Source organism: Aquarana catesbeiana, linkage group LG04, assembly GCF_042186555.1.
Source record: "Aquarana catesbeiana isolate 2022-GZ linkage group LG04, ASM4218655v1, whole genome shotgun sequence".
In the NCBI taxonomy this organism is placed as follows: domain Eukaryota; kingdom Metazoa; phylum Chordata; class Amphibia; order Anura; family Ranidae; genus Aquarana; species Aquarana catesbeiana.
The window spans coordinates 256,310,829-256,382,917 of NC_133327.1; the positions used below are offsets into that span (position 1 = coordinate 256,310,829).

The following is a 72,089-nucleotide window of genomic DNA, read 5'->3' on the forward strand; positions in this document are numbered from 1 at the left end:
AGGAAGACAACATGGCGCAGCAGCGTGCCACACAGCCGCCTCCTCTCCTACACTCTGAGGCCTGGGGGGCGAATCGGGCAGCTACAGAAGCTCCCACAACCACCGTACTCAGTGGGATGATGACCTGCAGCTGGCCCACTACTAAAACTTCGGCTCCACCGACGCTGTGCGGCCCTCCTTCATCCTCTCATGAAGAAACCCTGCCGCCATCTTGTGGCCTACACGCTGAATGGCAAGCGGCTCCACGGGTGAGTCTTTCTCAGATCCCCCCGCTTTCTGGCCACCCCAGTCATGACCAAGACTCTCTACCTCCTGCTTTTCAACACTGGGGATTGCTCCCAACACCCCATCAGGGCCGCTCACAATCCCTGCTGCGGGGACGGCCTGCCTCTTCAGCTACTTTAACCCCATCCTCTGCTCCAGGCTCCCCAAAGCCATAGAGGCTCTCCGATCCCGTGAATCTAGCATCACGGGCCTCACTGGGGGACCCCCACCCCCATCTTCTGCTCCACAAATGAGCCCGGCACCGCCATCACATATGGATGACTAAAGAGAGTGGTTTGAACCCTGGGCCCCCCCTCGCAGCCTCAGGCCCACCATCAACCCCTACCTAAGATACCCTCCATCCTTACAGCAGATGAACTAATCTCCTGGAGGGAACAACTCCACTCACTGCCCACAAAAGCAGACTTTAAATTGCTGATCTCTGAGGTCAAAGAAGCCTGCCGCAGCGAAATTAAAACCCTGCAGGCGGATTTTTGCCAACTGGCCACACAGGTAGAAGACCTAGATGAAGACTTGCAAGCCACTAAACTCACAGTCCATCCAATCCAATCCCATCAAACAGACGATCGATATATGCTTCGTAACATGCAATGTCACCTGGAAGATCTGGACAATCGCAATCGTCGCAACGATATTAGGATCCGGGGGCTCCCGGAGTCTTCTGGCCCAGAGGACCTCCAATCGATTCTCCAAACGATTTTCAACAACTTGCTGGGAGTCCCTACTTCCACACACATTGAAATGGACAGAGCTCACAGAGCTTTGCGGCCTAAAGATCAAGCGTCTAAACCTAGAGACATAATTTGCAGAGTGCACTTGTTTGCGCTAAAAGAAGACATCATGCACAAGGCCCGGGCGATTAAACCTATTCTTGTGGATGGCACCCCAATTCAACTTTTCCCGGATCTCTCGTGGATCACCCTGCAGAAACGTAGGCTGCTCCAGTCACTCCTCCATTCTCTCCAAGGCAGCAACATCACTTACCGATGTGGTTTCCCGTTTAGCCTCACAGTTACACATGCCGGGAAGACAGCGATGCTTCGAGTCCCTGAGGACCTTTGTTTCTTTTGTGAGACTCTCACTGTCCCTACCCCTGATCTCCCAGGCTGGGACATTACCCCCCCCCCCATCAACCGGATGGCAAAACCGGCCTACCTGAACAGTACCACTGACCTTTTTTGATTCACCTCTTTTTGTTTCTCCCTGAATAGGCGGACCCGCCTCTGAAGTGATGTAGTGACTATACATAGTTTGCTATAGTTAGCTTTTGTTTGTATGTTGGCTGCAATCACTGGGTTTTTGTCCCCAGATGGTTACTACCTCCCAATGAGAGCCGGTTCCTGTCCCTCCTGGACATTATGTCCTCTGGAGTTTCGACCGCCGGATGGAGGTTCTGACCTCTCTGGAGTCGGGTCTGACCTAGACGACCTTAAGTGTGTGGTTTAATGCCTGCCTGTTTTTGCCCACAAGTTCAGAATGTTTGTTCTTTTCTACAAAAACTAGTATTGTCCCCTAGCTTTTGTTTAAATGTTTAATTGATTTGTTTCTCAGCAGGTCCTAGATCATAGGTACTGATTGGACTTTTTTCCAACACTAACCCCCTCGCTTAATTGGTGATTTAAAAGTCCCCCTTAATTACTACTTACCCCCCTCGTCCTTGATAGACGATGGGGGTAACATGGGACTTTAGGTCTGTAATTAGATCTCTACTTCTTGTCCTGAATATAGTACGCTTAGTTTATTTTATTTACGTGTTCTTTTTTCTCTTTTTCCTCCTTTTTCTTCTCTTTTCTCCATGGCTCGTCTCTCCTGGGCTCCTGAGTTGCTCTCTGGATGGGGGAGATCACTCTTGGTCTCAGAACGCATCTCCCTGGGATCACAGGCCAGATAAGTATATCACACCACGACACGTGCATCTCTATCTTTTTTCCGCTACCATTTAAAACCACAACATGGTACAGGTATACTCACATAATGTAAATGGCCTCAACTCTAACTTTAAGCGTCAATTAGCACTACAAAGCTTCAAAGACTCTGGCGCAGAGGTCATTTTTATACAAGAAACACATTTTTAAAAAATAGGCACCCTGGCGTTTGCATCACGTTTATTCCCTACGGGCTATCTTGCCTCTAATACTAAAAAGAAAGCGGGGGTGGCCATTCTAATTAAAAAAGGATCTCCATTTACCCCCACCTCCTCCTACTCAGATCCACAAGGTCGTTTTTTGATCCTTAGTGGCAAGTGGCAACAATCGGACATAACCTTTTGCAATATTTATGCGCCGAATGTAAATCAGATGCCCTTTGTGACTAAGGTATATAACCGCCTCTTTCGCACCAAACATTCCTTCTTAGTCGTTGGCGGAGACTTTAATCTCCCATTCTCCCCCACTTCAGATAGAACATCCCTCACCAAAAAAAAACCCCTCGGCGCGCCTTTCCAGACAATCCAAACTATTCCGTCAGGTCACCCGCAAATTTGCCCTGTTTGACGCATGGCACGTGGAACATCCGGCAGATCGTCAATATTCCCACTATTCCCATCCATTTAGCACACATGCACGCTTAGACTACTTTTTTTTAATGCCCCTTCCCTACGTGCGCTCGCTGCAGTGAATATCCTGCCTATGTCATGGTCAGACCATGTGCCAATCTCTTTGACACTAAAATTGCACCCTTCTAAAGTCAGACAGTGCCATTGGCGGCTGAACGACTTTCTCTTGAAAGACCTTACATATAGGATGGACATGGAAAAGACTTTAAAACTATACTTTGTAGAAAACAATACCCCAGAGGTTTCGGTAGGAACCCTGTGGGAAGCACATAAGACGGTCATAAGGGGACAATGCATTGCAATCTCCACGGCTTGGAATAAGAATGCCAAGCTGCTGAGACAACAGACAATACAGCGCTTACAGGAGCTGCAATCTAGACTTACAACCTCATCTTCCATCCGTTTATTGAGGGAAATTATACGGCTTAGAGCTATACTCAAAAGTATAGACATAGGCAGAGTAGAGAAAGCCCTTCAGAGACTACGTCAGCTATATTATGATAAAGGCAATAAGGCCCATACCCTATTGGCACGTAAACTTCGAGAAAATACACACATATCGACCCCTCAAGCTATCCGTGACCCAACAGGCACCCTTCACTCCCATCCTGACCGCATTGCACAACTACTTAAGAATTACTATTTAGTTCTTTACAATAACCCTTCCATACCGCAGTTACCTATCCAGGACACATTTAAGGACCGTGTACAGTCTTACCTTGCCACCAGTGGGGTGTCCACTCTACCAGTAGAAGCCCTACACTCACTTAACTCCCCCATCACTGACGAGGAAATTTCCGACACTTTGAAACACCTCCCGAATAATAAGGTCCCAGGTCCTGATGGCCTCCCTTACGAGTATTACAAGTCATTTTTACCCACCCTGCTCCCGCACATGGTTTGTTTATTTAACGGATTTATGGGCAAGAAAGAAATCCCTAGAGACATGCAGACATCACATCTCACACTTACACCCAAACCAGATAAAGACCACACGTTGTGTGGGAATTATAGGCCCATAGCCTTATTAAGTTCAGATCTCAAAATTTTTACAAAAATACTGTCCCTTCGAGTAAATGAGGTCCTCCTCTCCCTGATCCATAAAGATCAGGTTGGCTTTGTCCCGGGACGCCAAGCAGGAGACAACACTAGAAGAGCCATCAATTTAATAGACATCATTAATAGACAAAAGAACGAAGCGATCCTGCTTAGTTTAGAGAAGGCCATCGACAGGCATAGTTGGCCTTTTATGTTCTCCACCCTTGAATATCTGGGCTTTCGGGGGCCGTTCCTCAGGGCGATAAGGCACTTATACGCAACCCCAACCGCCTCTATCAAAATGCCCTTTGCGGCAACCACTACTTTCCCTATTTCGAATAGAACAAGGCAGGGTTGCCCGCTCTCCCCACTGCTCCTCACCCTGTGCATCGAGCCCCTGGCGGCCCAGATCCAGCGGGACCCAAATTAAAAAGTGTAATGGTTAGAGGTCGCAAATTTAAAATTTCACTATTTATGGACGATGTCCTTTTGACCCTGACACAGCCACACACTACTCTCCCTAACCCGCCTGACGGAAAACTTTTCATATGCATGGAAATCGCAGTCCATTAAATATCTAGGGGTACACCTTATGCCTCAATATGAATCCTTATATAATGCAAACTTTGGGCCTCTATTTGCATCCATCCGATCCCTTCTGACCAAATGGAGACTCTATCCGATGTCTTGGTTTGGTCGTATTGCGTCGATCAAAATGAATGTATTACCTAAACTCCTGTATTGTTTTATGACTCTCCCAGTACCTATCCCAACACGCCAACTCACAAGGCTCCAAAATGACCTTTTAAATTTTACATGGCACTACAAACAACACCGAAGTGCCAGCTATGTAATGTTTGCCTCCAGAGGGGATGGGAGATTCGCCTTTCCGCACCTTCAACGCTATTACTATGCTGCACAACTGAGAGCCGTAGCTTCTTAGGTTACCCTTCCAGCCTATAATCGCTGGACTCAGTTGGAAAAAATATGGCTAGCGCCTATCCACCCGAACAACTTATTGTGGAACGCCAATGCCAATATTCCCTCTGTGACGAAAATGTAAGCGTAGGATAGTTTTGCCCTAACAAGATGTGGTGTGATCTGTAGAAGTAGTGTAATTGTAGATGTAGTTTAATTCTGGGTTATTAAAAATATAGTATTCCATGTCAGTCATGCACATATGTTCTTTCATTAGCATTTGAAAAGGACAGAGATAGTTTTTTCTAGGATCAACGTGACACCTAGATGCCAATAAAAGTTCCCATTAGAGTAAACATAGATTGCCACCTTCCTGAGGCTCAAAGAAAACTGCTAGTCATCTTGGCCACACGGATCTGCAGGGGGCATTCACAAGGCTCCGGACAGTCTGTAAGCTTTGATTAATATCAATAGAGCTAAGGAACCTATTTTATCTCTCATAAAAGCTAAAATATTAACGGCAGAGAGATGAAAATAATTCCTTTTGATCGTACACCTGATGGGTTACGTGTATATGTAATTCTGTATGTTTAGCAGGTGTGGAATCCTAGAGAACCACACAAAACCGTTATATGGCGCCTGATTGCAGCGGGCAGGCAGTGATTGGTACTGTTGCGATCGGACTGATGCACTGATATCGGAAATCCTATCCATGACCCAGCAATCAGCGCCGTTCTGGGCCAATTCCACTCTGGTAAATTCAGAACACAAACGTTCTGTGGGCTGAGACAGGAACACCCCCCAGGGTTGATTGGCCAAGGGCTAAAGTCCAGCCCGCATCCATATTTCAATAAATTGGGCAGCCTGAGATATGGACATTGTTCTTCCACGAAACCAGTTCGAAACTGGGGAGTCCCCACATGTTCCAGTATGCTTCTACTAACGGATAGACTTGGGTAAAGTTTATTTCTGTTTTTATCCCTTTTTATTTTCATAGCAAATTGCCAATTTGTGTGTCTTTCTGCATTTCTTGTATCTTTTTTTGGTAAATCCTTTTTCTTTGTATATCTTATATGCACTGCCCACTTTCGGGATATTAAATGATAAAATTAATAACTGACTTCTGTGTACTAAGCTAGGACTCATATCTCTGGAGAGGTTGTTGTATTTTAGTGCCTAAGTACTCGGTCTAAGTTATGTGCCAATCGGTATGCAATTGCACTGCGTGTTGGCAGATTGCATGCAGATTGTAAGCTAACAGATCTTCCAGACAGAGATCTGTTTGTGTGGTGGCTCAGCAGACCAGTCTGCGGACAAACTGTTGGGTGGTGGCAGGCTATCGTTTATTGTGTGTCTGGTGTGTGGGTGACAGTGGTGGGGGGACAGTGGGAACAGTGATTAACACAGGGCTTCAAGCTTGCAGGATAGCTGGAGGAACCCTAGAAGTGTATAGTAATTGCTAGACTGCTCCCCAACCCTTAGAGTGCACCAGATTGTATGTAAGATTTGTATCTGCCTGTGTGTGTGGTCAGCTAGCTGGATTGGAGTGGAGTCTCCCTCTAGTGGTGGCTAAAGGTAGTGCAGGCTGTGAAAGTACCACAGCCAGTCTTACATGCTCAGTATAAGTTCCCCCTTATTCCCTTAGTTCCTCATATACCTCGGTCACGGAACGCATGTCGCGGTTAGTTAGTCACCGTGGGTGTGGAATCCATGACACCCTCCTCTGCCTTATTGCACAATATGCATCTCCTACGCACTATCTGCAGGTGGCTAAACCAGGGTACTCCTTTGCAATCTGTGGCCTTTTTAGTCACGGCCTTCCTCTATAACCCTAAATTACCTGACAGCTTAACCTCTCAGATGATCACCCCATGGCTGCAAAGACAACTCTTTCATTATGGACACTTGGTGGACCCAGTGTCTAGGATCCTGCTCTCCTTTGACTAACTCAGAGCCAATATGAGCTCCCTCCCAGTGCTTTTTTTGGCTACCTCCAGATACGGCATTATGCACTCACCATCTCCCCCACCCTCCAATTTTCTAAGCCTTCACCATTTGAATGTTTAGTTCTTTCAGGTCCCACGCAGAAAGGTTTGACCTCAGATATATATAAAATCATAAACTCCTATGACATACTCATTAGAGGGAAACATAAATACATGCGTAGATGGGAGGAACAACTTGGGGAGGAACTAACACATGAACAATGGGCTATTATATGGAGATGGGCAGCCAGGAGCTCTATATGCACACTTTATAAAGAAAACTCATACAAGGTACTTCTCCATTGGTACCTTACCCCTTCATGCCTGCAGGCCATATACCCATCGGTCTTGGATCGTTGCTGGAGGTGTCGTCGAGATCGGGGCTCGCTATATCACATTTATTGGAGCTGTTCCTCCCTCCAACCTTACTGGCGAGCGGGTCGGGACCTGCTCCAGTGGCTATTTGAGGTAGATATCCCTCTCTCTCCTAAATTTTTCATACTGGGCCTCCCCCTGTCGTACTCCCCAGACTAGCCAAAAAGCTAGCAACGCAAATACTTACAGCAGCCAGATGCCTAATATCCTTATACTGGAAAAGCCGGAACCCTCCGCCATTATCTGATCTGTATACCAGAATTAAAGGCATAGAGATTATGGAATCCATGACAGCCAGACTCACAGATAAAATGGATAGGCATACAGCTACATGGGAACCATGGCATAGGAGGCTGGAACCCCCTCCCCCGTGATTCCATGAGACCTTCCCAGCCTTGAGCGGTGGTACACACTTGGAGCCCTGGAGAGATGAGCCCTAATGTATGGACCCCTTTCTTTTTCTATCTACCTCTTCCATTTTCCCTTTCTCTCTTTTCTTCTCTCTCCTCTCTCATATTTTCTCTCCAAGAAGAATGGACCAAACAACTTTCATAAGTCACTCTAGTTTTCTCTGGTCTGACTTCCCCTTTTTCTAGAGAAGTTTGTTATGAACACTATGCTTTTATTGTTTTTCTTTCTTTTCATTTTTCTAAATTTTTTCTTGTCTTTTCACATGCAATGTCACTTTCAACCATTGTATTGTATACTTGAAAGCTTAATAAAAATTGTCAATTATAAAAAAAAAAAAAAATACTTGATTTTTGTGTGCCTTTACTTGCATTTTTTTTTAAGTTGGTGACAAGGTCTGTTTAACACTTCAATTGCCAGAGCTGTTTTTGCATTTTTCGCACACGTTTAAAAATCATTTTAGCTTTGAAGTTTACATAAAACCTCCAAGCATAATATATTTTCTGAACGCGGACACCCTAGAGAATAAAATAGTGGTCGTTTCAATTTTTTTATGTCATACAATATTAGTGGAACAGTTTATGAAACACAACATTTCAATTAAAAAAAATACACTAATACAAGTGCATTTTAGGGCACACAAACACAATATATTATGCAATTTTTTAATAAAATCTAAAAGATGAGCTTACGTCAAGTAAACAGAAACTCAGCATGTCAAGCCTTAAAGTTACGTGTGCCTGTAAAACTGCAACAAAGCTTGGTACCCTATATTTTTCATAGGCGACACTTTAAAAGCCCCAACAAGTCATCAGTTAGGAGTTAATCATGAATAATGGGCCTAGATTTATTGCTTTCATTCTGGCGTGCACTGTCATACAGCATATGACACATGCAGCACAAGAAATGTTTTTGCAGGCATTTTTAGTCCTGTGTGAGTGTATGCATGGTTGGGGGAGGCCTCCAAATAATTTTTGAGAGAGGATTTTAAGTGCTTGGGTGTGACTTTAATTTTCTTGCTTTTTATTTTAACTTACAGGTAACATTTTTTTTCATTACAAAAATATGATGCTTATTTTGGTCACTGGTTGTCTTTAATGAGAAATCAGGGTCTAAAATACCCCATTATCAGGGTGTGTGAAAGCTGCAGAGCTACTGGAAAACTTCCATCTGACAGCCAACAGTTGGCTTGTCAGACTTATATACACTTCTACAAGCTGCAGATGCTAGGAGTGTGTGTCATTTCTCCCCTCTTTATGGTCTTACAGGCTTTGCTAACAGCAGTTTATATAAGTAAATATGTGTTAGTAAAATAAATGGCATGGAACAGTTTTGTCTAAATAATTGTATATGACCCCTTACTTTGCATATGCAAACAACCTTCATTTAGCATATATTAGACCCCTTTCCCACTGGTGCGGTTTTCAGGTGCTTTGGCGCTAGAAATAGCCTCTGCTAAGTGCCTGAAAACCATCTATCATTCATTGCAGTGTGTCTTTTCACACTGGGGCGGTGCACTTGTGGGACAGGAAAAAAAGTCCTGCAAGCAGCATCTGTGGGGTGGGTTGGGAGCGCTGTATACAGCGCTCCCAATACGCCCCTGCCCATTGGAATGAATGGGTAGCGCTTTCAAAGCGCCTCAAAAGCACTTTGAATGCGCCACAAAATGGGGTTAAAAGCGCCCCGCTAGTGGCCAAAACAGCGGTAAATTGCCACTAAAATGACCGGTGCTTTACCACGAACGTGGTCCCAGTGTGAAAGGGGTCTAACAGGTTTATTGGGAGTCTGGACATTTGGGATTAAACAATACCTTGAGCTAGTACCATCAGATGGAAATGTGATTTTTCAGGGTGGAATTTTTATGTTGATGTTTCATTGTTCTCAGCTGTCAGCGAAGACATTTTTTAATTTCTTGCATGCTAGGTAAAAGAAAGCTTGTTGATGAAACTATATGTAGCACCCTGGAGTTTTAGGCAGGGCTGCTCCTCACAAATTTACATGCCAGGAGTAGTCAACTTGGTAGTTTCTTAGAGATTCAATGATTTTTCCCTAAGTTTGGCCTTATTGCACTTTTCTCTTCTACCACTAGGTGGCCGAGTACTTGGTGGTACTAGATATGAGAAATCAAGGTTAGGTTATGGGTATATGGGGTATCTCAGCCAAGGGCAGGGGTTTTCTTGGATTCATTGGCCTGCTGGGAGTGCCTATATATTCGGGTGGAGTGAGGTGATCAATGTTCTGTGCCAGCTGTCTGGGTGGACATGTGTCGTGTTGCCCTGGGCTGCTAGGCCAGACATTGGGCCTGTCCTGGGGGCATCTGGCTGCTAGACTGTCTGAGGCCTATCCGGAAGCAACAAAGCAGCTCAGGGTTGGAATTGCGGCTTGCAGTCCAACCAGAAATGATGGTTCTGCCGGCCGGAGAACCTGTCAGTGGTCGGAGGTAGAGGGAAAGCTGTCGCCACAAAGGGACCATCCACCCTATTGCCGGGGACCTCAGTGAGTAACTGAAGCAAGTACCGGAGTCACATTCGCACCGAATGGGCACTGTGGAGAATCAGGAAACTTCAGACGGTGATCAAGCCAGGGACCCAGCCAGCGGAGGTGACGCCTGCAGAGCAGCCTTGTGTGCCAAGTCAGGGACCGAGCAGGCCAGCGGGGTGAAGCTTAAGGAAGATACCACCGTAAAGATTGGAGGAGCTCAAGGGATTCAGTGGCAGTGAATCAGAAGGTCTAGTGAGAGACCAGGAGCTCAGTGGGCTGAAGAACTACAAGGATAAGTTGTAGTGAAAGTGAAGGAACTGTTACATTTGGTGTTAGGAATAGGGATGGCGAACGGTTCGGCCCGAGCATAAGTTCTGGTCGAATTTTGGTTGTTCGGCGAACACCGAACAATATGCAGTGTTCGGGGCAAATTTGAAAGCCGCCGGAACACCGTTAAAGTATATCCGTCACTAACATGAAAAATCAAAAGTGCTCATTTTAAAGGCTTATATGCAAGTCATTGTCATAAAAAGTGTTTGGGGACCAAATTTTTTTTTTTTAAACGGCCGTTTTTTCAGAAGCAGTGATTTTTTTAATGCTTAAAGTGAAGCAATAAAAATGAAATATTCCTTTAACCAGTTCAGCCCCAGGGGATTTGGTAGCTCAATAACCAGAGGACTTTTTACAATTTGGCACTGCGCTGCTTTAACTGGTAATTGCGTGGTCATGCAATGTTGTACCCAAATGAAATTTGCGTCCTTTTTTTCCCACAAATAGAGCTTTCTTTTGATGGTATTTGATTGCCTCTGCGATTTTTATTTATTTTTAAATATATATTTATTTATATTTTCTACTTTTTGTTATAAAAAATATTTAATAAACTAGATTTTAGTCATACATTTAGGCCAAAATGTATTCAGCCACATGTCTTTGGGGAAAAAAAGTCAATAAGCATATATTTATTGGTTTGCGCAAAAGTTATAGCGTCTACAAACTAGGGTACATTTTCTGGAATTTACGCAGCTTTTAGTTTATGACTGCCTATCTAATTTCTTGAGGTGCTAAAATGGCAGGACAGTATAACCCCCCCGCCCCCCTCAAATGACCCAATTTTGAAAAGTAGACACTCCAAGGAAATTGCTGAGAGGCATGTTGAGCCTATTGAATATTTTTTTTTTTTTTCACAAGTGATTGAAAAATGACAAAAAAAAAATACACAAAGTTCTCACTAAATGATATATTGCTCACACATGGAATGGTTATATGTGGAATTACACCCCAAAATACATTCTACTGCTTCTCCTGAGTATGGAGATACCATGTGTGAGACTTTTTGGGAGCCTAGCCACATATAGGACCTCGAAAATCAATCACCGCCTTCAGGATTTCTAAGGGTGTACATTTTTTATTTCACTCCTCACTACCTATCACATTTTCGAAGGCCATAAAATGCCAAGATAGCACAAAACCCCCCAAATGACCCTATTTTGGAAAGTAGACACCCCAAGCTATTTGATGAGAGGCATGTTGAGTCCATGGAATATTTTATACTTTGCCACAAGTTGCGGGAAAATGAATTTTTTCTTTTTGCACAAAGTTGTCACTAAATGATATATTGCTCAAACTTGCCATGGGCATATGTGAAAGTACACCCCATAATACATGCTTCTGCTTCTCCTGAGTACGGGGATACCACATGTGTGAGACTTTTTGGGAGCCTAGTCATGTTCAGGACCCCGAAAAAAAAGCACCACCTTCAGGCTTTCTGAAGTGATTTCACTTCTTACTACCTATTACAGTTTCGGAGGCCATGAAATGACAAGATAGCACAAAACCCCCCAAATGATCCCATTTTGGAAAGAAGACACTTCAAGCTATTTGCTGAGAGGTATGGTGAGTATTTTGCTTGAAGACAAACTGATCGCGGCTGTAATGAATTATTGGGTCTCGGCAATATAGATAAAACTCATTGAAAAAAAGGGCATGGGTTCCCCCCCAGTCCATTACCAGGCCCTTTGGGTCTGATATGAATATTAAGGGGAACCAGAACCAAAAATTTAAAAAATAATTGCGTGGGGGTCCCCCCAAAATCCATACCAGGCCCTTCAGGTCTGGTATGGAAATTAAGGGGAACCCTGTGCCAAATAAATAAAAAATGGCATAGGGGTCTTCCACAAAATCCACACCAGATCCTTCTGGTCTGGTATGGATTTTAAGGGGAACTCTGTGCCAAAATGTAAAAAAAAATGGTGTAGGGGTCCCCCCCAAAACCCATACCATACCCTTATCCAAGCATGCAACCTGGCAGGTCGCAAGAAAAGAGGGGGGGACGAGAGAGCGCCCCCCTCCTGAACAGTACCATAGCACATGCCCTCAACATGAGGAGGGTGCTTTGGGGGTCTGTTGATAGGGACAAGGGCCTCATCCCCACAACCCTTGCCCAGTGGTTGTGGGGGTATGTGGGCGGGGGGATTATCTGAATCTGGAAGCCTCTATTAACAAGGGGACCCCCAGATCCCCCCCTATGTAAATTGGTAACGGGGTACATTGTACTCCTACCATTTCACAAAAAAAGTGTAAGAAATGGTAAAAAAGACAAGACAGCTTGGGACAAGTCCTTAATTAAAAAATAAAAAAATTAAAATGTGTAAATTCACACCGCCCAATGGACCGAAAAAAAAAAAAAGCCGCAGCAGTTCCGCCTCCATGGGAGGCTCCCACCGAGTGACGCTTCTTCTGGGTGACTGCTGTTATATAGCTGAGGGTGGGGCCACCCGGGGATGTAAATGGGTGACCCTGCCCCCTCTGACGCCAGGTAGACGGGAAGCCACGGGGAAGCTTCTTGTCTTTTTTTGCCATTTTGACACTTTTTTGTGAAATGGTAGGAGTACATTGTACCCCGTTACCAATTTACATAGGGGGCAGGATCTGGGGGTCCCCTTGTTAAAGGTAGCTTCCAGCTTCCGATAACCTCCGCACTCGCATACCCCCACAATCACCGGGCAAGGGTTGTGGGGATGAGGCCCTTGCCCCCATCAACATGGGGACAAGGTGCTTTGGGGGCCAGACCCCAAAGCACCCTCCCCATGTTGAGGGCATGTGGCCTGGCATGGTTCAGGAGGGGGGGCGCTCTCTCATCCCCCCTTCTTTTCCTGTGGCCTGCCAGGTTTCGTACTCAGATAAGGGTCTGGTATGGATTTTGGGGGGGACCCCTATACCATTTTTTTTTTAATTTGGCACAGGGATCCCCTTAATTTCCATATCAGACTTGAAGTGCATGGTATGGATTTTTGGGGGACCCCCATGCAATTTATTTTTAAATTTTGGTTCGGGGTTCTCCTTAATAGTCATACCAGGCCTGGTAATGGACTGGGGGGGAAACCCATGCCTTTTTTTTTTCAGTGAGTTTTATCTATGTTGCCGAGACCCGACAATTCATTACAGCCGCAATCAGTTTTAAATGACAATTTTTCCTTTAGAAATGTAATTTTGCTGTGGTACTGTTCTAAACACGGGAAAAATGTGCCACTTTACAGGCATACTATAGACACCCCCAGGTATGATATTTAAGGAAATATTTCATTTTTATTGTTTCACTTTAAGCATTAAAAATCACTGTTCCCAAAAAAACGGCCATTTAAAAAAAAAAAAAATTTGCATTGATACATGTCCCCTGGGGCAGGACCCGGGTCCCCAAACACTTTTTATGACAATAACTTGCATATAAGCCTTTAAAATGAGCACTTTTGATTTTTCATGTTCGTGTCCCATAGACTTTAACAGTGTTCGTGTGTTCTTCCGAATTTTTTGCCTGTTCGGATGTTCTGGTGCGAACCAAACCAGGGGGTGTTCGGCTCATCCTTAGTTAGGAACTGTTAAAGACTATTGCCAAGAGACAGCATCCCTGCACATGCAGATGTGGCTTCTTGCTGGATGCTTTTCCCTGCACTGCTGTCCTCTTTTTGAAGTCTCAGAGTCTGTTAAATGAACTTGCAACTACTCAAGGGTGTCCTGGCCCTAACCCTCTTTCCACCATAAAAGTTTGTAAGATAAATAAACATCTCTTTTGCATTCAAGGAGTGTCTGGCTCCCAATAACTTCCACCTTGCACCCACTATGCCTCACAACCCACTACATACTGAAGGATGTCAGATATCTGTGGCCCTGGAGGTTCTCATTAGACTGAAGGAGGCCGGAGACCTTGCTACATATAGAAAGAAAATTGAATTTGATTTAAATTACAAAGAGATGACAACTGGATTGTAAAAAATAGCCATACCAGATTACCAAGATTTGTAATGATTTGTGAAAGGAGGATAAATTAGGCTTTTCTAAAGTTTCCCTTCTCTAGAAAGAATGATTGCTATCACATGACTATGGGCTAAAGATCTGGCACCTATAAAGAGTAAATAGTATTATACACAAATAGAGAATGAAAGAAAGAGAAATGGCTGACCCCATAAAAATGAGACACTGACAAAATCTGCTAAACACTATATACAGTATAAACTTGTTGCATAACATAACCAGGGATGAGCCGAACATACCTGGGTTTGGTTTAAGACTGATTCATAGAACATGACTAAAGTTTGCTTTGTTTGCATTCAATGGGAGCCAAATGTTTAAAAAAACTGTAATGACCATTTTCCAGGGTAATACAAGTCTGTTTGATGAGGATTAGTGATTTTAGTAATGCTTTAGGCCTGTTCACATGATTAGTGCATAAAAACACATGAAAACACACCGAGATTTGATGTGCTAGAATATTTTAGGATTTGATAATGGTGCAAGAATCTTGACTCCTGAAAGAAACCCCTGAAGATATTGGCTGCCATGGATATTCTACTTTTGGGCCTAGAGGAAGCCTACTAAAGTTGTCCCCCGCAATGTAGTTGGTGAAAAGTCCTGTCCTGCCTTGAAATTTAAAGAGGAAGTAAACTTCCTCTGCTAACATTTACCTATAGGTAATCCTATAATAGGGCTTACCTATAGGTAGTGAAATTATCTCCCAAACATGTACCTTTTTAGGAGATATTTACATTGCTTGCAGCCAGTGACATCACTAGCGCATGCGCTCTGAAGGAACGGCCATGGGTGCTGTTCCTTCCGATCCCTGCTTTGGCGCGGGAGTAACGTCATCGCGGCTCCGCCCAATCACAGCGCCGGAGCCTGCAAACCTGGAAGAAACCCTGGGGGAAAATGTCAGCTTTCTTAGCGGTGTGCGGGCGCTGCTGGAACAGCTTCGTTCTAAAGTAGGTATTTCATAATGAGTTAGTATGCAATGCATACTATCACATTATGCCTTTGTCTTACAGGGTTTTTTTTTTCTTAGTTTTTTTTTTTCTGAGCTTTACAACCTCTCTAAAGACTAGGATACCACTAGAAACTCAATTGTCAAGGAGAAAAATAAGTTAGTAAGTTTAGGTGTCAAGCTAGCATAGGTCTGTAAAAGAAGGACCCAGGACGTTTAGGCAAAGACTGTGTCTATGTAGAAGCCTTCAGGCTTCCTATGCTCCCTCCACCTTCATTCCTGTTTTCTATTCACTAGTGTAACAAAACTACAGAAACCTTAACTAAAGTGACTGGCGCACATCTTTTGTACGTCCTGGGTAGGGATGAGCTTCGTGTTCGAGTCGAACCCATGTTCGAGTCGAACATCGTGTGTTCGTCCGTTCGCCAAATTACGAACGATATGGGCCGTTCGCGCCAAATTCAAGTGGCGCGTCATGGCCCATAATTCACTGCGGCATCACAGTGCATTGCTGGCTGATGATTGGCCAAGCATGCACTATGACCCGCATGCTTGGCCAATCACAATCCCTCTGTACAGAGAGCCGTAATTGGCCAAAGCCAGGGTGGCTTTGGCCAATTATGGCTCAGGGGGTTTAGTATACGCCCCACACTATATAAGGCCACCTGCACGGCGGCCCTGTGTAGTGTGTTCCGGCGTTGAGAGAGAGATAGATAGACAGAGAGACAGTGTCATTTGATTTAAGTTAGATAGAGTAGGCAGGCGAGTCAGTTAGCTGCACTTACAGTGTATTGTGTGTATATATATATATATATATGCATCCTAGGTGTTGTATGTATATATATATATATATACACACTGTATTCAGTTTAGCTAGATCCGTTCCTTTTATTCTCTTCCTACTACTGACAGGCATGCAGGTGTTATTACAGTATTTACAGCTACCTGAAGAAAATTGCTGGTGTTCTTCTGATCCTATTAGTCCTGTTAGCTACAGTATTTACAGTTAGTGTAGTGCGTCCCCTGTGCACCTAAAGCTACCTGAAGAAAATTAGTGTTCTTCTGATCCTATTAGTACAGTACCGCAGGCAGCTACAGTATTTACAACTTAGTGTAGTGCACAGTGTGCACCTAAAGCTACCAGCAGAAAATTAGTGTTCTTCTGATCCTATTAGTACAGTACCGCAGGCAGCTACAGTATTTACAACTTAGTGTAGTGCGTCCTCTGCACAGTGTGCACCTAAAGCTACCTGAAAAAAATTAGTGGTGTTCTTCTGATCCTATTAGTACAGTACCACAGGCAGCTGTAGTATTTACAAGTTAGTGTAGTGCATCCTCTGCACAGTGTGCACCTAAAGCTACCTGAAGAAAATTAGTGGTGTTCTGATCCTATTAGTACAGTACCGCAGGCAGCTGCAGTATTTACAAGTTAGTGTAGTGCGTCCTCTGCACAGTGTGCACCTAAAGCTACCTTAAGAAAATTAGTGGTGTTGTTCTGATCCTATTAGTACAGTACCGCAGGCAGCTGCAGTATTTACAAGTTAGTGTAGTGCGTCCTCTGCACAGTGTGCACCTAAAGCTACCTGAAGAAAATTAGTGGTGTTCTTCTGATCCTATTAATACCACAGGCAGGCAGCTACAGTATTTACAGTTAGTGTAGTGCGTCCTCTGCACAGTGTGCACCTAAAGCTACCTGGAGACAATTGCTGTTGTTCTGCTCCTATTAATACCATAGGAAGGCAGCTACAGTATTTACAGTTAGTGCACGGTGTCCTCTGCACAGTGTGCACCTAAAGCTACCTGAAGAAAATTAGTGGTGTTCTTCTGATCCTATTAATATGCAAAACCATTTTTGGGCATCACTCCGGTTTTTGAGGACAAAGTTTTTTGAAGAATCTTTATTACACAACATTTTCACACTTTCACCCACCCTTCAGAGGTGATCTTAATATACTATCACAATGTTATAACACCATGCCATAAGATTAAAATTAGAACAGCGCCGCACCCACACTTAATCTCTTTCCACACGCAGCAGAGGGCCATCAATGAGTACCTGTGCGACTATGGCACCAGGACAGGGTCAGGGGAGCTTGTTTTTTTTTCCCCATGCCAGTGGGCCATGATCAGGCATGCATGCACTGTCCTGTCACCATTTGAGGAAGCCACGAGGATGGTGAGCAGTGACAGTGCATGCATCAGTGACACTGTCCCCCTTGTCCACCTGTTGGAGCACACGCTACATGGAATAATGGACAGGGCACTTGAGGCAGAACAGAGGCAGGAAGAGGAGAACTTCCTTAGCTTTCAAGGCCCCCTTTATCCAGACAGTGTTCCTGCATGCCCGCCGATCACACAGGAAGAGGACAGGGAGGAGGATAAGGAAGAGGAGGATTGTGTCAGCATGGAGGTGGAGCCTGGCACTCAGCATCAGCAGCCGTATTTAAGGGATCATTTACAGTCCCAAGAAACCCATGGACTTGTACGTGGCTGGGAGGAGGTGGCTGTGGATCATGTCATCCTTAGTGACCCAGAGGACTCCGGACTGAATGCCTCAGCAAACCTACACTGCATGGCCTCCTGATCCTGCAAAGCCTGCGGAAGGATCCTCGTATTCGTGGTATCAAGGAGAGGGATCAATACTGACTGGCAACCCTCCTTGATCCATATTACAAGGGTAAGGTTGGGGACTTTATCTTGCCGTCGCAGAGGGAGCAGAGGATGAAACATCTTCAGGAGGCCTTGCAGAAAGATCTGTGCAACACGTTCCCAGAGACTGGGAGGTTACAAACTCCTGTTCCTGGACAACGTGTTGCTGAGGCTTCGGTCAGTCAAAAAAGGAGCGGTAGAGAAGGTGGCCGTCTGACCGATGCGTTCAGACAATTTTTTAGTCCGCAGCCCCAAGGTATGATCGGTTCCAGCAACCATCGCCAGCGTCCTTTTTACATGGTGCAGGAATACCTAGGGGAAAGATCTGACTTGGACACCTTTCCCACCTAAAATCCTCTGGGTTACTGGGTCTTGAGGATGGATCACTGGCCAGAGCTTGCACAGTATGCAATTGAGCAACTGGCCTGTCCTGCATCCAGCGTTCTTTCGGAACACACATTCAGTGCTGCTGGAGGTTTTGTAACCGATCATAGGGTGCGCCTGTCCACCGACTCGGTCGATCGACTGACCTTCATAAAAATGAATCAGTCTTGGATCACCACCAGCTACCAAGCACCTGATGCGGATGTAACCGAATTATTTTTTTTGAAATGTCAGATCCCTTCAAGATTGCCTATGCTGATGCTGAGTGACTATCCTGTTATGCTGAGTGACTATGCTCTTCCTCCTCAATGATCATGCTGATAGCTTATAAGAATATTTTTGGTTCTGGGCGCCGCCACCAGTGGCTAAGGCCCAATTTTTCAGCCCCTGTTTAACAGGGGCGTGTAATTACAATTTTTGATGCAATATTTTGCAAGGAGGGTTCATTGCTGCACTCAACTAGAGTATTTGTGAGGGGTTGCAGTGTTGTGTCACCAGCACCAGTGCCTAAGGCCCAATTTTTCAGCCCCTCTTTAACAGGGGCGTGTAATTACAATTTTTGATGCAATATTTTGCAAGGAGGGTTCATTGCTGCACTCAACTAGAGTATTTGTGAGGGGTTGCAGTGTTGTGTCACCAGCACCAGTGCCTAAGGCCCAATTTTTCAGCCCCTCTTTAACAGGGGCGTGTAATTACAATTTTTGATGCAATACTTTGCAGCAGGGCTCGTTCCTGCGCTTCAACTAGAGTATCAGTGAGGGGTTGCAGTGTTGTGGCACCAGCACCAGTGCCTAAGGCCCATTTTTTCAGCCCCTGTTTAACAGGAGCGTGTAATTACAATTTTTGATGTCATATTTTACAGGAGGGCTCATTCCTGCGCTCCAACTAGAGTATCTGTGAGGGGTTGCAGTGTTGTGGCACCAGTGCCTAAGGCCCAATTTTGCTGCCCCTGTTCAACTGGGACATGGAATTACAATTCTTGATCTAATATCTCACAACAGGGCCCGTTTCTGCCCCCACCAAGAGTAACTGTGAGGACTTACAGTGTTGTGGCACCAGTACCACCACCACCAAAGGCCCTATTTTTCTGCCCCTGTTCAACAGGTGCATGTAATTACAATTCTTGATCTAATATTTCACAGCAGGGCCCGTTACAGCTCCCACCAAGAGTAACTGTGAGGACTTACAGTGTTGTTGCACCAGCACCACCACCACCAAAGACCCAATTTTTCTGCCCCTGTTCAACAGGTGCATGTAATTACAAATCTTGAGCTAATATTTCACAGCAGGGCCCGTTCCAGTGCCCACCAAGAGTAACTGTGAGGCCTTACAGTGTTGTGGCACCAGCACCACCACTATCACCAAAGGCCCAATTTTTCTGCCGCTGTTCAACAGGGGCATGTAATTACAATTCTTGATCTAATATTTCACAGCAGGGCCCTGTGAGGGCTTACAGTGTTGTGGCAACACCAACACCTAAGGCCACAATTTCTGCAGAGTATATAGGACAGGCCCCTAATTTAAAACATCCAACTTACAAACGACTCCTACTTGCAAACGGAAGGAGACAACAGGAAGTGAGATGAAATCTACCCCTAGGAAGGGAAATTATCTCCTGTAAGAGTCAATATGGGAAAAATGTGTCTCCTTTCCACTGATGCTTTATCACCAATCCTTGTTTCACTAAAAACCCCAAATTGTCAAAAAACATTTGTCATTGGGACAAAAAGTGAGGTAAAATCTTCTGAAGAGGTGCACAGACAGCAAAAGAAGTGTCACAGGGGTGATAACCCTTCCCTATGTTTTCCAAAAAGCTTAAAAATAGATTTTTTGGCTGCAGCTACACTTTCAAAATGTACCAGTTCAAAATTACAAACAGATTCTACTTAAAAACAAACCTACAGTCCCTGTCTTGTTTGCACAGCCTGTATACTGCTGTTCAGAGGGCCTGGGGCCCCACGCCTTTCCTTTTCTTTAATTTGGGTGCAGGGTTCCTGTTAATATCCATACAAGACCCAAAGGGCCTGTTAATGGACTGGGGGGAGGGGGTACCCATGCCGTTTGTCTCACTGATTTTCATCCATATTACCTGGACCGGACATTACATTAAAGTCGTAAGCAGTTTTAAATGACTTTTATTCCTTTAAAAATGTCATTTTGTGCAGGGACTGTTCTAAGCACGGGAAACATGAGCCACTTTACAGGCATACTATAGACACCCCCTAGGTATGATATTTAAAGGAATATTTCACTTTTTTTTCACTTTAGGCATCATTAAAATCACTGCTCCCGAAAAAATGTCCATTTTTAAAACTTTTTTTTGCATTGATACATGTCCCCTGGAGCAGAACCCGGGTCCCCAAACCCTTTTTAGGACAATACCATGCAAATGAGCCTTTAAAATTAGCAGTTTTGATTTGGAACGTTCAAGTCCCATAGACTTCAATGGGGTTCTAACGCTCGTGCAAATTTTCGGTCCGTTCGCAGGTTCTGGTGCGAACCGAACTGGGGGGTGTTCGGTTCGTCCCTAGTCCTGAGACAAAATTAAACCAGGGAGATGAACGTGTCAGTTAAGTTGGCTACATTTGCAATGTAGCTATTGGTTAGTTGAAGATCAGTACTCATTAATATGTATTGAGCTATTTTAACATGTGCTGTCAAGTCTATAAGCTCCTTGTCTTCAAAAAAAGGTGCCTTCCTCACTGCAGGGCACATGAGCAAAAGTGCTAATGATTTGGAATTAATCTATTGAAATTTTGGCTTTCTATGTATTCAGGTATTTGACTGGGCTCCATACACTATTCAGTTTCATTTAAAGTGAAGTGGGTCATGTGATCAGTGAAGGGTACTCCTTCCGTGCTCTGGAACGCATTGTGCAGCTCATGGTGATGTTGAATTTCCAGGCGCTCATTTCCAGCTTGTTTACTATTTACGTCTGATGGTGTCAGAATATGATGAAATGCATAAGACAGGAAGGGACCATTCGATGTAAACACGCCACATGCTGCGGCCATCTTTAGAATTTGTTTGACATGCTTTTTGGTTTTTATTGCTTGTGAGTGCAAACCCTTTGAATAAATTAGTGGTTTTAAGCTTCCTAGACGTATTGCACTACTGTTCTGTTATTTGCATTCTTCTAAAGCAAAATTGCTGGCACTACACATATCACTGAAAGTGAAATTTCCTACCTAAGGATTACAAGGACGGTTTACCTGAGGGATCAGCAGTGACGGATGAAGCAGTAATCATAGCGAGGTTGTTGCTGATCCATCCAGCCCTTGATTCCTTACATGCTGTTGTTGACCTCCTTATAATTTTAGTGTCAACAGGATCCAGTAAGCACGCTTGCCCCCCTCACAGTGGTTACGAGTGCATGCACATCCTTTCTCACAAAAGCTGTTGTGGGGATTCTTTTACTATGATATATTTGTGGATTTTCATGTGATGCTTTTAGAGACTTTTTGAACATTGAGTTTGTGCTGCACCCTTTCTTTATTGTGAATGATTGTATTTAATGATTTAACATCTTTTCATTTTAAAACAACGGGGTTGATTTACTAAACGCAAATAAATTGTGCACAATGCAAAGTGCAGTTGCACTTTGCAAGAGCGGTTGCTCCAGAGCTTAGTAAATGAACAGAAGCTCTTTTGACTTCCATCATCCAATCATGTGCAAGCAAAAATGCTTTTTATTTCTTTTCCTTGCATGTGATTGGGTATTCTTTGCAAAGTGAAACTGTACCTCATTTACTAAGCTACAGATCAACTGCACTTACAGAGTGCAACTACACTTTGCAAAGTGCACAGTCTATTTGCCTTTAGTAAATCAACCCCATGGTCCTCCATTTTTCACCAAACAAAAAACAAAATCTTTTTTGCTATAAAGTGTTAAAGTGATGTTTTGCTCTTTCTTAATCCTATATTTTGTTCTTTTATATATGTACTGGATATAAGTAGGATTTGACTCCTGAATGCAGGGAACTGTATGTGGAGAGTTTGTGCTGCAATGGTGTCTAATGACGTGAAACAAATGTTCATTTCACTGTTAACACCCTTTAAAGCAGCACATTCTACAGCCCATAATCAGTTGGTCACACAGGAAAAACTCCTTAATGAATTCAGCTGCCAGAACAGAAAACTTCAAAAGCACAGGAGATCGGCGTTCAAGCTGCCAGCGCAAATCTAAATAGGATTTTTCACATTCATAATGAAGTTTAAAACAGCGTGCTCCTATTTCCTGAACCTTTTTACTGGAGCGGTCTATTTTGCTTTTCCTCAGGTAACATTACATGCAGTGTATACATATGCATTACTTTTTACATTCATTTAGTTAAATCATATAAGGTGTATAAATATGCATTACTTCTAGATGTAACATTTAATTGCATGTAATCTAATTTATGCTTTCTAACTGTCCATGACTGCCGATCATGGGGCAAAAAGAAGTATTTAATAGATAGCTGATAGTTTGTTGGATGTGGTTGCCTCCATCAGTCAGGCTTTTTAAGATGTATAATTTAATGCTTTTCTCAATGCATTTACAGTGGGGACGAAAAGTATTCAGACCCCCTTAAATTTTTCACACTTTGTTATATTGCAGCCATTTGCTAAAATCATTTAAGTTCATTTTTTTCCTCATTAATGTACACACAGGACCCAATATTGACAGAAAAACACAGAATTGTTGACATTTTTGCAGATTTATTAAAAAAGAAAAACTGAAATATCACATGGTCCTAAGTATTCAGACCCTTTGCTGTGACACTCATATATTTAACTCAGGTGCTGTCCATTTCTTCTGATCATCCTTGAGATGGTTCTACACCTTCATTTGAGTCCAGCTGTGTTTGATTATACTGATTGGACTTTATTAGGAAAGCCACACACCTGTCTATATAAGACCTTACAGCTCACAGTGCATGTCAGAGCAAATGAGAATCACAAGGTCAAAGGAACTGCCTGAAGAGCTCAGAGACAGAATTGTGGCAAGGCACAGATCTGGCCAAGGTTACAAACAATTTTCTGCTGCACTTAAGGCTCCTAAGAGCACAGTGGCCTTCATAATCCTTAAATGGAAGATGTTTGGGATGACCAGAACCCTTCCTAGAGCTGGCTGTCTGGCCAAACTGAGCTATCGGGGGAGAAGAGCCTTGGTGAGAGAGGTAAAGAAGAACCCAAAGATCACTGTGGCTGAGCTCCAGAGATGCAGTTGGGAGATGGGAGAAAGTTGTAGAAAGTCAACCATCACTGCAGTCCTCCACCAGTCGGGGCTTTATGGCAGAGTGGCCCAACGGAAGCCTCTTCTCAGTGCAAGACACATAAAAGCCTACATGGAGTTTGCTAAAAAAAACGCCCGAAGAACTCCAAGTTGGTGAGAAATAAGATTCTCTGGACTGATGAGACCAAGATAGAACTTTTTGGCCTTAATTCTAAGCGGTATGTGTGGAGAAAACCAGGCACTGCTCATCACCTGTCCAATACAGTCCCAACAGTGAAGCATGGTGGTGGCAGCATCATGCTGTGGGGGTGTTTTTTAAGCTGCAGGGACAGGACGACTGGTTGCAATCGAGGGAAAGATGAATGTGGCTAAGTACAGGGATATCCTGGACGAAAACCTTCTCCAGAGTGCTTTAGGACCTCAGACTGGGCCGAAGGTTTACCTTCCAACAAGACAATGACCCTAAGCACACAGCTAAAATAACGAAGGAGTGGCTTCACAACAACTCCGTCTCTGTTCTTGAATGGCCCAGCCAGAGCCCTGACTTAAACCCAATTGAGCATCTCTGGAGAGACCTAAAAATGGCTGTCCACCAACGTTTACCATCCAACCTGACAGAACCTGGAGAGGATCTGCAAGGAGGAATGGCAGAGGATCCCCAAATCCAGGTGTGAAAAACTTGTTGCATCTTTCCCAAAAAGACTCATGGCTGTATTAGATCAAAAGGGTGCTTCTACTAAATACTGAGCAAAGGGTCTGAATACTTAGGACCATGTGATATTTCAGTTTTTCTTTTTTAATAAATCTGCAAAAATATCAACAATTCTGTGTTTTTCTGTCAATATAGGGTGCTGTGTATACATTAATGAGGAAAAAATTAACTTGATTTTAAATGATTTTAGCAAATGGCTGCAATATAACAAAGAGTGAAAATTCTAAGGGGGTCTGAATACTTTCCGTCCCCACTGTATATAAATAAATAAAAAATATCTAGGTACCTGCTACTGTTCTAAGATAATATTTTAAAAATCATATCAGAAGGCCAATTAAACAGTGATAATTAATAAAGAGTACAAACCTATTGTCATAATGAATTGCCTAATAAAGCCACACAATAATAAAGGAGACATTTATTTGTCCTTGGGCCATTACTAAGAGGAAATGTAGGGCCGGTGGCCCCAAGTGGGGATACTTCACTATTCAGATATTGATTACAGTAGGACCTGCAATCAGTGAAATAATACCGGTAGTAGACAAAAAAGCTAACTATTTAATGTGGTGTGATGTGGTAGACGTGGTGTGACCAAATTTCAGGATCTGCAAATAAAGATAACACGAAGATATATCTGCCCCTACCATGAAAGGGCCTCTTTTTTGTGTTTCCCCTCCAGTCCAAAGGTTTCCACTCCTCCCTTGCCAGGTAGTGTAAATTGTATTTAAAACTGACATACAGTATTTTTGGAAAGTATACATTGGATTTCATTAGGTCCACCAGCAGGCTCCAGGTAGATATACTGGAAAGTAGCATCTCAGTACAACTCTCCTTGTACTACTCCAATGCATTTTTGCTGCATTAACAAATTATATGAAATAGTTTCTGGTAATAACATTGCTGTTTAAATGTCTGCGGGAATTTGTAGAAATAATTCCCTGGATATGTTCATCATTCAGAAAAAAGTTAAAAGCATGTGTAAATCCAATTACTTCATTCTCATATACTGTACGTTTTATCATGTTTAATTTCAAAAGTCATCTTCAAAATTTTTAAATATGCAGTTTTCAGCAAATCAATACACAATGATCCTGCCATAGCTTCTTTGTTCAGGCCTTTTCCCTTACAGGATAGACTATGTCCTTATTCCCTTACTGCAGGGGTCTTCAAACCTTCTAAACAAGGGGCCAGTTTACCGTATTTCAGACTTTAGAGGGGCCAGACTGTGGCCATAGAGAGTAGAAAAGGTCCCAACGTCCATTGGTGCCAGTGGGAGTATTCATGCCCCATCATTGGTGTCATTGGGCCCCATTGTTAGTGTCATTGGGAGGAATTGTGCCACATCGTTGGTGTGATGTGGAGGAATTGTGTCCCTTCACTGGTGTTAGTGGAGGAGGAAATGATGCCCCATTGTTGGTATTGGTGAATGAAATAGTGCCTCAAGGGCCAGATAAAAGCAAGCAAGGGCAAGCATCTAGCCACAGTTTGGAGACCACTGCCCTATTATGTTGCTGTGTTGTCACCCTGTCGTATAGGCTTCTGATAGTGTCTATAAGTGGCCTTTTTAACACACATTATTCAGGTATGGTTCACTGTTGACTACATCAGGAAGCACAGCCTAAAAAAATGCCATGCAGTCTTCCTTGGAGTGTGTGAATGTAAGCAGAAAGTGGATGCAAGGAAAAATCATTTATTGTATACAGTGTAAAGAAAAGTGCAGCACTAAATATAAATAAAGAAAGTTGCTATGGGCAACTTAAAAAGTGTGCACAAACTTATGACCAGAAAAATACAGTGCTAAATAAAGAAAGTTGCTACGAGCAACTTGCTAAAAGATGTGCAAAACTTGTGACCAAAAACTAGTGAACAACACTCCTATGAATACCATAAAAGCAATATGCTTGCATTTAACAAAGTATCATAATATTTCATACATTAAAGTGCAAAAAAAAATTTTTTTAAAGAAATATAGTGACCAAAAATATATTATTTAAAAAAGTCCTTAAAGTGACTGAATGATCTTCATATAAAAGATGTGACTTACCGATTCGGTAAGCCTTCAATCTTATTAGCGGTGATGGGTCTTACGAGGTCAAGAACTCACATCAAGCCACGTCTATTATTTGAAGATCATTCAGTCATTTTAAGGACTTTTTTTTTTTTATAATATATTTTTGGTCACCATATTTCTTTTTTTTAAAAATGTTTTCACTTTAATGTATGCAATTTTATGTAACTTGGGGGGTTATTTACTAAAGGAAAAGCCACTTTGCACTGCAAGTGCACTTGAAAGTGCACTGAAAGTGCACTTGGAAGTAACGTTGCTGTAGATCCGAGGGGGACATGCAAGGAAAATAAAAAACAGCATTTTAGCTTGCACATGATTGTATGATAAACTCAGCAGAGCTTCCACTCATTTCAGATTTACCCCTTAGATTTAGTGCGACTGCACTTCCAAGTGCACTTTCAGTGCTCTTTCAAGTGCACTTGCACTGCAAAGTGGATTTGCCTTTTGTAAATAACCCCCTTTGTTTGTTAAATGCAAGCATATTGCTTTTATGGTATTCATAGGAGTGTTGTTCACTATTTTTTGGTCACAAGTTTTGCACATTTTTTAGCAAGTTGCTCGTAGCAACTTTCTTCATTTAACACTGTATTTTTCTGGTCATAAGTTTTTGCACACTCTTTAAGTTGCTCATAGCAACTTTCTTTATTTATATTTAGCGCTGCACTTTTCTTTACACATTTGTTTTATACCTAGTATCTGGGTCATAGTGTTCAGCTGCTGCATGCTAATTTTTACCAAGCGCAGATATTATACCACTTTTTTATGGTATACAGTGCATTATAAAAAAACAAAATGTAATTTTGTTTTGGTTTAAACACCAACATTTAAAACAACGTTTCTTTTAAATGGTAAAAGTCGGAGAAAAATGCTGAATGGAGGGAACTGTCACTGTTATCATCATCAGCTATCCGAAACATTGCTGGGCAATTTGCTTGATGTAGGAGGCCGTACATGTGACCCCTACCATTACCAAAAGGTAACACACAATATTCAGTAAATGTATTCTTACAGAAAATTGTCACAGACTTCAGACATGCTACAGGAGATGAACAAAGACTGAGCAATGAACTCTTTAGGAGGCAGTCAAAGAATGGAGACACATTACATGAGACTACAAGAGATTACCAATATTAAAACCCCTTTGTAAACCAATGCTTTTGCATTTGTGCTCCCTACAGCTGGCTTTTTGGGCCACATTAATTGTGCCACATTGAAAATTTCTCTTGGCATTATAAAAGGTCAGAGGAGGAAAAAAAACATAAAAAGAGAAAAGGGGAGGACATCACACAGAAAAAAGTAGGGAAGTGTGAAACTACTAGAAGCCTTTCTAAAGAATATTTTTCTTGTACTGGCTTGAGTTAGCACCAGAATACAGATTACAATCTTTATGGACCCTGAGGGCCGCACAATAAGTACCACAGTTTGAGAATCAAAGTTCTACAGTATCTGTCTATCTTACATTTACAATAGAAGCAAAATACATGCAAATCTATTTTACTGTGGACTTTTTTCCATTTTTGTTGTTACTTGCTACTAGAGATGGGCCGAACACCCCCCTGTACGGTTCGCAGTGAATCTCCCAAACAGGGGAAAAATTCTAACCTGAACAGCAAATCCTATTGAAGTCAATGGGAGCTGAAAAGGAAAAATCAAAAATGCCCATTTTGAAGGTTTATATGCCATATATTTTTTTAAAAAGGATTGTTTTTTCAGGAGCAATGATTTTAATGATGCTTAAAGTGCAACACTAAAAATGAAATATCCATTATAATATAGTGCCTGTGGGGGGTCCCCTTAGTCTGTCTGTAAAGTGGTGCATCTGCAGTATAGAACATGCTTCCGCAAATATGGCATTTCTAAAGAAAAAAACGAGTCAAGTCCCATTTAAAATGGCTCGTGGTTGCTATTGCTGGCACTGGGCTATTGAAAAAAATTAAAGAAAAAAAACCCCAAACTCAAATTGAAAAAAGAACGGCGTGGGGTCCCCCCCAAAATCGATGCCAGACTTATCCAGGCATGTAGCCTGGCAGGTCAGGAAAGGGAAAGGGGGAGGGACAAGCAAGCGTCCCCCTTGAACCATACCAGGCCACATACCCTCAACATGGGGTAGGTGCTTTGGGGCAGGGGGGCTCTGCCCCCCCTCCAAAGCACCTTGTCCCCATATTGATAAGGACAAGTGATAAGGACAAGGGCCTCATCCCCACAACCATGGCCGGAGGGTGTGGTGGTCTGCAGGCAGTGGGCTTATCGGAATCTGGAAGCCCCCTTTAACAAGGGGGCCCCCAGAACCCGATCCCTCAACCCCTGACACATTCACCAAAAAAGTGTCATTTTACATTTATTAAAAATGTACATCCATCCCCCCTGCCCCAAAGCATCCCCCCCCCCGTGTTGAGGGCATGTGGTCTGGTATGGTTCATGGTCTCCCCCCCCCCTTTCCTGACCTGCCAGGCTGCATTCCCGGATAAGGGTCTGGAATGGATTTTCGGGGGGGGGCCCCACGCCGTTCTTTTTTTTTTTAAATGTTACTGGCAATTTTTTTTTTTTACTCAGCTGTCAGCGGGAAACCCATTGACAGCTGATGACTCAATGGTTGTTAAGGAAGTGCAAAGAGTTGCATGTGATTTGAACAGGAATGCGGTGCAATTCCTGTCCAAAATACATGCAGTTTCCTGCACTGCAGTAGTGTGAACTGGGACTTAGTCTGATCATTTGGTAGAGACAGGAGATAGACTGTGTAGCAAAATTATTATTTACCAATTATGAGACATTTATTCACCACTTGTTTGCTATCATTCCCGAAAATGTGCTACTACCTAACCACTTTCATCATTATATTTGCCACCTTCTGCAAAGTGGTAAAGCTGGCGAGTCTTCCTAGATTCACAGTAACTTTATAAATAGGGTCCACAGTAAAAGGCTTCAGGATGTCGAGTGGTATATTGGGAAACATCCATTCTTTGATCTCTTCTGAACCTGAAAGCGATAAGAATTTTGTCACTTCTAAGTGCAGAGCTGTCATTCTCCATCTACTGTAGCAGAGAAAGCAGTTAATCAAGCACAATCTGTGCTAGATTAGCTGCAATGGAGGGTAGGGGAGACATTGGGGGACTAATAGATCTTTGATGTCTCATTGAAGAAGACCTGCCACCTGCCTAGTGCTATTACATAGGGAGCTTGTTAGTCCCTTTGTGAAAGCAATAATATTAAATAAAAAAAAAAAATTAAATATTTTAAAAATTGCACATGCATCACAATATAAATACACACATCTTTGTGAAGTATCACAGCAAATATCGTAATGAAAGCAATAATTCTGGGCCAATAATTCATGGTTAGCTCTAAATTGATAACCTGTAACTGCTCTTAAAGTGTCGCCTTTGGACATTAAAGGCCTATTGGTTATCTATTTACTTGATGCCACCTCATCTTTTATATTGTTTGCCAAAAATAAGGGTATAATATTATGTTTGTGTGCACTGAAACTCATGTATTCATTTATTCATTACCAATTAACCACTTGCCGACCAGCCTCCGTCGTTATACGGCAGCAGGTTGGCTCTCCTGCATGATTTGCCATAGCTGTATGGCGGCTCGCGCAGGTGCAGTTGCCGCTGGCTCGCTCTCGCTCCCGCTGCACGCGATTCGATGTCTTCTGGTGACCCGCAATCGCCTAGTACAGAGACAGAACAGGGATATGCCAGTGTAAACAAGCGGATCCCCATTCTGACAGGAGACATGACAGAGATCTACTGTTCCCAGTGATCGGGAACAGTGATCTCGGTCATGTCCCTGGTAGCCCATCTCCCCTACAGTTAGAACACGCTGAGGGAACACACTTAACCCCTTGATCGCTCCCTAGTGTTAACCCCTTCCCTGCCGCCATAATTTTTACATTGATCGGTGCATTTTTATAGCATTGATCAATGTAATAATGTCACTGGTCCCAAAAAGTGTCATTTGGGGTCAGATTTGTCTGTCACAATGTTGCAGTCCCGCTAAAAATCGCAGATCGCCGTCATTACTATTAAAAACAATGACAAAAATAATAAAAGTCCCTACATCTATTCCATAGTCTGTAGAAGCGATAACTTTTGCTCAAACCAATCAATATACGCCTATTAGAAGAATATATATCGCCCTAAACTGATGAATAAATGTGTTTTTTTATTTATTTTTTGATATGTAGTAAAGAAAAAAGTAAAACAAATTGTTTTTGTTTTTTTTCAAAGTTGTCTCTCTTGGTTGTTTATAGTGCAAAAAATAAAAACAGCTGAGGTGATCAAATACCACCAAAAGAAATCTCTGTTTGTGGGAAAAAAAGGCCATTCATTTTGTTTGGGTACAACATCGAACGACTGCGCAATTGTCAGTTAAAGTGATGCGGTGCCGTATCACAAAAAATGGCCTGGTCATCAAGGGGGCAATTCCTTCTGGTTCTTAAGTAGTTAAAGTAGCGCAGTGCTAAATAGCAAAAAATGGCCCGGTCATGAAGGGGTTACACCTTTCAGAGCTGAGGTGGTTACAAAAATGGAACTCAACAAAAAGGGAAAATTGTATCAAATACTTAATGTAATGTTATTTTCCTGATGCCAATCCATGGAAGCATACATGTGATATAGCTCTGCCCCTATATCCACCCACAGGACCTGTTTAACCACTTGACCTCTGGAAGATTTACCGCCCTTCCTGACCAGGCCATTTTTTGGGATACGGCACTGTGTTACTATAACTGACCATTGCACGATCATGCAACGCTGTTCCCAAATAAAATGTATGTTCTATTTTTCCCACAAATAGAGCTTTCTTTTGGTGGTATTTGATCACCTCTGTGGTTTTTATTTTTTGTGCTATAAACAAAAAAAGATCGACAATTTTGAAAAAAAACAAAACAATATTTTTTTACTTTCTGCTATAAAACATATCCAATGAAAAAATGTATAAAATCAAATTTCTTCATCAACTTAAGCCAATATGTATTCTGTTACACATTTTGGTAAAAAAAATCCCAATAAGCGTATATTGATTGGTTTGCGCAAAAGGTATAGTGCCTACAAACTATAGGATTTTTTAAATTTTTATTTTTAATTTTTGCTAGTAATGGCGGCAATCAGTGACTTATAGCGGAACTGCGATATTGTGGCAGACAGTCAGACAGTGTATAAAAAATAAGTTGCATTGTCTATCATTAGGGAAGAGATATTAATGCTGAATTTCAGCCTTACAATTATTCTTGGATAGACATCCATCAATCAATTCAGTTTGATATTTTGATACCTTCTCCCAAAAGCCAGCATACTGCTTGCATTAGGGCTCTTGAGAGGAGTACTGAGGCTGGTAGCTAAGATTATAGCGCCCTGCCAGCACCTCCTACCAGCCATGATCTGCCTGCATTGAACAGAGAAGCACAGAAACCCATTGATGACATCACTGTGTATAGAATAACCACTTGCCGCCAAATCATGTACTGTACATGTACATGATTGACTTCGAGTGGTCCCCCCTCCTGATGCCCTCCGGTGTCTCTTTGGGCTCTTCTATCTCAGCGGGGGGGGTCCAGGATCCAATCTGATGGTTGCGCTGACTTATAATAGAAGTGTTCGGAGACCGAATCTCTTCTAATAATTTCTATGGTCTAGAAGACCAGAAGCAACAAGCATTTTTACTACTTCTGTTTACGGCAGATGTAAATACTGCCCTTTTTTCTGGAAAGCACGAGATCAATATATATATTTTTTTTATCATGCTTTCAAGGGTAGAGTAGAGATCTGGAGTCTTATAGACCCCAGATGTCTCCATAAAGAGGACCTGTCATGCTTTATTTCTATCACAACTAATGTTTACATTTCTTGTGTTGGACATAAAGGTGATTAAAAAAAATGCGAGAGACAGTGATGTTTTTTTTGCTTTAATATTCATTGAAGTGTATTTTTTCCAAAATATTGCATTTGAAAAGCTAATGTGTAAATACCATGTGACATAAAAAAAATTGCAATGGCCACCATTTTATTCTCTAGGGCTTCTGCTAAAAAATATATATAATGTCTGGAGGTTCTAGTAATTTACTAGCAAAATATTTAGATTTTTACTTGTAAACAAAAAGTGTCAGAAAAGGCCTGGTCTTCACGTGCATGAGGATATGACTGAAAACTCAGATTTTTTTAATTAGCATCTTTTAAGGGGGTAAAGGAAGACACAGAGAAGACAAAACTTAAGCAGATTTAATTTTAGCTTTAGGCTCCATGCACACTAGGGTTTTTTATAAGCTCAAAAGTGCAAAAAAAAAAAAAAGATGTTGATAATAGCGTTTTTGTACCAGCTTGCAGTAGCTTTTAGGAGTGTTTAGTAGTGTTAGTGTTTTATTAGCGTTTTTACAGTACCTGAAGAAAAAAAAAATGCTTGAAAAATGCTTTTGGCATAAAATGTGTGTGTGCATGGACACATAGGATACCACTATTTGCTTCTAGGAGCAAAAAAAATATGTTTATATGTTCATAATAGCTTTTAAGAGCTTAGAAAATGCTAGTGTGCATCAGTGTGCCTTTGTAATATGAGAATTTTAAAGTTGTAAAAATAAGTAAATAAAGTAAAAAAAAAGTAAAATACATGCTAGCAATTGCTATTCATCTTCAGTCGTGACTAAAAACTGAAATACTAAAATTAGACATATTTCAAATAAAGTATACTAAAATTATTTTGCATCATGCATACTTTTGATTGTTGAGATGTTAGTGGATTATAATGTTTCTTCTTGCATTCCCATGCAGGGAGACTCATTCATGTCAATTGGGAAGCCGCTGCTCTCAACTTGACAGCCATGTAGATGCGTGTCCCTGAACATTGTTGACAGATCTAAGGGAGATTGTACAGCAGCCTGGACCAAGAAAAAAAAAACATTTTTTAAGCTCCAAAACAACTTGTTGGACCTTACACAGGGCTATGGACACCTTTTCCAGACCTATGTGACAGGGCAAGTCATGATGCTCCCAACACATGCTACATGGGGACTAAGTCACATACTCACCCATCCTGGAATTACCAAGTTTGTTACAAAGTTGGCATATTCAAAGAAATAAAAGCTTCAGAAGCCATTTTAGATGCCAGAAAATGTTGTGGAGACTTCTGATTCTTTGTTGAATATCCCTATGCTCTTGGTGGTTTTGCAGATGATACCAAACAGCATCAAAACCATATTAATGCAATTCTGCAATTCAGTATAGATAAACCACCAATAGGTTCAAAAGGCTTTTTTCCACCTATATACATGTACAGTAGATTGTGGATGTGTTGTCTATATAGATGTCTACAGTACAGTATTATACATTATATAAATAATTTTATATTTTTCAGCCATCCTGCTCCAGTGTGTGTGATGTATCTGACATGTAAGTTTAAAGTTTGATATGCTGTTTGTCATTATTTCTAATTCCCCGTACACACGGTCGGAATTTCCAACAGAAAAAATCCGATGGGAGCTTTTCATCGTATATTCCAACCGTGTGTATGCCCCATCGGACTTTTTACGTCAAAAATTCAGACGAACTTAGAGAACATGTTCTATATTTTTCCGACGGAACAAATTCCTATCGGGAAAACCGCTCGTCTGTATGCTGTTACGACGTACCAAAAACGACGCATGCTCTGAAGCAAGTACAAGACGTCATGCGTGTTGTCCCGTCGTACGTCACCACGTTCTTGATAGTCGGAATTTGGTGTGACCAAGTGTATGCAAGACAGCTTGAGCGGAATTCTGTCGGAATTCCATCGGAAAAACTTTAAGAGTTTATTCCGATGGCAAAACCGGTCGTGTGTACAGGGCATAAGTCTTTCCCACACAGTTCACTGTCTCATTCTCTTAAATTTTAGATGTGTCAATTATATTGAACAGCCCATCCATCTGTGGTATATTTGGTAAGTGTGCATAGTAATATATGGACAATACCTTTAATGTATACATGGTTATATTTTCTTCATTACCCTTCTATAGATTTTTTTTATAAATACAACAAAATAAAATTACCAAAATAGATATTTTTTGGACTTCAGAAAATGTGTTACACAAGACATAAATGTGTCAGAAAGGTGACAAAAAATGTCAGAAAAGTGAGAATGAGATAGAAAAGAACATGTTTCCTGTAACATTTTTGTTCCTACAAAGTATTCAGAAAAATGTAATTCATAAATAAAATATAACACCTCTAATGGTCTTATTCCTAGCAATGGTGTGGTAGTGGGGGGTTTAGCATTTACTGATTTTCCTGTAATAGTACATGGGGGTCATCCTACAACTTAAAGCAGCTACTCCCCACCCCCACCAACCTTGACACACACACGTATATTCAAACTAAGCAATTAAGTACTGGGTCCCCTCACCTTGTTTCCTTCATCACTCCAATCATGAAGGCTTTTATAAAGTTCTCTTCACTTATACACACTCATTGCTATATTTGTATATCTCAATTATCTCTATAATTGATTAGGAAGAGAGAAACGACAGATATTTTAAGTCAAAGAGCAGTAGGAAGAATCTCATTAAATGAGTTGTAGGAAGATGAGGTGTAATCTACAGGTGAAGGGGTGACCTGGAGAGGGTTGCGAGAACCATGAGGAGATATCATTGTTATCCTGCAATAGGGCCCAGGATGGAAGGGAGGAAATATGATTATGGTATACTAGATGTCTACTGATCTAAATGGGAATTACTTACTGGCTGAGATAGTTTAGGGCTGTAAACCTTTGATAAATGGGTAAGCTGACCTTTGCTTTGTTTAAAACATGACATCATTGGTTTGCTATTATTAAATAATGATCATACTAATGCCACCAATGGCTAAATAATCTAATCTTAAATACAGAATGTAGTAAAACTTATAATAATTTGTACTAAAAGCCTGTGATTTCTTACATTAGCACTTTGCAAAAGCCTTATATCTATTTTATTTTAGTTTTCAGAAAGTAAAGGAACAGTACTATCTTTAAATTGCATAATATGATCCAATGTGACAGAACAATCTGATTTTAGTTTTTGCCTGAAGGATCCCTATAAATTTAAGGTGCATATTTTAGATCTACAATTCAGCTTTTTTATAATATTTTCTGGATAAAATATGCTTTTATGGGACATTTTTTTTCATAGACTAGTTGACTATTTAGATGTGGCTGGAAGTAGCTAGGGGGCTTTTCCTTTATCATATAGTTTAGAAGCAACTCGCGTGCCTTTTATTTAATTTATGACAATATCTGCACTACTCTATACCAAAAGAATACAGTACTTTTTATCAGCTGTTGTATTGATATCACTAGAATCAGGGCTGTCTTTAATATTGGCTGGACCCTGGGCAAACATTTTCTTGGGCTCCCTCTTCCATGCAATTTTGCTCTCCACATGCTTTGAGACATACAATAAATAGCAGCTAGAATCAAAATCGGTTTACTGAATCAGATCAGGCAGCAATTGCGATTGGTTGCCAGAGGTTACAGTGTATCATTACCGCTCACTGACTGGCTGCTGGAGGTTTGAGCACACATTATGGCTTACTGTTTATTTTCTAGAGGTTACAGCACATGACTTCTGCTTGTTGATTGGTTGCTAGAGATTACTGTACATCAATACTGCTCACTGATTGATTGCTAGAGGTTACTTGACATCTATACCACTCACTAATTGGTTGCTAGAGGTTACTGTACATTATTACTGCTCACTGGATGGTTCCTAGAGGTTACTGTATATCCTTACCGCTCAATGATTGCTCACAAGAGGTTAGTGCACAGCATTACTGCTCACTAAATGGCTGCTAAAAGTTACAGAACATCATCTCCTCACTGCCTGCACACCATGGACTGGGGAGGTGAGGAGACCCATCAATAGACATAAAACTCCTAGAGGTCCTAGGACTCCTGGTATCAGTGACAATAACCACCAATGTAATGGGGAATTTACAATGACCACCAATGTGAGGGGGGATTTACACTGACCATCAATGTGAGGGGGAATTTGCACTGACCACCATGTAACGGGGGATTTTACATCACCCACCAATAGAAAAGAGGATTTCAACACTGACACCAATGTAATTACAGCATTTACACCAACCAATAGTGTAAGGGGGAATATACAATGACCTCCATGTAAGGGGGGATTTGCACTGACAACCATTGTTTAGGAGATTTGTACTGACCACCAGTGTAAGGTGACCATTCTACACTGACCATTAATGTTAGGGGGGATTTACACTGACCACCAATGTAAAGGCAATGTAAAGGGGGATTTACACTGACCACCAGTGTAAGGGCAATTCCGCCAATGTAAAGGGAAAGGTACACTGATAACCAATGTTATGAAGAATTTACACTGACAACCAATGTAATGGGGGAGTTTACATCGATAGCCAATTAAGGGGGATTTCTACACTGGCCACCAATTTAAGGGAGATTTACACTCACCACCAATGTAAGGGAGGATTTGTAACTGACCACAATTGCAAGTCTGGATTTTTTAAATTATTACCAATATAAAGCGGAGTTTCTTCACTAGCCACCAATGTAACGGGGATTTACACTGACCACTAATGTAATAGGAGCATTCACAGTAACCACCAATGTAAAGAGGGATTTACACTGGCAACCAATGTAAGGGGGACCTTTACACTGGTCACTAGTGTGAATGAAAAGATTGTACACCAAGCTCCAATGTAATGAAAAGATTTACACTGAACACCAAATTTAACTGAGACATTTAGCCTGTGATCACATTTGTGTGTGCTGGAAATACACGCAAAATTGCTTTCCTAACACCACAGAAACATGCTGCCCTTTAGCAGATACACAGCAGTGCCATTAATTGTTAATGACACCCTCATGCATCGGCTGAGATGTGCATATTCACGTGCACAAAATTCAGGGTGCTGTGACACCATGTTATTTTGAAGAAGGGTTCCACCTCCAATTTTCTTACCTTTGCAGAACAGGCTGACCACAGTTGTAGGCAGGATTTTCAAGCATCCTCCTTTACCTCTCCAGTGGGCAGCATTCATCACTGGATGAATTTTTTAGAGAGAGGAAAGGAGGGAAGGGAAAGAAGGAAGGAAAACTTTTTTGGTGCACGGGTTGAGAATGCCAAAAGTGGGATGGGTATGATAATGGTGAAGGAAGGTATGGGTAGAACTGTGGAGGTGTAAATGTCCTAAGTTATTATACCTGTTTTTTGGCACAACAATGTTCCTTTTTTTTTGGTTGATGCTGTTGCTGTTAGGTCACAAACACAGGGAGGTGGGGGGGGGGTAATGAAAGGGGAGGACAACCGGAACCTGGTGGGGGAGGGGGAGTTTGGGGGAGCAACGATTAGAAGCTTGAGATTTTTTCCTGCTTCCCTACTTCTTGTTTTTTATGGAGCTGGATGTGGGGTTTTCCTCACCTTTTGCACTCTCTTGCCTCCTTCATGGGGAAGAAACTTGATGCATATTATTATGTTTATGTTTTGTAATTGTTTTTTATTAAATTTAATAAAAAGAATGTAAAACACTAGGATGTCCAACTTAAATCCTTCCAATTTACAATGCTTGTTTAATCAGTAAGGGAATAAAGTGCTTTTTTGCTTATTTAATCATCCAGCAATAAAACACACACACGCAGGAAGTGAAAGGGGTGCATGGCTCTGATGCAGTATACTGTTATGCTCTTAGTTCCTAAGTGCCAGGCTGGGCATTCCTTTTGAAAGCCTGTTATTGTTTCTTTTATTGGAATTTAACCACTTAAAGACTGCCCCTCACAGATATACTGCGCAGGGCAGCCCTCCTGCACAAAATCACCTATAGGTACGTGATTTAGTGCAGTGGGTCTGGGGCGTGCACTGCGACCCGCTCAGCAGGAGCCAATCTGGTGGCCACAATGGCCACTTGTCACCCATAATCGTTCACAGGAGAGGCAGAACGGCAATCTGCCTATGTAAACAAGGCTGACCACCATTCTGTGAGAGAGGAAGATGGAGATTCTGTGTTCCTCCAGTCACAGCATTCCCCCCACAGTTAGAAAACATTCCCTAGGAGCACACTTAACCCTTTGATCACTCCTGATGTTAACCCCTTCCCTGCCAGTGTCATTAGTACAGTTACAGTGCATATTGTTTCCCACTGATCACTTATTAGTGTCACTGGTCCCCAAAAATTGTCAAAAGTGTCAGTTAGGTGTCCGATTTGTCCACTGCAATGTCGCTAAAAAACGCTGATCACCGCCATTACTAGTAAAAAAAAAAATGTAAAAAAGTAAAAATTTAAAAAAATATCCCCTAGTTTGTAGACGCTATAACTTTTGCACAAACCAATCAATATACCATTTTTTTTACCAAAAATATGTAGCAGAATACATATTGGCCTAAACTGATGAAGAAATTTTTTTTTTTTACATTTTTTATTGAATATGTTTTTTAGCATAAAGTAAAAAATATTTTTTTTCCCAAAATTAATTGTTTATAGCACAAAAAAATAAAAATTGCAGAGGTGATTAAATACCACCAAAAGAAAGCTCTATTTGTGGGGAAAAAAAGGACATAAATTTTGTTTGTGTACAGCATCACACGACAGAACAATTGTCAGTTAAACTAACGCAGTGCTGTATTGCAAAAATGGCCTGGATACGGGAAGGGGGGTAAAACTTCCAGGGCTGAAGTGGTTAATAAAATGGTTTTATGCAATGAAGATGCTTCCTATTCTTTCCACTCCTTATATACGGTCATGCAGGTCTCAGCAGGAGCATGGAGAAGGGGTGTTGCTATTCCCCATAAAGATAAAACACGCTGACCTGCTTATTAGTATAAAAAGTCAAGGAGATCGTTGCATATGCACTTTATTGTGCTGGATATAACGTTGGACACTTATTTTAGTATTTACTAAGGCTTTTTTATATTAATAAAAGTATTATTATTTAATTATTTTTAATTCTTATTCAGATTGTGGAGAAATATAATGATTTGTGGGTGGTTAAAAAACACATACTAGATAATGTGATCTCCAGCAAGAAAACCTTCATAGACAAAAGCACTAGAAAGCAGAGACTCACTCATCAAAATATCTAATAATACTTATTCCCCAAAACATCAGTATTGTCATGACTAGAAATGAATATTCAGAGGTAAAACTGAATTATAGGCTTCTCTGGAAATGAGATTGGACTCACATAATATTAGATTACTCATATCAGTAATGCAGCTTTGTACAGGCAATCTGGTGTCAGCACATTTCCTGGGTCTTTATGTTCACTGTTGACTGAGTGTTTTGTTTCTGCTTTGCTGCGCTGCAAAGAAAATCAACAGCTTATCATTTACTTATCTGTAGCTGCAAACCAGGTAAATGCAATGCTCGTCAATTCAGTAAGCACTGTTTTTACTGAAAGATTGTGACATATAGTTCACATTGTCATGCTTCATGGATATAGCATTTTCCTCCTGAGTTTTTAAATAGGAAAATGTAGAAATGCATACTATTCAGTAGCAAAAAAGTTTGCAGTATATTGTATGCCAGCACCAGGAGAAGGAGCAAAGTTAATTGTGAGCTAAATAGGGATGAGCCCACGGTTCGAGTCAAAGGTAAATGACCGAGGTGCCACGCCGGAGCCAATGCGTGTGCCCGGTGGTCGCGATGACCGCCAGGCACGCGCGATCACTCCACACAGAGACAGAATGGAGATCTGTCAATGTAAACAGACAGATCTGTCAGGGCTGGGCTCAGCTCTTCCTTCTCTGAGCTGGCCGGTCAGCTGTCGGCTAATTGCCAGCTCCTATCTCTCCACAGTGACTCACTTGTTGATGATATCCTGCTCGTCAGTCCTGCCTACTTAGGCCTTCCAGCCCAGATGATCTCTGCCTTCGCCTTGGTCAACATCACAGAGACTATCTCCTGCGTTCCTGCTAAAGACTTGCTTGACTGAAATTCCTTCTGGCTCCAGATCCTGCTTGCTGTTCCACTACGCTGTTCCCTGGCTTCCTGACTTTCTGGCTTGTCTGACTATCCGTTCTGCTTACCGAACTTTGGCTATGTTTTGACTACGTTGGTTCTATTTACTTTTATCATTAAACAACTGCGATTTAACTGTACTTCTGTCTCGGTCTGATTCATGGTTTCTGACGTTAGGTGAAGGCCATGAATTCAGAAGATGCAGTCAATTCACTTGTGGGTAATATTTTTTCCAGATTGGATGAGCAGGATCACCGCATGGATCAGTTTGCCATGGCGTTACAAACGCTCCTGAATCGCACGGCTCACCTGGAATCTCCCACTGTGGCTGATCCAGTACAACCTGTGTTGCAGGCCATCCCTGCTGCTGCTCCAGTCTCTATGCAAGCTCCCACCTCAAGTATTACCTCTATAAGAGGTATGTCTCTATGTCATATCCCGAGGCCAGATCCGGTGGGCGGATCGTGACGGCGCTTCGGCCTATGGGATCTGGATATATCTAGAATGAGGCTTGAGGCGCATCCAGGATTATTTCCGGAGGATGTTGTCATCGCGCACACCCATATTGCCACACTGGATCAGGTGGGCGGAGCGCAATGGCGCTTCAGCCTATAGGATCCGGCTGTATTGTGAGAGATGCTTGGTGCACATCCGGAACACTTCCAGATTATTCGACCAGACTGTTTATATAATATCTAATATTCGATCTAGCCTTTATATATATTGATGAAGGCGGGTCAATACCGCCCGTCGCCTCCTTCAATTATTTTTCTTATTTAGGATAGTTTAATGGTAAATCATTATTATTCATTAACCGGAAATGACATCAGCTGTGCAACTTCCGGTAGTGTGACACTCCCAGTGGGGGTCATTTCTTGTTTAAATAGCGGTGAGGTGGGGGGCTCCACAACCCAGATGAAGGCTTTGTAGCCGAAACATGTCGGGTGGACCCCTCACGATAACCGCGTTTGATCTGTTTTGAGCTGTTTGCAATCTCCTATTATGTGAGTGTTTCCTTTATTGTTTTAATAAATTGATGTTTTTAAACGTTATCATGCCATGTGAGCTTTATTTCTCGCATGGTATTTGAAACATCCGTTTGGCCTGTTGGACCATTTGGGGACGTTTGAAGCTGTGGTGAGACCCCTCCCTCTATTGGAAGCTGAGGATATCTGACGATTCATCTTGCCAGACCTGGTGGTCAATTAAGCTTCCTGAGACTTGTAAGATGTAGGTCTTTTCAAGTCACCTGATTCTGGTAAGCCTCTTTTGATGCTCCGGTGATGGTCCCGCCACCTATTTAGACCCTCCATCCATCCGTGGTTCCTTATCCATCCCTTTATTCATCTGCCAGAAGTGATTAATTTTTTCTACGAGGAAGCTTGGGAGTTTAATTTTTCAACACACAACCCTCATAGACTTTTTGGTGGTGGTCTTCTATTTCACTAGTCACTATCAATTTTTATTTACGGACTATATTGGTTGATTCGTCACATATGTATGATTTTTCAGATTTATCACACTATTTTTTGTATTATTGGTTTATTATATTCACTGGATCCCAAATGCTATTTTGAAGCACTTACTGTTGTTTCTATATTATTCTAGCCCTGGAAGGGATTACTAGAACTTTGCTCACTGTCTATTTGTGTAACATCTATCATTTATTTATACACATAGCGCTACACTATTATTTAACAAGCCCGAGATATACCCACTGAGCAGGAGAAGTTGATCACGTTTGCCATCCTCATTGACTTCAGACTCAGAGAAAGACTCTCTTTAAAGTAGCGCTTGCAGAAGCCTCCTGTACATTTGTCTCTGAGCTTTGCAGTCCCACCCTAGCCTCCCTCACCTCCCATGCCTCCTGGTACCGAATCGGTAAGTGAAGATGAACCCATGCACTTGGGCTTCACGTGTCTCTTTGCAGATGAGAAAACCCTTAGCAGGAGGGAGAGATTGTGCCTTTATTGTGACCAGGCAGGTCACTTTTTGAAGTCTTGTCCTATCCGTTCAGGGAACGCACGAACCTTGAGGTCCTGTCACTGACAGACCTTAGATGGTGTTGTTTCGTCCCCAGTTATCCAGAAGGATAAGCCCCTGGTTTCAGTTACCCTTTCTTGGGCTGAGTTGTCCATCGAGTTACAAGCTCTAATCGACTCTGGGGCTGCAGGCCTGTTCATTGATGCTACCTTTGTATCGAAGCACTAGATTCCGCTGCAGCTGCGTGACACACCACTTGCCATTGAGGCTCTTGATTGGAGACCTCTACAGCCTGCCCACGTGACTCAAGAGTTGTCGCTGTCTATGGCCGTAGGGGCTCTTCATCATGAGATAATCCAATTCCAAGTTATTTCCTCACCTAAGTTTCCACTGGTTATTGGTTATCCTTGGTTTACAGAGGCACAACCCTTATTTTGATTGGCTCTGTGCTGAGGTTCTCTCCTGGTCACCACAATGCAGTAAGACATGCTTCCAGAAGGTAGCCAAGGTCCTGTGCACCTCTTCACTCTCCTTCCTGCCAGAGGAGTACCGTGATTTTAGTGATGTCTTTGACAAAGGTCAAGCCAGTAGTTTACCTCCACACCGGTCGTATGATTGCGCAATTGACCTTCAACCTGGTGCCATACCCCCTCATGGCCGGGTTTACTCTTTGTCGGACTTGGAGGATAAGGCCAGTATGTTGCAGATGCACTTTCTCGAGGTTTCATCTGCAAATCCTCATCTCCTGCTGGTGCTGGTTTCTTCTTTGTGAAGAAGAAGAGTGGTGAACTGAGACCTTGTATTGATTATTGGGGTCTCAATAGTTTCGCGATTAAGATTGCCTATCAGATTCCGATGATTACGGAGTTATTTGACCGCCTTAAGGGAGCAATGGTTTTCACAAAGCTTGGTTTGAGAGGGGCATACAATCTCATGAGGATTAAGCAGGGCGACTAGAGGAAAATTGCTACTAGTGGAACAGGCCATTATGAGTACCCTGTAATGCCTTTTTGGCCTTTGTAATGCCCTGGCAGTTTTCCAGGAATTTATTAACAAAGTCCTCTGAGATTTGTTGCAGTTATGTGTGGTGGTTTATCTCGACTATATCCTCATATTTTCCAAGTCCCTGGAGAGCCACCACATGGATGTCTGTTGTGTGCTTCAGAAACTAAGAGAGAACAATCTCTATTGTAAATTGGAGAAGTGTGAATTCCATCTTGAACAGGTTAAATTCCTGGGTTATGTCATTTCCACTGCTGTTTTTTTGATGGACCCAGAGAAACTTTTAGCAGTCCTACAATGCCCCACTCTTCTTGTCTGAGGCTAAACGCCTCTCTCCCAGAAGATGCACAATGGGCTCTTTTCTTGTCTAGTTTCAATTACATTGTCTCATTCTTACCTGGTACTAAGAATGTAAGGGATGACGCTTTGTCATGACAATTTTCCTCCACTTCCAAGATGGAGTTTGTTCTGGTTCCTGTGATTCCTCCTGATCGTATTGGTTTACATCCTCTGCAGCGTTTTCTTGGCTTTGCCAACTATTATCAGTTAATTTGTAACTTCTCGTCTCTGGTCAAGCCCTTGACTGAAATGACCAGAAATGATGGTAACCCACAGAGTTGGTCTCCGGAGTCCATTAAGGCCTTTGAGAGTCTCAAGGCTTCCTTTGTTTCTGCCCCTGTGCTGACACATCCTGATCCTACGTTACCTGTTTTCCTTGAGGTTGATGCTTCTGAGACTGGAGTTGGCGCCCTTCTATCTCAACGCACTACCTCTGAGAGCGCTATGCATCCTTGTGGCTACTGTTCCAATAAATTGTCACCTGCGGAGTGCAATTACAAGATTGGTGACAGAGAGCTGTTAGTGACCATTTCAGCCTGAAAGAATGGAGACATCTCCTCGAAGGTACCACTCTTCTTGTCTGAGGCTAAACGCCTCTCTCCCAGAAGATGCGTAATGGGCTCTTTTCTTGTCTAGTTTCAATTACAGTCTCATTTTTACCTGGTACTAAGAATGTAAGGGCTGACGCTTTGTCATAATAATTTTCCTCCACTTCCAAGATGGAGTTTGTTCTGGTTCCTGTGATTCCTCCTGATCATATTTTGGCTATGGTTTGCACCAGTCTCACTTCTCCTTTGGGTGACAAAATTCTTGCTGCTCAGGTCCATGCTCCTTCTGAGAAACTTTCTGACCGCTGCTTTGTCCCAGAGAGTCTCTGTACTGCCGTGCTCCAGACTTACCATTCTCCCAAGGCTGCTGGACACCTTGGAAAGAATCAACTCTTTTGGGCCATTTCACAACAATTCTGGTGGCCTAGTCTACGTGCTGATGTAACCGCCTTCGTAGCTGCCTGTTCTGTGTGTGCTCAGAGTAAGATTCCATGACACCTTCCAGTGGGCCTCCTACAACCCATACCCAATGGAGAGAGGCCCTGGACCCACCTGTCTATGGATTTCATTGTGGAGTTACCCAACTCCCAGGGCAACACAGTTATCCTTATGGTGGTTGACTGGTTCTAGAAAATGTCTCATTGTATTCCGCTTAAGAAGTTGCCCACTTCTAAGGAACTGGCTTCCATTTTTGCACAGGAAGATCTTTAGCTTACATGGGCTACCCAAGGTGATTGTCTCAGACAGGGGTAGTCAGTTTGTGTCCCGGTGTTGGCAAACCTTTTGTGTACAGTTGGGAATTCAGCTTGCTTTCTCCTCTGCGTATCACCTGCAGTCTAATGGGGCCGCAGAAAGAGCCAATCAGTCCTTGGAGCAATTCCTACGTTGCTATATTTCTGACCATCATAACTGGTCAGACCTCTTACATGGGCGGAGTTTGCTCACAATAGTGCCTTAAATTCTGCTTCCTGATTGTCCCCGTTTATGGCGAACTATAGTTTCCAACCTTCCAGGTTGCCTGACTCATTTGTTCCGCAGAGTATTCCTGCATTAGAGGAGCATCTCCGTGGTCTTCGTTCCACTTGGGCACAAGTCCAGGAGGCTTTGCAACATGCTAATGATAGGTACAGACTCCAATTTTTCTGACCCTGTTTAACAGGGGCATGTAATTACAATTCTTGATATAATATTTCACTGCAGGGCCCGTTCCTGTGCCCAACAAGAGTAACTGTGAGGGCTTACAGTGTTCTGGTACCACCAACACCTAAGGCCCAATTTTTTGCAGAGTATATAGGGCCTTATAGTATATATATTGCTGTGCAGAGTATATAGTGCCTGGGGGACCTCCACGCCACTTTTTTAAAAATTTGGGCGTGGGGTCCCCTTAATATCTTTACCAGACCTGAAGGGCCTGGTATGGATTTTGAGGGGGACATCCACGCCATTTTTGTTTGGTATTTTTGGTATTTTTATTTATATTGCCGGGATCCGAGAATACATTACAGCCGCGAGCAGTTGTAAATTAAATTTTATTTTTCTGTGGCACTGTTATAAACATGGGAAATATGCACTACTTTACAGGCATACTAAGGAACCCCCCAGGCATGATATTTAAAGGAATATTTCATTTTTATTGATTCACTTTAAGCATTAATGTGGGGCAGGACCGGGGCCCCAAACACTTTTTATGGCAATAACTTGCAAATAAGCCTTTAAAGGTAGCCCTTTTGATTTTTCACGTTCGTGTTCCATAGACTTTAACAGTGTTCGCGTGTTCGAACCAATTTTTTTCCTGTTTGCATGTTCTGCTGCGAACCGAACCGGGGGGTGTTCGGCTCGTCCCTAGTGCTAAATAATACTGATAAAGATTGGACTGCATCGGTGAAGTCTGGCTTGCAATGTTAGTTGTATAATGCTGCTATACATCAGGCATGAAGACTTAAGGCCCATACACACGATACGAAAATCGAATGGAAAAATTTGTACGACGAGCTGTCTGCCGATTTTCGGATCATTAGTACGGTGCTTTCGACAGCCGATTTCACTTTTTCGTCAGACAAAAGCTGGATGTGCAGACTATAAAATTTTTGTTGGATGTGAACTCAGTGTCCAATTTTCGTTTCATTAGTATGGTTTTCGTAGGAAAAAAATAGTAAGAGCAAGACTATGCATGCTCAGAAATAAAAGAATACATACAGAACTATTCAACACATTACGTCACTTCTGACGTTGTATTCTGTCCTATGAAAATTTTCGTATTGTGAGTAACCTCTTCACTTTTGACATGAGACTAGCATGCCATAAAAAACGGATGTTTGGTCATCCAAAAATCTAAGCCTGTGTACGTGGCTTTAGGCCTGGGTTCATATATGTGAAGCCGCAGTTCCCAGCATGGGGTTCAGTGCATCCCTGTTCAGGTGCAAATCAGGTCCAAAATTTTGCCTGAATTTGCACCTGAATCAGGCACAAAGACGCACAAGACTCTTTTGTAATGCGGGCCACGGCCACCCCGGACATGTGTGAACCGGCTCCATTGCGAGTCAGGAACACTTGCATGTCATGCAAATTGGATGCGAGGAAAACTGCATCCAATTCGCACATATGTGAACCCAGCCTTAGGCTCTGTTCACACTTGTGCGACTTGTCATGTGACTTTGAACATGACAGCCCATTTTTTTCAATGGCACTCATTCAGAGTGGTGCGACCTAAAGTTGCAGCAATTTTGAAAAGGTGCCTGCGCTACTTTGGTGCAACTTGGATGATACTTAGGTCCATTATGTGTAAAGTCGAATCAAAGGCGCACTCAATGTTGTTCTTAAGTCGCACGATTTCCAGTACTAATGTAAATAGACTCTAAAGACTCTAAAAGCAGAACTAAACCCTCCTATTCTTTACAGTCAAGGAAGCTGTCATCTTAGCCTCCGTTTGATCTGCAGTTGTCATGGTGCTACACATGTGATCAGCTATGACACCAACTATTTGATGGCTTGCCACTTCAGTTGAAAGCTGACATACTGTAAGCATACTAGTAACTGTAACAGTTATCATTCAAGGCATGCCTTGCTTAGAGTTTCTTATAATTTTGCCCAGTATTCCACTCTTGTCCCCAGATTTATAAAGTATTGGTAAAGTTCCTGTGTATAAGACTATATGCTATAAAATGCTATATGTTATGATTTATTGAATCATTTCAACCAGCTGATAATTTACCTAAATTATCAATTATCACAGGACTTTTTGGAAAGTTACAGCTGTATCACTTCTTATCAATTACTGGGTTTCTTAGCTTTTTTTTGGGAAAAAAGTGGTGTTTACACCAAAGAATGAACGTAAGGATTTGAATCATAATAAGGATTATAGTTGGTGATAACCATGCCCAAATTACTACTGGCTTTGCTGCATCTTTCAACTGCAACATCCTGTTGAATTGAAAAGGTATGCAGTATGTGATGATGAGGATCATCGCATTTTCACAGTGATCTTCGTTTCTTCCTGCAAACCACAATTTAATTACATTAAACTCCTTCAACTTATTATCCAATTTTAATGGCAATGTTTGGAAGTGAGCACCAATTTTGGTTTTTATTTCCCTAAAAATTTGGTTAAACTTGGTAGATTTCAGCAAAATGTTGTCCCCCAATACTTTTTTCTACTGCTAAAACATGGAAAATTAAATAACATTTTTTTTTTACTGCCAACCTGAAATTTGACAGAAAGTGCTACATAAATTAGTAAAAAAAAGTACCTGTAGTAAAAATAATATTGATAGCAACTGTTATTAGAAGAAATAATTATAATTTTAATATTATTACTACCAACTGCTATTAGAAACAAACAAAATCAACATTTAAACAGGATTTAAACATACCCATAACAAGTAATCTGACAGGCCTTACAATTAAAAACCTTAATTGATAAATGTTAATCTGTGCTTAAATATCCAAAACAGACGGCTGCACTCAGCAATACTAAAAACACCAAAAATCTCCCAAAACAAATAGAATAGAAATGTTTTGCACTGTCTCATAAACAATTTCAATACTATAATATTATATATTGTTATGAAAGACCTGGGGAACCTTGCAATGGTGGCGAAAAACTAGTTCTGCAGTGCATGTAGTATAGCACACTGTGGAAAATGATGGTCATGGTCAGGTTGAGCCTAACAGTTTAAGAGGCTTAAAGAGGGATAAATAAACAAGACCTGAGCCTAGTCACCGGTATACCCTGCACACATATGCCACAGTCCTTGTACTCCTAAATGCTTTGTCAGTCTCACAGATACATATAAACCTCAGGACAAAGAATCATTAACAAAAAAAAAAATTAAATTACTTATGCTTTTCTGCATCCAAAAGATATCACTTTGTCTGACTGAGCCTATCCTAAAGAAGAACAGTTGAGACAATGAACACTTTGGTCAGTACTATGTAACATACAACATGTAAAGAGTGCAGAGGTCAGGCGTAAGTGACATACGACGCAGTGGGTAGAACGCAGAAGCCAGGATGATAGTGGGGGGATAGAGAGAGAGGGGGGTGAGGGAGGGAAAAGGTGAGAGAAGGGTTGTGAGAAAGGAGAGAGAGTGAAGAGGGAGAGAGAAAGGAGGGGGATGAACTAAGTGAGAAAATAGGAAGAGAGAGTAAAAGGAGAGGGGGGGTGAGGAAGAGAGAGAGGGGTGAAGGAAAGAGAGAGATAGGGTAAGGGAGAGAGTGGTAAGGCAGAGAGGGCATGGGGGGGAGAATGCAGAGGGGAGTTAGAGAGAGAGAAGGGAGGAGTGAAAGAGAGAGAGAACGGATGTGGGGAGGAGGGGAGAGAGAGGGAAGAGAAATAGAGGGGGGGAGGGAGCGGTAGAGGGTGGAGAGGGAGAAGGGAGGTGGGGGGAAAGAGAGGAAAGGAATGGGCTGGGGAAGGGAGGGGGGAATAGAGAGGGGAGAGTGCTCAGTGTTCAAAAGATGTAATCACCAGATAAGCCTATCCCAGGCCAGTCCCCCTAAGGCTCAGGCCTTAGATTAAATCCTTCCACCCAGTTCTCACTGAACCGCTTTCACAGGTACAGCACTATCCCATTGCATGTTGGGGGTTTTAGTGTGGGGCTGGATGGACACAGGTGATAAGACGGAAGGCAGAGGAGATCATGCAGCATATGTCCTCTTCATGCAGAGAGACTGGGGCCTGGAGACATTTGGTCACTAGGAGAGGAAAAAATTCTGCACTGACAACCTCCGTATTGTTATAGACTTTTACAGACAGAAGAAATCAGGGGCGTAACTACCACCATAGCGACCCATGCGGGCGCTATGGGGTCCGCAGCCGAGTGGGGCCCAGTGAGGATGAGAGCACCGCCGGCACAGTCTCCCAGCCAGGGGAAGAGAGAGGAAAGGAAGAGGCAAGCTGTCCGTTTCAGCAGAGTGCTGAATTGCCCGATGTAAGAGCTTTCATTAGAACTTCCAGTGTTCCCGGGGCTCACGTCACATAGCTCCAGCTTTTGGCCCGGTGCCTTTGATAGACAGAACGCCGATCCAATGCGGAACATGTGACGTCATCAAAGGCGTCGGGCCAAGAGGTGGGGCTATGTGACGATGAGCCCCGGGAAGACAGGAACTTCAAATGAAAGCTATTACAGCTTTCCCGGCAATCCCGCTCTCTGCTGATCCGGGTGGCTTGCCTCTTCCTCTGCATAGGTGGGGCTGTATGGGGCACAGGTAGACCAGGCTGTATTGGGCACAGGTCACGCTGTATGGGGCACAGGTCACGCTGTATTGAGCACAGGTCACGCTGTATTGGGCACAGGTCACGCTGTATGTGGCACAGGTCACGCTGTATTGGGCACAGGTCACGCTGTATGTGGCACAGGTCACTCTGCATTGAAACTAGGGCAGCTGTGGGGGGGGGGCTGTTTGCAGGGGGACCCCATACAACATTTTGCTATGGAGCCCTGCTATTTCTAGTTACGCCCCTGGAAGAAATCAGTGTGTTTTATTTTTTGTTTCTGTTTATTGAAATACAAATGATTGGCAACCCTGAGCACTAGGCAATTGATCCAGCACCTGAGACCTCTTTAGGACCTACATTCATCTGGCGACACAGAGGATCCCCTACCACTGTGACACCACTTCAGGGAAATTTAACACACAGGGAATTTGGTCATTTTATGGAAATAATTACACTTATCCCAGTAATGGTATTGCTTACCCTAGGTAACCCATTGGCCAAAGGAAAGAAATGTAAATGTAATTAAATGCATTTGAGACTATATGTGTTTCTTCCAACATTCTAATGAGTTATAACTGGACATACAAATTCATGTAAACTCACACAGAAGTTTACCAGACAAATAAAATACTTTCATGTGTGCTATATGAATATTTTAACATTCAAAGTGACAGTGATGTCATTGTGTTCAGCAGCTTAATAAGTGACATCTATACACAAATCAATCAGCACAGCAGTTCCTTTCTGTAGTAATTGTTCTATATTCTGATTCTAAATGTTACAATGCTGGTGCACACCACTAGTTTTACTGTCATTACTTTTTATCATGTAACAGCTGATAGTGCACTTTACTGATGTAAAGTTATTTTAAAAAATTTGATTCTCTCTCGCTTCCGTAGTTTTGAAATATAACTGGTTTATTAGCCCATTCTTTGTTTTCCTAAGGAAAATGGCTGATTAGCAATCTGTCTTGGCTCCTCCTCTGAGGACTTAGCTATTGTTATACGTACTGGCCTAACTGATCAGTCTACCAAGATCTGTCAAGCATTCATGAATAAACTTCTCTGATGTCTTCAAGCCGAGTCATTTCAGGTATCTATGGAGAGTACAACCATTTCTAAGCAGACATGGCACAGCCTAGGGCAGACTTTCTCAACCATTTTACCACAGAAGAACCATTACCATTATTTTCAGGCCTCAGGAAATCCCTGCAAAATACTAATTTATTTGGGTTCAGTGGAAAAATCCCCTTATATTGGTATTCAGTGGGAAGAATGGCCTCCTTTCAGTAATGGTCAGAATGCCACTCTTACAGATGGCTAAAAAAATGGTGCTATGATGCTACTCTGCCAAGTAGGACCTGGAACTATGCAGGCACTATGAGAGGTAAAAAAAAAAAGGTATGGGAGGTAAAAAAGTCACAGCTCAAGGAACCCCTAGCAACTCCTGAAGGAACCCAAGGATTCCATGGAACCCTAGTTAGGAATAGCTGGTCTAGTGGCTCTGCTTTCACATAGCACAGGAAAACAGAATGGAAACATTGTATGCAGTTTATTTTTTTTTCCAAATTTTTTATTTAAAGAATGGACACAAGACAAACGAAATACAGCATCTCGAGATCATACATGAACAAATTATCATACAATGGGATGGGCGAAGTCCTGTGTCACGATCTATCTAATAAAAAGACAGAAATACAACAGTAAATGGAGTACAGTGATCCTGACAATAGGACTGTTTCTAGCCAAGACCCCTGTTGAAACTAAAGGGCAACCTATTCCAGGTTGCACTAGAACTGTCGAGCGGTTCCGTGACCACGCAGGTCACGGGGCACCAGTAAATACCCTCTACAACCACCGTGGTCTAAATAAGAACAGAAAACAGAAAGTAGAGAGAAGGAATGAGAGAAAGAAAGGCGGGGAGAAGGGGAACAGAGGGGAAAGGGGGAAGAAGAGCCTGGGGAAGAGGGGATTGGGACAACCTCAGCACACCGAGGCAGTACGCGCGCCCCCCCCCCCCCGCGAATCAAGGAACAAGGTGGTAACGTCAGGCGGTATCCATAGACTCATATACCTATCTGTATAATAGGTGTAACTATGTTAATCAGTCGTGTCCCTCCCCAGGAGTGTCTGACCTTCATCTGAAAAGAAGAAGACATTCCAAATGAACCATTTCTTGGTGAAACGTTCATTTTGGTGACGGGCCGAGAGGATTAGATCCTCCATTTTTTTGATTTCTTCAACTTTCCTAATCCATAAACTAATGGGGGGGGCTTGTGTGGATTTCCAGTACAGGGGGATGCAGGCCTTCGCTGCATCAAGCAGATGAGGTATTAATGATCGTTTGTATGCTTTCCGAGATTTGTCAGATGCGTGCAACAGAAAAAGGGCTGGGTCTATTGTATGCAGTTTAACCTAGTGACCTTTATCAAAATAATCTGATTTCCTTTGCAATAAAATTATAAAATATAAATTCTGATTAGAGGCTATAGGATTAGGTTGCTATAGGTTATTAGCATTTACACTTTTTTTTATTTGGCTTACCAAATAAGTTCAATACAGTTATTTTACTATAGACTACAGTTAAAGTAAAACTAGATCTGAAAAAAATGAAGATTATCCAGGACAAATCTTTTAATTCTGAATGTGTTCATAATACAATTGTCACAATTTTATAGCACTGAAAAACATCAAAAGTTTGTTATTAAACTGCAAACGTGCAAAGAAACTTGTACATTTCTGAAAATATTGCCTACGCAATATTTCATCTGGGAAGAATGGGATTTAGTTATACCACTGAAGCCCAAGGTTATAAATATATACATTTTGGCTTAGCCTTTAAACGTTATGCATATATAGTCATACAACCAATTTAATGTTCCATATGTAGTGTATGTTCCATATGTATGTGTTATATGTTGCAGGGTATTCCTGGTTGTGCTTCTGATTGTGTTGGTCCGTTGTTTGGTGGACTGTTGCCTCCAGTGTCAGACAAAGAGAAGAAGACTCTCCAGAAAAATGGTTACTGTTGTCACATTAAGTGGCTTGGATTCCTTACAGGGTAATAATGAACAACAATTGTGCATTGAGCTAAATATATAATCAAGTGGTGGAAATCTTTACACAATAGCCTTGCCGATAAAGAAAAATGATTAAATATTGGTAACTACAGCAGTGAGTATATTCATGCATTAACTAGAACATTTATTGAGAACACAGTTGAAGTTCATGAAATTTACACTTGATGTACAGTAGGTGGTGCACACATTCTTTTTACATATATCATCTGTGTAAAAAAAAATAAAAGCAGCTTTTTTTTCTTCTAGGAAAAGAAATTTCAAAACATTCTAATTATCAGACATGGACTTCACATGAAACTTCAGATACCACATTTTGTGCTGTAAATCTTGGGGGGCTAGAGTCTGGAGCCCCTCCTTCCTATGAAGAACTGTTTTCGACAAATAAAACCCAGCTTGAATTATGACCACAATTAATTTATTAGCTTTCTGAAGCAAAGGAGAAGTCCACTTAGCAGGGATTAATAAAGCTGGATGAGGAGAGTGTTATCTGTCAGTCCATGTCTTTACCTGCCTTAGGGTCGCAGATTTTTTTAATCACTTTCTATGGAACTGGGTACAGTAAAGGCAAAGGTTGGCCCAGGAAGTTGAGCGTAGACAGTCCTAATACCAGGTACTTAATTTTGAGGATCAAATGAATTGAGGAACAGAGCTAAATGCTCGCTGTCTGCCTCACTTTACTCCACCAGACCTTACCTTTTGGGCATCTCCTTTAAATCATCTAAATAATGATTGTTCAGTGAAGGATCATAACGAGAACTTAGATTTTAGCTAGACAAGAAATTTTGGTTTCTGTGGTTACTGAATATTGCACATAGCTTTTGCCTTTATGAAAACAATTCTGCTTGCACTTTAGACTAGAAAAACGTTTAGAAATTATTTCAATACTTGTAATTACATCATCTCAGCATTCAAGCCAAATGGAAAAAAGGTATACTCCTTCATGCATAATATACAGAAATGTTTGTGAGAATTTTATTTGCACATTAAGTAATCAATAAATTTTAGTAGTTATCTGTAAAAAGACACAAATAAACTTGAACAGTTAGCTATTAGCCAAACTGTAAATGTGAATAAAAGTTTTGATCGTTCTTACTTAGTGTATTGTGATCTTAAACACAGAAAATCTGTTTTGCTGCACTGCACCATTTTGTTCCTTTCTGTTTATCAATCTAAACACACACACACACAAAAAAATCTTGCTCTTTATATGAGATTGTCAAAACTAAGCATGGTAATAAATGTCATTGGTTAATTCTTGCATACTAATGAGCATAGCTTGACTATTAATATTGATTATTTTAAAAGATATGACACTGGTGTGCAATCTACACCATTATCACTTAGGTGTAAGTAATGAAGCAATTAGAAATTCGTTAACTATAATTTGTGAAGGAGAAAGTACCCAAAGAAAACAAAGTCATGTCTCTCCATAGCAATGAATTTCTCAAATTATTAAAATACAAAGTAGTAGTACACAAGTTGGTAGTGTTTATGCTATATGGTAAGGTATGGCAGCTAAAAACTAATTTTACTGATGCTTTGAAAGAAAAAAAAATCTTAAAGTTTATGTCAGGGCAAATCAAAAACATATTCAGTAAGTTACCCAAGCTTTGTTTCCAAATTGTAGAAATATACCAGTTGATGCTGTCAAAGATCCAGTGTGCTCCTAACGTCCTGACCTTTGATCTCTGCTCTCTCCCAATCACTGTCCAGTCCTGCCCAGTTTACTTCTCCCCTAAATGTTATGGAGATGAGAAAAGGGGAAATTGTCCTGTAGCCCCAAACGCTTCCTGTCCTAGGTTAATAATGCTGTGCCTCCATAAATATAATACAATAAGTAAGTGTTGTTACCCTAGGACAGGCAGTGTGCTAATGGTATGATCTTCAAAGGAAGGCAGAAAAAAGGAAATAAAGTGATATTAAATCCAACCCCCCCCCCCCCAAAAAAAAACATGTCATACTTACCTGCTTTTGCACAGAGCTGCCCCAATCCTCCTCTTCTCGGGTCCCCTGCCGGCACTCCTGGCCCCTCCCTCCTTTTGAGTGCCCCCAGAGTAAGCACCTTGCAATGGGGGCACCCAAGCATGTGTGCTCCCGAGCCACTGCTCTGTGTGTCTATTCAGACACACAGAGCAGCAGCTTGGCCCCACCCCCCTCTCATTGCCTCACTGGAGGTGATTGACAGCAGCATGGGCCAATGAGGAGGAAGAGTCCCCAGAGAGATGATGCTCTTGTGCAAATCGCTGGATTGCGAGAGAGCTCGGGTAAGTATTAGGGGGGCTGGGGCTGCTGCACAGGGAAGGTTTTTAACCTGCATGCATAGAATGCATGCAGGTAAAAAATCTTCAGCCTTTAGAACCATTTTAATGCAGCCACCACATCTAGGGAGTGGTAAGCTGCAATATATTGTATTTTGTAAAGTAATAGAAATGGTATAGAAAAGGGGCCTTATCCAAAAACTTTAAACCAGCCTGCTATTGTGTGAATCACCAGCCCGATAAAGTAGAAACAAAAAACTAAATGAAAGAAATGGGTGTTTAAGCGGTAATTTCCTAGATATGTTCAAGTATATTACATATACATATTTTAAAGATAAAAGTAGTATAAAAGATAGCATGTAAGGAGGATGAGGGGAAACATAAGCCCACATACATATAAAAAAGATGCATGAGTATTAGAAGAACCATTAAATATGTAAAAACACAAGCCACACGGAATATGCCAATATGTTTTGCGGCACAGTTCTCTTCTTCAGGGCTTCAAGATCCGTGTCTGGTTTACAATGTCTAACAAAAAAAAAATAACAGTTAATGATTGTATACCCATACATATAAATAAACACAAATATATGCACTCGTGTTGCCCTATCCCAGGGCACAGAAAGGAGTAAGAAAGGGAAAAAGATTAAAAAATAAATAAAAAATAAAATTGTATAGGGATCAAATGTGTTTGGCCTAAAGGGAGACATCTATCAGCATTAGCAACCAATCGATACCAGGTGCCCCAGACTTCACACAGGGTATTTGCTCTATATTAGTGGAATTTGCTAAAAATAAATAAATAAGGAACTAGTGTGGAGTGCTATGTAATAAGTGCTAAGACACTCTCACCTCAATAAACAAGCTCCCACATTAGAAGCATAAAAAATAGTGGAGGTACACTGATACAAGAAGGTCTCTCCAAAATCCCATTAGATTTGCCTAGATATGTGAGAGATGTATAAACATTGGTGACAGTGCTGAAATAATACTCAGGGTGTAGATACATCACAAAGGTCCCATGGATACTGCAATAAATCATAAAAGATGATTACCACTCTATCAAAACCATGAATAAGGTGAACAAAAACTTCCAGTATCTCATTCATAGGAAACAGGGAGAGAGACGACTCAAATTTACCAATAACAAGAGGACCACCCAAGAATTATTCCAAAATTGGTCAAATAAGCTGGAAACAAAAAGCGAGCAGTGGCACCACAAGTAGCAAAAATGGTGTCTGGGCCTCCCGAGTATCTACTCATCCAGTGAATACATCCCACATAGATCAGCCCTTATAAGCATAAATAAGGGTGGTCAAAGGGGCATTGGGTGGGTCCTCTTTCATGTAGCCAATAAACAAATATCCATCCATTAATTCAAGCAGAGGGAGGGGAATGCTGGCGAGCACTCCACACATTCCAAAATGGCGCCAAACTCATCCCCACAGTCAGAAACAAAGCCACCACTACAAGGATGCAAGTCCAAACAAAACAAAGGAAGTGACGTCAAGACCCGCCTGATGTGGAAATAATGTCACGAAATCCCATGCCAAAATGACCGCCAAAACCGGAAGTGCACACATTTGTGACCACACAGGTAAAAAACCTCCACATCGGAAGTGACATCAAGACAGGCACAACAGAGGGCACCCCCCACCCAAATAAAAGGTCACACCACAACCCCCAAGTGGACCCTGCCTGCCAAGTTGATACACCCAAGGTCCAAAAGGGTACAACACCCGGCCCTAACAAGGAGGCCGGATGTCACCCCCATACCAACAAGTCAAAGAAGGGCATTCCAAGGATGCACCTCTGAAAGCAAGGAACAGAGGAGAAGGGACAAGAGGCACCAAATCTCCATCCCACCAGGACAACACATAGCCCATCCTACACAATAATTCGATAGTCATGAACATAAATATACACCAGGCTACAGGAGACCTAGCACACACACATCCAAGGTTGAGAAACAGCAAAAAAACCCCAAAACATCCCCTTAACCTCCCTTCTGTGTCCAGGGCTTACCGTCTATAGCTGCTTGATGTCATATCCCATATGTAGCAACAGAGATAATCAAAGAATTGAGAAAGTGGAAAAACTCTGAGGGACACAAGGAAATACAGAGAGTGAGATGTCCGTCCTCAAGAAAAGGGGCATAACTCACAAATCTGTTAACGCCGGAGGTAGTTTCAACCCTAAGGCTAAAAATCCACCGTGATTCTGAATGCAAAATCACATTATAAAAATTTCCACCCCAGGGATTGGGGTGTATTCTATCAATGGCCATGAAACATGTTACTCAAGTTACATCATGGGCATTCCTTGAAGTGCCTCGCTATAGGACTTTCCGGAATACCATCCCAGACGTCATCTACACATTCTTTAATACTTTGCCAAAACATACATTTCGTTTTCCCCACGTAAAAGGCATTGCAACCACCCATAAGATATCTTATGGGTGGTTGCAATGCCTTTTACGTGGGGAAAACGAAATGTATGTTTTGGCAAAGTATTAAAGAATGTGTAGATGACGTCTGGGATGGTACTAGCGAAGTGTCTGGGCTTAATGGTAACAGATCTAATTGTTAGAGGATACTTGAGAGTAGGTAGATACAGAAAATACTCACAATGGCCACATCGATGTGTACCCAGGGGATGTGTCCCACATAGGTCAGATCCATTTTGTTTGTCAAAATGACTCGACATGAGGATGTCTCACAAACATTTTCTCTTAAAGATAATGTGTGAACTTGGATTGACAAAATGTCTAATAGTGCCATCCTGCATTAGCAAATGCCAATGTTCCGTAGGACCTCCATAATTTCATAACTTTGTTTGTTGAATTTTAAAATGGGTCTGATCTTAGGTTGTTGAGGTAGATGTTCCCCTGGATAAATAGCACCGTATTTATCAGTGTATAACACGCACAGGTGTATAGCACGCACCCCAATTTTAAGAGGGAAGTTTAAGGTAAAAATGTACATTTTATCAAAGAACTTTCAAGCAAAATTAGGGTCACAGCTCATCAATGCACCCTGCTCAGTGCCCATCTGCAGCCTCTAAATTGCCCATCAATGCACCCTGCTCAGTGCCCATCTGCAACCTCTAAATTGCCCATCAATGCAGCCTGCTCAGTGCCCATCTGGAGCCATTAACTTGCCCAACAATACAGCCTGTTCAGTACCCATCTGCAGCCTATAAATTGACCAACAATGTAGCCTGTTCAGTGCCCATCTGCTGCCTATAAATTGGCCAACAATGCAGCCTCTTCAGTGCCCATCTGCAGCCTCAACTTTCCCATCATTGCAGCCTCGCCAGTGTTGGATTATACCTGCTGTCTCCGAGGGAAGAGGAACAGCGAGTGCCGCTGAGCCACGATCTCCTATGTACTTGGCGCTCCGTCACTCACAGCCACGCCTCCTGGCCCTGCTCATATGATAGACAGAACAGTGGCCCAATGCGGGGCCAGGAGGCGTGGCTGTGAGTGACAGAGCGCCGGTTACACAGGAGATCACGGCTTTATGTAATTCTCGCTCCTCTTCCCTGAGAGACAGCAGGGATCAGTGTATAACACGCACCCACGATTTTCCCCTGATTTTAAGGGGAAAAAAAGTGCATGTTATTCACCGATAAGTATGGTAATTCACGTGGGCTCTCTAATGTTCTCTTATATGCCAGTTTGAGGGCTCTATGGCTGTATACCCCCCTGAGGAATCTATCTCTCAATTATTTAGCCTGTGTCTTAAAGTCAATGTCACTCGTACAGTTCCTACAAACGCGTAAGTATTAGCCCGCAGGCATGCCTTTGATCAGGTGTCAGAGATGGGCGCTGTCTGCGTGAAGCAGGGAATTACCTGCTGTCAGTTTTCTATAAAGGTCCGTGGTTATAAAGCCATCAGGAATTTCATAATGATCAAATCCAAAAATGGCAGTGAACACTCATTAAGATTTATGCCCTGTTCACGCGGTCGGACATTCCAATGGAATATGTGTGATCGGAGCTTGTTGTCAGAAATTCCGACTGTGTGTGGGCTCCATCTGACTTTTTCCATCGGAATTTTCGACACACAAAGTTTGAGAGCAGGCTATAAAATTTTCCGACAACAAAATCCGTTCGCGTAAATTCCGACCGTGTATGGACAATTCCGATGCACAAAGTGCCACGCATGCTTAGAATAAATTCCGAGACGGAACTGCTTGGTCTGGTAAAATTAGCGCTCGTAATGGATATAGCACTTTCGTCACGCTGCAATGTTTTAAATTGTTGAGTGCAGCGCACTCTCTTCTTCTTTATAATGCTAGAAGAATGAAGTTGTTTTGCTGCTGATATTCACACAGAGTTCTCACAAACTTCTTTCTTTATTATTTCTCGTGATTTCATGAATATAATATTTTTATTTGTCACATCTAATGAAATTTTTTTTATTTTTTATATATTTTTTTGGTATTATTTGTTGTATTTTTTTTAAATCCAGATCTCCTGTTTTTTTTTTTTTTTGGCGATCTCCAGAATTGTTTTGGGTGTGTTTTGTGTGTCAAGTTACCACAACACCATTATTATCATGTCTTTTTTAATCTCAAGGAGATAATTTTTATTTGTCACATCTACCGAAATTTTTTTTATTTTTTATATATTTTTTTTGGTATTATTTGTTGTATTTTTTTTTAAATCCAGATCTCCTGGTTTTTTTTTGTTTTTTTTTTGGTGATCTCCAGAATTGTTTTGGGTGTGTTTTGTGTGTCAAGTTACCACAACACCATTATTATCTTGTCTTTTTTAATCTCAAGGAGATTTGTTGGTGTTGATGTCCCTTGTTAATTTCACATTGTATTTTTGAAATGTACCTGCCTCCTCACAAACAAACTGTCCTTTTTGAAGGAAAACACACATAGGCAAGTTTTAGTTCCCAAAAATACCTTTATTAAGGGGTCCTAACCAAATAAAGAGGAAGACAACGCTGGAGAAACAGCAGAAATTGTCGAAGCCTTTGGCCTCCAGGGCACAGATCAACTATTTTCAGGCAAAATTGGTGGCGTGAGGAGTCCTTATCTAAGGGAGTACAATCTGGTCCAGAAGACCAAGAGATCATGACCAGCAGCAGATGACATCTATGTCCCCAGGCTGGGGTCATACAAGAGCCTGTGTCTTTTGTCAGACCAGACTGAACCCAGGCCATCACTTTCTTGTCTTCCTTCCACTCTTCCTTCCAGGCTGTGTCTGTGGTGTTGAAGTTGTGGCAGGAGGAGGAGGATGCAACTCACACAGGTGGGTATTGGGTGTGATTTGAACTTTCAACCCCTTATTTAATGTTTTATAAATGATTTCCTCACACATGAGGCGTTGGCCCTCCTGCATGCCCTGCAGTTTGGTGGCAGCCATGCAGGCAAAGGCCTCTTCACGAGTGGGGGTGGCTCTGAGGGACGCAGAAGCCTCTTGAATCAGCCTGAGCGCTGACTGCTCCACATTACTCCCCTTCCTGGGTCTTTTGTTTGGAGGGCTGAGGGGAGGAACCTGCGATTCTGTGAGGCTCCTACTGGGCCCGGCCTCCTCCTGGCTGCCACTTACCCTGGTCACCTCCTGGCTGCCACTAACCCCCGCCTCCTCCTGGCTGCCACATTCGACAGTCTCCTCTTGTGTGCCACATTCCACAGCCTCCTCCTGGCTGAGGTCTTCCTGTGTATGAAAAAGGAACATAGTTTTAGTTTTTTCTTCATCAATCACACACAATTTTCATCTCATGACTGTTGCAAATTGAATGTTGATAAATAGAAAAGACTATCATTCTGACCTCAGCATTTTTCATTCTTGTCACAATTATTTTTGCCCACTACTGTCTATTGATATGTAAACACCTTTATTAAATCAGCAAATAATAAATAATCAATAATAACATCTAGGAAACATCATTTATGTTTTGCCAAGAAATCTGTAGAACAATGCTATACCTGGCTCAAGCTGGGCTCCTCCACTTCTTCCTGGCTGGAAGTCCCAGGTTGGACATCGGAAGCCTCAGCTGGGGTGGAAGATAGGGTGGAAGGAAAAGAAGTGGAAGGTAGGGATGAGAGGGATTCCCTGACTTTAGTCTGGTGTGACATAAAATGAAGTCTCTCATAGTACCACAGCCTGGGGAAATAAACGTCATCTGCTACAGCTCCTGATCTCTGGGAATCCTGGACCTTCTTGCGCTCCCTAAGATAAGTGCTCCTTAGGCCACCAATTTTGGCTTTTAAATAGGGGATGGTTGCTGTGGGGACCACCAGCTTCACCAACTCCAGCAATTTCTCCAGCGCTGCCTGCCTCTTTTGTTTATGATTATAATGCGGGTGTTTGACCTGCCACAGACAGCTCCCTGTATTTGTCTATGAACAGGGGGAGAAAGTTGTGATCATTGAAGACATCCATTTTCTCTGCAAGACACAACACAAGACAAACCCTAATGTCAGGCTAAACTCTCCTAATCTTGTCCCAACATAAGCCTCAATCTATAAGCAGTAAAAGTTAAACTTTTACCTTCGTTATCACGATCTGCACTTCTGATACTCTGCTCACAGATCGTACGTACAATGCACGCATGATACGCTTTTTATACACTGCGCATGCATGAAACTCCGCCCGCCCCTAACGTTCTTTCTAGTCTATTTCCCGCCCCTTCTCTTTTGGCGCAGTGGGGGAGAGCACATGGTGCAGACAGAGCAGGTGCATGATAATAGCAGCAACGAGGAGGAGGAAAGCTCAGAGCCAGAAACATCACGATCCCGAAGGAGAAGATTTAATGCATCAAATATGTCCTTTGTAGAGATGGTGGAGACGGTGGACATATTGAAGAGGGCCGACTATGACGGGAAGTATGGACCTTACCCAAACCCAAATGTCAGAAAGGCTAAGATCATGGCTAAAGTTGTGAAGAGTCTGCACAGGAATTTTGGGGTACGGCGATCCAAGGATCAACTCAGGAAACGGTGGTCGGACCTCAAATTAAGGAAGCACAATCAGTATAGAAGGATCAGGAGAGCGCTGCAAAAAAGTGAGTAGTTGTCTTGTATTCCTATTCTTTCTTTTTTTTTACGTTCGTGCTGCTCCATATGCTTTTCTTTACTGTTGTACAGTTTAAAATGGCAACTTTCATGTTCATGGGCACATTAATCGTTCGTAGGAAACATTGTTCGTTCAGCCACTAAAATACGATGTTTTGTCCAGATGCAGTTCAATACGGTTTTTCTGGCCTTGTCAGAGAGGTTACCTTGGTGGACATGGTGTTGCTCACCGTGGTGCGCGCCGGGGTGCGGCGGTGCACACTGGCGTGTGTGCGTCCCTGTTCGCGCTGGTGTGCGCGCTCCTGTGGACACTGGTGTGCACGATCCAGTTGGCCCTGGTGTGCGCGCCGGTGTTCCTATGTATACTGGTTCGCATCTTCCTGTAGGTGCTGGTGTGCGTGTCGGTGTGCGGGCGCACGCACGTGTGCGGGCACATGTGGGGGTGCGCGCGCCTGTGCGTGTCGGTGCGCGCATGTGCCGTTTGGTGCCAATCTGCCTATTTAGGTTAGCTGCACACTCTGCTCGGTGCTGCCTGATCAACAGCTCCTCCATGCCTTGTTCCTGTTTCCTGCATCTGTGTTCTGATCTCCTGACAAACCTGGCTTGTTTCTTGGACTTCTCTGACTTCCGCCCACACCTGACCTTTGGCTCTTTTGACTCCGCTTCTGCCTGATACACTGTACCTCATTGCCTGCCTGTTGCCGAACCCAGCCTGTATCCTGACCATCCTGCTCTGCTCCTGCTCAGCACCTGCTTGCCTGTGATCCAGCTTACACCATTGCTGCTGAAGGATTGCCTACCTACCAGCATCTGGATTCTACTACCAGGCTCCCATACCACTCTGCACTCCCGTGCCTCCTGTATACTCTACCAGGGGCCGCGAGTCGGACGCGTAAGAGAGTCTACCCTCTGCCCAAGTGGACTCGCCGGTCAGGTACATAGAAGTCTGATAGGCCTACTTCTATTAAAAAAAGTTTGTTGTCTACAGTACCTGACCGCGAGATTATGTTTCCAGCGCGATCCCATCGCACTGGTTCTCAGTGACAGGGTACTGTGCATGTCGCGCTGGCTCACTGATCGGGAAAGGAAAACTTTTTTCCTTTCACGATGGGCGACGGGCAGTGCTGACGGCTGTCTGGTATATATCCTGAGGAGGAACGCCGCGCCAAATTTTAAATGAAAAAAACGGCGTGGGTTCCCCCCCAGGGGCATACCAGGCCCTTAGGTCTGGTATGGATTGTAAGGGGAACCCCCTACGCCAAAAAATCGGTGTGGAGGTCCCCCAAAATCCATACCAGACCCTTATCCGAGCATGCAGCCTGGCCGGTCAGGAAAGGGGGTAGGGACGAGCGAGTGCCTCCTCCTGAACCGTACCAGGCCGCATGCCCCCAACATGGGGGTGTGGGTGCTTTGGGGGAGGTTGATGAGGACAAGGGCCTCTTCCCGACAACCCTGGCCGTTGGTTGTCGGGGTCTGCAGGCGGAGGGCTTATCGGAATCCGAGAGCCCCCTTTAATAAGGGTGCCCCCAGATCCCGGCCCCCCACCCTATGTGAATGAGTATGGGGTACATGGTACCCCTACCCATTCACCTAGGAAAAAAAAGCGTCAATAAAAAAAACACACTACACAGGTTTTAAAAGTAATTTATTAGGCTGCTCCGGGGGTCTTCTTCCGACTTTGGGGTCTGCTTCTGACTTCGGGGGTCTTCTTCCGACTTCTCCCGGTGTTCAACCTCTTCTACCGGGCCCCTCTGCTATCTTCTTCCAGCTCTTTTGCTAGCGGGGGCCCGGTCTGCTTCCGCTGTCCGGTTCTTCTCCCGTATCTTCTGCCGGACTCCCCCGCTATCTTCTTCTAGCTCTTTCGCTAGCGGGGGCCCGGTCTGCTGTGCTGTCTTGTCCCGTCTTCTCTTCTTCCGATGTTGACACAACGCTTTCTCCTGCTGGAATGCTGTGTGCGAGCTGCGCAGCCATTTATATAGGCGGTGACCCCGCCCCCTTGTGACGTCACAGTCCCAGCATGTGCAGGGACTCTGGCGTCATAAGGGAGCGTGACCCCAGAGTCCCTGCGCATGCTGGGACTGTGACATCACAAAGAAGAAGAGAAGATGGGACAAGACAGCACAGCAGACCAGGCCCCCACTAGCGAAAGAGCTGGAAGAAGATATCGGGGGAGTCCGGCAGAAGATACGGGAGAAGAACCGAACAGCAGAAGCAGACCAGGCCCCCGCTAGCAAAAGAGCTGGAAGAAGATAGCGAAGGGGCCCGGGAGAAGAGGCCGAAAACCGGGAGAAGACCCTGAAGTCGGAAGAAGACCCCCGAAGTCAGAAATAGACCCCGAAGTCGGAAGAAGACCCTGGAGCTGCCTAATAAATTACTTTTAAAACCTGTGTAGTGTGTTTTGTTTTATTGAAAAAGTATAAAAAACACAAAGCACTGTGATGCTTAATAACTGATAAATACACATAAACCAAGTGAGGCTGCTATCAAAAAAGAGTGTTTTCAGGATCACTTAAAAAAGAATAAAAATATGGTGTTTGAAGCGCTTCACAATGTGATAAAATAGATGAATAAATAACCTATGAGCCACTAGTATTAAAATGCTCAAATAAATCCAGCCGTGAGTAATTACAATGGTAAAAATCCCTAAAATAAATCCAGCAGTAAAAAAATGTGTGTAATTATATAAATTAGTGACACCAAATGAGTAAATAAAATACACATAAAGAATTAAATAATAATGTGTTCAAAAAGTTCAATCCATAAAATATATACACCAATCCGATTGACATAGAGCCTTGATCTAGTCCCACTAGCAAAGTTCTAGAAAATAGCACACACTTGCTTAATTGGGGTGCTCATTGATACTTTTCAGCAACAATGTTTCTTTGCTTTTGTTCACATCAGCTGTGACGATCACCAACAGACCTCACAAATAAAGCAGATAAGAGAAAAAGAGATCATTGCACAATGGTCTTAATACCAGGTACACAGGCAAACTAGTATCTAATCCACTCACGTGCGCCTGATAGTAACAAGGCATATGCAGGTTTCTATATAGCAGTCAGCCGCCTCAGACAGGAGCCGAATCGCTGCAGTACACTGTTCGATACTGCCAGTCTGCACAGAGCGTCCTTGGCTCCTCCCACGCGTTGCGTCACGGTCACGGTCACGCTGTACTGCAGTGATTCTGCTCCTGTCTGAGGCGGCTGACTGCTATATAGAAACCTACATATGCCTTGTTACTATCAGGCGCACGTGAGTGGATTAGATACTAGTTTGCCTGTGTACCTGGTATTAAGACCATTGCGCAATGATCTCTTTTTCTCTTATCTGCTTTATTTGTGAGGTCTGTTGGTGATCGTCACAGCTGATGTGAACAAAAGCAAAGAAACATTGTTGCTGAAAAGTATCAATGAGCACCCCAATTAAGCAAGTGTGTGCTATTTTCTAGAACTTTGCTAGTGGGACTAGATCAAGGCTCTATGTCAATCTGATTGGTGTATATATTTTATGGATTGAACTTTTTGAACACATTATTATTTAATTCTTTATGTGTATTTTATTTACTCATTTGGTGTCACTAATTTATATAATTACACACATTTTTTTACTGCTGGATTTATTTTAGGGATTTTTACCATTGTAATTACTCACGGCTGGATTTATTTGAGCATTTTAATACTAGTGGCTCATAGGTTATTTATTCATCTATTTTATCACATTGTGAAGCGCTTCAAACACCATATTTTTATTCTGTTTTGTTTTATTGACACTTTTTTTTCCTAGGTGAATGGGTAGGGTACCATTTACCCCATACTCATTCACATAGGGTGGGGGCCAGGATTTGGGGGCACCCTTATTAAAGGGGACTCCCGGATTCCGATAAGCCCCCTGCCCACAGACCCCAACAACCAATGGCCAGGGTTGTCGGGAAGAGGCCCTTGTTCTCATCAACATGGGGACAAGGTGCTTTGGGGTGGGGGGCCCGCAGGGTGCCCCCCTCCCCCAAAGCACCCACACCCCCATGTTGAGGGCATGCGGCCTGGTACAGTTTAGGGGGGGGTGCTTTCTCATCCCCACCCCCTTTCCTGACTGGCCGGGCTGCGTGCTCGGATAAGGGTCTGGTATGGATTTTGGGGGGACCCCCACGCCGATTTTTTGGCGTAGGAGGTTCCCCTTACAATCCATACCAGACCTAAGGGCCTGGTATGCCCCTGGGGGGGGACCCACGCCGTTTTTTACATTTAAAATTTAGCGCGGCGTTCCCCCTCAGGATTCATACCAGACAGCTGTCAGCACTGCCCGTTGCTCATCGCGAAAGGAAAAAAAAAGTTTTCCTTTCCCGATGAGTGAGCCATTTTGGCGCTGGCTCCCGCGACGGGGCTCGCAGGTGTCAAATCTCGCCGATAATAACGGCGAGATTGACACAATTTTGCGGTCACCTACTGTAGATGGGTTTGTAACTAGACTGAAATGCAAACTAGATTCTGAGTAAGGAGAGGACATTCAGCAGCTGTTTACACATCTGGACACTGGAGCACTAGTGTAGGACAAAAGAACACCCTTTTTATTAGGGGGCCCCACACAGGTGCTCCAGTGAATAATATAGGGGTGTCTCCATCTGTGAAGCTTGCACAAAACAGGTAAGTATTCCAGCTTTACAAAGGACAAAAAAAAAATTTCAGCTTGGAACTCTGCCAAAAAAGACAATTGTACCCCACTTCCAAACAATGTTTCATATTCCTATTTCAGCCATCAAATATCTGTGTGCTAAGTATACCTATTTTTGTTCACATAGGGGAGAATAGACTCGGAGGACACCACTCATCAGAGGTTACCAGGGATCCCCCATCTCTGGAAGAAGGGGAAATCCCTCAAACCCAACCAGAGGAAGAGGAGGGAGAAATTGTAGAAATTGTCACCACAACAGGTGAGTGTCTGCGACCACAGCCTCAGGTAAGAGATGGATGCCTGCATATTTATAATACATGGTGTGTTTTGTTGTAGGTGATCGGGATGTTGTGGAAGAGGAATGTCATTTCACCAGTGAAAGTGCCCAGATCCTCATCGGGGAGATAATGGGGTGTAACCGAAATTTAGGAAACATAAAGCAAAACATCAATGATGTTCAAAACAAAATGAAGAACATCACTGATGTTTTAGGGAGAATATAAAACGCCCAGAAATCCCTAAATTTCTTCAGTTTTTTGTGACTAAAATTTTTTACGTATTTTAAAAGCCAAATTTAGAAGATGCACACAGTGTGTCAACATGTGCTATCTGCAATCACGGGAGATCAATGTACATGTTTTGTGGGTGCAACCCCTTCCTCGATAATAAAGTAGCTGAGAGGAAGGGGTTGCACCCACAAAACACGTCCATTGATCCCCCATGATGGCAGCTAGCACATGTTGACATTAGGCATATTGTGTGGATCTTCTAAATTTGGCTTTTACAGGGGTGACATCACCCCATCTGCTGAACGCAATATCAAACACAGTTTGTACATACTCATGTCTGATATTGCCTTTACTTTATAAAAGTTGAACTTTGTAAGTTCCACAGGTGTGTATTTTTTTAAGGTTTTAAACATGCTTGTTTTACCTATAAAAGGCCATTTATCATTAATGTGACCTAAAAAAGTGTTATACAACAAACATGTTGGTTTGTTCAAAAACCCTTTTAGAAATGCACATGTGATTGTGCTTTGATTAAAAAGATTGATAATCAACAATGTGTGGCTTCTTCTTTCAATGTCAAAAGCATTTTTTGAAGTAAAGTTGTTGTTTTCAGTGACAATGGGGGTTATTTACTAAAGGCAAATCCACTTTGCACAATAAGTGCAGTTTCAGTGCAGTCTCAAGTGCACTTGTAGTGCAAAGTGTATTTTCCTTTAGTAAATAACACCCAACAGTGCTTTCTAATTTTACACAATCGCGCCATTTTCATGACTCCCCAAATTTCAGTCATGGTGTTGAAAATTATTAATATTTTTGTCAGTAATGCATTACATACATTAACAAAAAAAACAAGGTGTGTGTGTAGCAGACACACAACATAAAATAATAGTTACCTGAAGAAGAGATTGTCACCTCATGTGTGAACGAAATTTCGTTTGCACTGTTGAAGAAAAAGGTCAAAAAAATATAACATTAATAAAAGATAACCGAGGAGACAGCTAAAAGAAAGCCAAGCAGTAAATCAAAGGAAATATTTTTTCAGTTTCAAATATATTTTTATTTAAAAAATGTCTTAGACATTGTCTGGCATATCGATGGCCCCCCTACCCGCAAAGTATTCCATGTGTCTTATATGGACCTCGTGGGCACTCTGGGGGGGCAAGCCAGGATGGCCAGTTTCAAGCGCCGTCAGGGTTGGTTCATTAATATGAATTCCGGCCTCAGGCCCAACTGAGGCAGCATAGTTGAAAGAATTTCTCCTTAAAAAGTTGTGGAGAACACAGGAAGACAGGATGATGTGACTGAGTTTATATCCCGCCATGTGTATCGGTGTAAGAAATAGGCGGAACTGGCTGGCCATTATTCCAAATGTGTTCTCCACCACTGTTCTGGCTCTGGCCAGCCAGTAATTAAAAACCCTCTGGTCCGGGGTGAGGGTCCTCATAGGGAATGGCTGCATAAGATGGTCCCCCAGTGCAAACGCTTCATCCGCAGACGAATAGGAGTCCTTTCGCATTGTCTTCTGGAGGTGGCAAGCCCAAGCTGCCATTCTGGAGACGCCTGTAAAACTCAGTCTGTGTGATGACTCCACCATCCGACATCCGGCCATTCTTCCCCACATCTACATACATGAACTCGTAAATAGCCGACACCACCGCCAACATCACAATACTATTGAAACCCTTGTGGTTGTAATAGTATGACCCTGAGTTGGGGGGTGGGACTATGTGGACATGTTTCCCATCAATTGCCCCTCCAAAGTTGAAGAAGGTCCCACCGCTGGGCAAAGTGGGAGGCCACAGTCTGCCATTCCTGTGGCGTGGAAGGAAACTGGAGTCAAACCAATAAAAATTAGTAATTTTGCACATAAACATTGAAAGCAGATTAGACACAAACATTCTTGGCCAACATCAGTATAAGATATATTTTAGGGAGTATTTAAAGACAAAAATATAAGGTCCACTTATCAGATTCCTCACCCCCTCTGATGGCCCATTGTAAAAATTTGGGGGGGGGGGGGGTGTTTTGGACAGGTAACCCTCTCCACTTCATTGAGAGATGAATGCCTAAATAATGTGTGTTACGTTGGCTAGCCCCTCCTTACTTAGACTATTGGCAGCCCACTGGACAGGTAAGAAGTGTCATAATACAAAAATATAAGTACACACTGTCCAAATTGGAGCACAATTTTAACATTCTGCAATTACCTATCAAGATAATAATAGGATACAAAAACTTTAAACAGTACCATTTGAAAGTATTCATCCAGGCCCTTGCACTACATGCTTTGGGGAATTCATCCATAAATCTGACCACAAAAGAGGTAGGTATAGTGTGTATGGGTTTGGCAAAGTCAGCAGACAGAGGATTGGTATCGGTTGACTTAGCGGTTGGGGGGAGGGAGGGTTCCAAATTAGTTTGGGACCCAAAAAAAAGCCTCTGGCACTCTGCCAGAATTTAAGGACACAAATAACATTTTTACACATTTTAGGGGGTGTTTAGGGTAAAGCACTACTACGGAGCTGACAAATAAATTGTTAAGTGACTAGGCGAGGTGGATATAGGCCCAGGAGAGCATGCTGGGGAGGTAAGTGAAGGCAAATATGCATGAAGGACAAAAAAAAGTTAAAAAATTCTAGCATGCATGAGGACAAAGGGGACATTCACAGCATATTACAATCATGGTAATTAGGGAATGATGAAAGAAATACAATACATTAGCAAACATTAAATACATATAATGTGATGTTAAAGGAGAAATCTTACCTTAATATAGTCCTTCTGCAGGACCTTGATGATGGCAGAACAGGTCTCTGGGATAATGATCCCCAGAGCCTGGGAGGAGATGCCTGTCGAGAACTTGAGGTCCTGCAGGCTTCTCCCCATCGCCAAGTACAGACAGCCTCTGCTCCGGAGTGATGGCTTGCCGCATGCAGGTATCCTGCCTGCTGATATAAGGGGTTGGCAAAGCCAACAAACGGTGAAAAACTGGTTCCGTCATCCTGAGAAAGTTCCTGAAATCGTCAGGATTATTCTCACGGATCTCATGGAGCAAAGGCATGTGACAGAATTGGTCAGGCTGGAGCAACCAATTCTTGGTCCATGAACTCCTCCCCACCCTGTTCATGGACTGGGCTTGTGTCAAAGTAAGAACCCCAACACCAAGCCCCCGCACAGCACGAAACTCTACGATGAGTACGTATACACGCAACATGGCTTCAAAATGGTCGGCTGGTCAGAACGAAGTAACAGAACGTACTGAAGAACAGCAAGGCCTGTGAAGAGCGACCTGAAAATCAGTAACTAACAGACAAGAACACACTGAATAAACCAATGGGAATTCACTGCACAGATACAAACCCACAAGCACAAACTGAACAGCAGAAAAATTATCTGAAAACCACGAGTCTGAAAAAGCACGAATCGTCTCTCACCAAACTTTTACTAACACGATATTAGCAAAAGGAGCCCAAAGGGTGGCGCGCTTGGTATTGAACTGCCCTTTTATAGTCTCGTCGTACGTGGTGTACGTCACCGCGTTCTTGTCGTTGGGAAATTCCGACAACTTTGTGCGACCGTGTGTATGCAAGACAAGTTTGAGCCAACATCCGTCTGAAAAAATCAGATGGATTTTGTTGTCGGAATGTCTGATCAATGTCCGATCGTGTGTACAGGGCATTACAGTGCAGGTTGAAATATTGTATTTCGTTCTTGGGTTTTGGGTGGAATAAAATTTTACCTATCAGTAGCCTTTTGACTTAGTTGGTTAACGGATTTGCTATTTTTCAAATATTATGAACGATATAGAATGTAGTAGGTGTTATTAAGGATTAAAACAAAAACGGCAACTGTTTCGAACTACTCTTTCAAAAAGTAAGGTGCACATTCTGAGCATTCATACAAGCTACCCAACGTATATTCTTTAATAAGGTTCAGTCTACCAGAATCCGGTAGGCCTATTTCTCTCAAATATTGTTCACAAATCTGTCTAAATCTGTGTTAGTGAGCACTTCTCCTTTGCCGAGATAATCCATCAAGATGCTGATCAGACAGCATGATTATTGCACAGGTGTGTCTTAGGCTGGCCACAATAAAAAGCCACTCTAAATGTACAGTTTTACTTTATTGGGGGGGGTCGGGGGGTCCGAAAACCAGTCAGTAACTGGTGTGACCACTATTTGCCTCACGCAGTGCAGCACATCTCCTTCGCATAGAGTTGATCAGGTTGTTGATTGTGGCCTGTGGACTGTTGGTCCATTCCTTTTCAATGGCTGTGCAAAGTTGCTGGATATTGGCAGGAACTGGAACACGCTGTCGTATACGCTGATCCAGACCATCCCAAACATGCTCAATGGGTGACATGTCCGTTGAGTATGCTGGCCACGCAAGAACTGGGATGTTTTCAGCTTCCAGAAATTGTGTGCAGATCCTTGTAACAGTGTTTGTAGCTGCTGGCTGTTAAAAAAAATTTTTGCAGCTGAAACACCGCTTTAACGCTACTTAAGGCTAGACTCCAAACCAGTGGCAGCCCGTCCATTAGGGGTGCCTGGGCGCCATTCCCTCTCTCCTCGCCACTCCCTATACGCAATGGATAGATTCATGCAAAGCATGAATCTATCCATGGCTGCTGCGGCCGCCCCCTATTCATGCATCTGGCCCCTTTCTGGTCACCAGGCG

At 42.6% G+C, this 72,089-nt stretch overlaps 1 protein-coding gene across 1 annotated transcript; it reads left to right on the forward strand.

Moving 5' to 3' along the window:
* The first annotated feature begins 22,535 nt into the window (after positions 1-22,535).
* Positions 22,536-53,395, forward strand: TMEM207 (transmembrane protein 207). Its single transcript, XM_073629102.1, has 5 exons — positions 22,536-22,607; positions 33,677-33,711; positions 34,193-34,237; positions 52,784-52,920; positions 53,186-53,395. The coding sequence occupies exons 1-5, from the start codon at positions 22,536-22,538 to the stop codon at positions 53,341-53,343; spliced, it is 447 nt and encodes a 148-aa protein (XP_073485203.1). The 3' UTR covers positions 53,344-53,395.
* Positions 53,396-72,089: the final 18,694 nt, after the last annotated feature.

Coding starts and splice junctions, on each gene's coding strand:
- TMEM207 (XM_073629102.1), top strand. CDS start 22,536: ATGAAGTTTAAAACAGCGTGCTCCTATTTCCTGAACCTTTTTACTGGA. Junction 34,238..52,783: donor ATCCATCTGTGGTATATTTG/GTAAGTGTGCAT, acceptor TATATGTTGCAG/GGTATTCCTGGTTGTGCTTC. Junction 52,921..53,185: donor TGGCTTGGATTCCTTACAGG/GTAATAATGAAC, acceptor TTTTTCTTCTAG/GAAAAGAAATTTCAAAACAT.